We start from the raw sequence: 72,089 nt of genomic DNA, 5'->3' as shown, positions 1-72,089 counted from the left end.
TTCAAAAGCAATCCAGAAAAAGAAAGTGTGTGTGTCTTGAGTTTAACAGCCTCACAACAGCCAGATTTTACCATGTTTTCTGATTTTACCACATTCTCACCGTTATTTACTTGTTTGTTTATTTTTTAGGCTTTTGTTTTTGTCTTACCTGCTTTCTGGAACCGTTTTAAGCCGGACTCGAACCCCGTCGTCGCAGTCAACTTCGTTCCACATCACAAATCCGCCGAAGTACATGGCGAGCCAATGGAAAAACTGGTAACAGCGGAAAAGCCGTCCAAACGGAGGTAAGCAGTCAACTGGTAAGTGTGAAAAGGAACTACATTATATCACCCTGAAGCGTTAATTTTAAGAACTCTGGCTACATAATTTGAGATCTCCAGAAATGTATATAAAGCTACGTTTTCAGAATGAGCCTATATTGTTTTTAATTGTGCTGTCATTGTCATAAATATATTTGCATTTGTTATAAATAACAGTTATGTGGAATATATTAGGAACAATTACAATTGTTTTCATAAAATTTTTGCAACATTGTGTATAACAAGGCTTTCCAGTTTCGGCTTCAAATAAAACGTCGTCATTTTTCAGCTCATGCTGTACCAATGACCATTTAAATTGTGCAGTGTACATGTTTGACTGCAGGCTGAGATGTCAAGTTAGCAATGTTTTGATATATGGTGTGCTTTAATTCCAGATGCTAAGGTGCACGGTCACAGATATTGTCATCATAACACAGAAACAATGTAAAATACTCCCATAAATTTGCTCATTCAAAAAGTAAAACTACTACATTTAAAACTGTACATGTTTACGTTTACTCTGTGTGCGTGTGTATGTTCCAGCTTCATCAGCACGAGCGGCCCAACAGCCAGAGGCCCAGCGGCCCTGTGGCATTTCCGGCCTCTTTGGTGAAGTATGACACATGTTTTTACATACTGCATGAGAAAGTGCTGGGAAACACACACTCCACACCCTGTTGTTGACCTGTTTGAACTCAAGACACACACACGTGCACACACACACACGTCTCTGCAGTGACTTCAGCTGAATGCAGAGGAAGTCTGACCTGCTCAGCTGACAAGGTCAAACACACACACACACACACACACACACACACACACACACACACACACACACACACATATAGACACACACACACACACACACACACATTTATGCACTGGGAACACAGATGCAGAAGGACATATGTGAGACTGGCCATGTGTTGAGATGAAACATGAGACGCACAGCTTGAGAGGATTGAGGTCAATATAGACATCAAGATTCAACAGGTTTCTGAAAACTGCCTCATGTTTATTATTTGCTTATGTTTATTATGAATGTTTACTTAAAGAATAAATTAGTAATAATATTAGTTGTAATAATAATAGTAATATTAAATGTTTGCTTTATTGTAATAATGCTAAATAAAAGTAAATAATAATGCTAAAATTATTGTCTTTATTTATTTATTTTTTTATGAAAGGAAGTTTAAAAATATTTTGTAACATTATAAATGCCTTTACTGTGGCTTTTAATCAATTGAATGCATATTTGTTGAATCAAAGTATTACGTTTAATTACACATATTTAAACGTACGAAAGTTGGAGTACATATTATGTGCAATGTATAATAATAATAGTAATATTAAATGTTTGCTTTGTTATAATGATGCTAAATAAAAGTAAATAATAATGCTAAATAATGTTGACGCATTGATTTACAGGGCTTATTTTTATTCTTTTTTTGCAATTAAATGCATCTTTGCTGAATGCAATTGTTACGTTAAATTAAAAATATTCAAATTTCAGAAAGTTAGAGAACATATCATGTACAATATATCATCTTTGACCTGAGGCAGTGTGTTTCTATTAGTAATAATAATAACAGTAATAATAAATGCTCTCGTTATTACAATAACTTAAAAAATGCATGTTTTTGTGTTTGTGAATAAAACCTGATGCATTAATTTACAGGGTTTATTTTATTATTTTTATTTATTTATAACATTATTTTAATTTATTTTATTATTAATTAAAAAAAATATATTTAAAAAAATATTTATAGGAGCCGGAAAAAAGGAGCACGTTATTTTTCAGCAAACGTCAACAAACTGCCTTGTTTAACTATTATTGTTATTATCACCTTTTTAGACTAATATGAACTCAGAATGATGGAATTGTTCTCTAACAGAGGCTACATGTGCTGCTGAAGATTACAGACACAGATGAGAGGTTTTCACTGACAGTAGGCTACATTTTGGGTTGTTTTTGAACCTAAATACGGACGAAATGTCTGCTGTGTGTAGTTCTTCTGTAGTTGGTAACATATTGGAGTCTGTAAGGGGCTGTATGTGTTTATATATGTTCATTTATTTAGTTATTTAATATAATTACAGACGTTACAGTAGTCTGTTTCGCACTGTCATTGATCTGCAGTTATAATCAACTCATATTCATTAAAAAATTAGTAATAAACATTTCTACACAAGTATTTATGTGTGTAAAGCATCTGTTTTGTGAGTAGTGCTTCTCATATGATATGTGAGCGACCCGTACAGCTTTATTGTAGACATTTTCTCGAGCGAGAATGACGTCGACTGAAACTTTCTGTCGTACACCACGCCCACCAAAAGGGTACCCTCAAGCTACGGTCACACTGGGCTTTGTGTGTGCGAAATTCTGTTGTATGGCGCTGCGAAAAGGGGCAGGATTAAACAAGATGATTAGACATTTAAAAAAGCCAGCGATTGCTCCATGTTTTAAATTTCTGTCCAGAGAGGTCCTGTTTTGATCCTTGATTGGTCTCACGCAGTCAAGTGATGCGATTTCGCAGGTCAGAGTTCACCAAGCTTGAACTTTGCACAGCAGCAACATGCGAAACTTGTCGCATGAACCCACGTTTCCGGTCTGACGCATTCGCGTGCGTATGAATGGAAGTCTATGGGAAGAAAAGTCAAGTGTGACCGCAGCTTTATTCGTGGAAACACAAGCTTGATAAAGGTGACCTGTACCGACCCGAACCGTACCGTACCAGTCAGTGGAAACGAGCCATTAATGGTGCAACTAAAAACTCTATTCAAGGGGTAAAATTAAATGCATTTTCAATAAGTATCGTTAAAGAAATATTTACAATATGAACTTGCTTTTGGTTATATCTATACTGGCTTTGTGCATGTACATGCACTCTTGCTCACCAGCAGCAGTTGATTGATACACGCTGCTTAAAGGCGCTACACACAACCCAACTCCTTGGTACCGAGTGGCAGGTGTTGTTCCTTTTTTAAAGTGTCTTTTATTTTTTTAATTCTCTCAAATTAAGCTAACATAATCTTCCTCTGAGATATTAGTTCAATTATGTGATGTAGGCTATTGATCAACACCCCCTGAATACAGTTTACACACTGCAGGTCTACAGTTCTGGTGTGTTATGAATTACTTGTTTTAAATGACAGTGAGACATGCTATATTTAGTTTTTATTGTAAAATATACATTATAATCCAGTACAAAGTAAAATAATATTTATTAATGGCCTATTGGCAGCGTATAGCCAATTAAGCTAGTCTAAGCGTGTTTTTTTATTAATATTAAAACAAAGTACAAACTATCTTTTGATTTTATTTCGTTTCAGTATATATTTATCAAACGAAAAATGCAATGAGTTGTACTTTGGTTTTGATGTTATTAGAAATTTAATAGTTTATATAAAAACGAGCGCTTACCTCATTTCACTGTGATCATTATGCTGATCATATTGCATATTCGGTTAACTCTTTAGTAGCCTTGTAAATAATGTATTTTATTAATGGATTGTTTAAAGGAACTAAGCTATTAAACCGTAATTCTCCGAATGGAAAATGCTTGGGTGGTCTGATAATATATCATCATTCAAAACTTTATCTATCATGTTTATGATCATCCTTCAATATTACAGATCGTTTTATCAGATGATTTGTCATAGTAGAAATATTAACAAAAGGATTTTCTTTATGGAAACCCATCTAAAAACAATCAACAATCAATTCATTTAGTATAAATACAAGTTTTAATAGCAATAACTTAAACCGAAACATACCTTTGTACATGAAAGAGCAACACAATCTCACGGCAATTCGTAACTTTTGATTTGGTGGCTAATTCGCATGAATTCGTACGATCTAATTCGTACGATTTAGTACGATTTTCTCATCCCCCAATGACGGTTGGGTTTAGGGGTGGGGTTAGGTGCCACGCCTCCTTTTTAAAATTGTACAATTTCATACGAATGAATTAGCCAGTAAACCGACAAAACGTAAAATACTTACGTTTTCTCGTGAGATCAGGAAAGAGCAGGTTCTCGGTAACCTTTAAGATAAGCGTGTCGCTTCAGAAACGACTCTCGTTTATGACGTCTGCTTCGCGGGCATTTCACGTTGTATGCATCATTTGTACACATGCTTTAAATTAATGTTTTTTGTCTCCCAAATTCATATAATAAAGACAATGATAAAATAACGTTATTAACCGTTTAACTGTAAACGTTTCTGTTCAGAACCATTAAAGTTGATCTTTTTTCGTTTCTGTTCCTGCAAATTGTCATTAGTTTCCGTTTGTCGTTTGCGTTCCTTGAACCGGTTCAGAGCCCTGCTATTAACCACTGGCTTATTACCTATTATTAACATTAACTGTTCATTAGTAGTCCTAAAATATGACCTTATTTTGCATCCCTAATCCTACCCAATACCTAAACCCAACTTCTATCTTACTAATTATTAATAAACTGCTAATTATTAGTTTATTAATCTAGTAGTGTTAGTTAATGCTTTGTTAATACCATGAATTGTGAACTAAACTAAAGTGTTACCATTTAATTTCTAATAAAAACTAATAAAAATTCTTCACAACTTACTGCTGAAAGTGTACTGTTAATGCAGTCATAAAGCACAGCATTAAAGCTCACACTGGCGTCATCATGTTGGCCACTGAAAGCAGGCAGATGGACTCTGAATGACTGTAGGTGATGAATCTCACCCTCGGCAATACTGGAAATGAACAATTGCCCAAGATGCTCTCATATTTTCCCTTCTGCAACAGTTTATCAGCACACCACTTACAGTATAATCTGCAGCAAAAGGTGTCGATAGATCAATTCAGAAGTGTTTTTATAACACCCTTCGAAAAGCTTCAGTAAGAACAAAAGCTTTGCAGCACAGAGGGGTGTCGTTATGTAACCAACAATGATGAATTAAACAGGGAATCAAATGAATCAAAAGCGAATTAAACAGTGACGGGCTCAGTGTGCATTGGAATGAGGTCATTTCTGGCTGAGGCACTAATTCAGATGCATTCATACTGTATGTGTGATGGGTGGAGAGATGAATTAAACTGCACACGTACAGAAACACTCTCTCTTTCTATTTTTTCCTCGACTCACACTGGGTTTTAAACCAGCATCTGGACTTTAATTAGACCCATCGGCCAGATGGATGCAGGTAGATTCATTAATCCCTTTTGCTGTGCGCTTAATGCAATTATAACTGACATGAGTACTTAATTGCAGATATAAGAAAGACAGGCTGATGCAATGACTGTGAATATTTAAAGGAACAGTGCGCCTGAATATAGACAGCCCCTGGTCAATGCTGGAAAACATTCATCGGTTTGACATTTCATTTCATTTTCCTTCCACTTAGTCCCTTTTTTATCAGGGGTCACCACAGAGGAATGAACCGCCAACTGTTTCGGCAAACGTTTTGCGTAGTGGATGCCCTTCCAGCAGCAACCCAGTACTGTTAAAGACCCATACACTCTCACATTTCCCAAAAGGGAAAATTTTTTACTATATTACAAGACATAATCACTTCTACAGTAACGTTAGACAGTGGCTGCACCTCCTCAACAATCAAAGCAATAACCTTTTTTTTTTAGTTTAATCAAATGACTTGTTTTACCTGTATGTCAATCACTGATGTCAATCATTTGTTGTTTAGCTGGACGTGGGGTGCGGGTGTAGTGCTTTGCATCCAGTTTTGATTTGTTTTTTGTTTTTTTCAATGTCGTGTTTCTTGCAGTTGTCAAGAGTTTGACTTACACATAATCTACACTCTTTTTTTCGATGTGTTGAAGAATATAAAAAATGTTAGTCTCAGGCCTGCCATACTCACTGTCTGTAGTGATGACGGGCGATTGGCGAATGAATCGTTTGTTTTAACTTCTAAGTGAACCGGTCGGAGGAGTTCTTTAAATTGAACAGAGTTGTCATGAAGCAGTTTGCATCTTCAGTATGTACCAATACACCGGATACTCCCTCTGACTCGAAATAAACCCATATCCTTAGATATTCAGTTACTACAACAGTACAGCGACTCATCTGCTGTGAAAAAAGTGACCTGATGATGACGATGAGTGTGAGCCGACCGTTCCCTCGCAGCTTGCTCTCTCATTGAATGTGTGGTTCAATCTGACTAAGGTCATTTTTATTCTACAATATGTTTTTTAAAGCCAGTTAAAAAAGTAACTCAAATAATATTACTTATCTTTCAAAGTATTGTGTTATATTACTCGTCATTTGGAAAAGTAATATTACAACTTATAATGTATTACCTCCAACACTGGTTCCGGTATATGTAAGATTTTTTAATAATTATTATATTTTGTTTTTTTAGGGCACAAGTATATCCTGCAGCAAAGGACCCTTCACATCAAAAGCTACTGGTCAGCTCACAATTTAGAAACATCTGAAAAACAAATCACTTACACCAACATACAACCATGCTATAGACCTGAAAAGTGTAGTGGCTTAATGTATATTCAAAAAAAAAAAAAGATATCTAAAGATGCCCTATTATGTTGCAAAGCAATCTATTTGGCCTGCACAGTGGCGCAGTGGGTAGCACGTTCACCTCACAGCAAGAAGGTCGCTGGTTCGATCCTCGGCTGAGTCAGATGGCACTTCTGTGTGGAGTTTGCATGTTCTCCCAGTGTTGGCTTGGGTTTCCTCTGGGTGTCCCCCACAAGTCCAAAAACATGTGGTATAGTTGAATTGGGTAGGCTAAATTGTCCATTGTGTAAAACATCTGCTGGAAAAGTTAGCGGTTCATTCCGCTGTGGTGACCCCTGATTAATAAATGGACTAAACTGAAAAAAGAATGAAAGTAATCTGTTTTTGAAACTAATAAAGATGGATCAAGTCAGTGATTTATCATGTTTACTGTTCCAAAAATTATAAATATTTCTTAAAATAAAATATATTGTGTTCAATGGTGAAAAAAGTTTATCCAAACATTTAAAAATATATATTTAGAGCAGTAATCACAATACCGTGATACCATAAAAGCGTGATTTTTATAATGCAAGTCTATCACACCATCAGAATCTTATTCCGGCCCATGCCGACCTCCCACGACTCCAAAAGCAGCCACATGTCCATTGCATTTTGTCTTTGTCTTCTAAAGCAAATCTTGTATGCGAGTTACCAGCTTTTTGTATAGTCTAATTACATTTTTTGGATGGGAACTTACTTATTGTTAAAGTGCACTGTAAAAAAAATGTTTAATTTCAATGGTAAAAAACTGTAAAAATGTTACAATAAAAATACGTAACCCGTTTAAACATAAGTTTTCTTGATATATATGCATATATTTTAATATATATTTGCATGATCTCCCCGTGCTGGCGTAGGATTCCTCCAGGTGCTCCAGTTTCCCCCACAGTCCAAAGACATGCGCTATAGGTGAATTGAATAAACTGAAATTGCCCATAGTGTATGTGTGTGAATGAGTGTGTATGTGTATGTTTTCCAGTACTGTTGCAGCTGGAAGGGCATCAGTTGTATAAAACATATGCTGGATAGGATAAGCCAACTATTCCAGCATTTGTTTTACACAGCGGATGCCCTGCCAGCTGCAACTCAGCACTGGAAAACATTTATACACACTCACATTCACACACATCGACTACAGCCAATTTAGTTCATCTAATTCACCTTAAGCACTTGTCTTTGGACTGTGGAAGAAACCAGAGCACCCGGAGGCAACCCACGGCAATATGGGAAGAACATGCAAACTCCATACAGAAATAGCAACTGGCCCAGCCAGGACTCAAACCAATGACCTTTTTGCTGTGAGGCAACAGTGCTAACCACTGAGCCACCGTGTCGCCCCGCTATCCTTCTAAGCATACTTTAACAACACCAAAAAAAAAATACTATTCCAAATAGAGTTTTTGCAGTGATGCATCGGAGATGAAATATGGTTGCTCAAAGAAACTTTCAGAGAACAGCTCTTAAAAGAACCATGTTTTGTTAGTGTAAAGTACATTTTAATCATCTCAAAGACCTTTTGTGGAATCATAAGGTTCCATGGATGTTAACATTTCTTCATGGAACCATTCATTCATTCATGCATTTTCTTTTCAGCTTAGTCCCTTTATTAATCCGGGGTTGCCACAGCAGAATGAACCGCCAACTTATCCAGCACATGTTTTACGCAGCGGATGTCCTTCCAGCCACAACCCACCTCTGGGAAACATCCATACATACTCACTCACTCACACTCATACACTACGGACAATTTAGCCTTTCCAATTCACCTGTACGGCATGTCTTTGGACTGTTGGGGAAACCCACATGAACGCAGGGAGAACATGCAAACTCCACACAGAAACACCAACTGACCCAGCCGAGGCTCGAACCAGCGACCTTCTTGCTGTGAGGCGACAGCACTACCTACTGCGCCACTGCCTTGCCTTCATGGAACCATTAATGCCAAAAAACATTTTCGTGTTGATTTTAAAGATTGAAGGGATGAAAAGTTTTGGAACAATATAATATATACAAACTTTCCAAGCATATGCGAAAAATGAAATAATCACTATATACTTTGTGAATGAGAATAATATCTTTAAGTCACCCATACTGAATGTCATTGCATCATCACTTTTATGTTGTGGTTTGAATGACAAGCTCTTTCCTTTTTCTTATTTTGCACACAAGCACTAAAGGCTTTTGTATTCATCTGCCAAAACAGATAAACCTTCACATAAACACATCAGGAAGGCGTCCGGCCAGAAAGAGTGCATTTGAGGAGGAGAGTTTGGCAGCAGGCCCTGATGCCTCCAACTGCCCTCGTTCATCAGCAGCTCCGTGCATTAGTGATGTCATATAGCGGTATTACGCATCATTGCTGCAGCGAGCCAATGAGGCACAGCAGTGAGAGGAATGAGATCATGATCAGGGATAATATATGATCATGCGTCTCTCTTTATTCTGTACTGTGCTGTTTGACACTGAATGTGCTTCTGCGTATATATATATATATATATATATATATATATATATATAATATATATATATATATATATATATATATATATATATATATATATATATATATATATATATATATATATATATATATAGGCAGATGTGGAATCACTCCTGGACGTACAGTATGGCTGCACCTGATGTGCCTAATGATGCAGGGCTGCTAAATAGAGCTGATGCAAAATAATACATACTGTAGGCAATGTGGAGGCAACTGGGATTTGCATTACTCTGTGAATTCATTTTCTTTAATACTTGAAAAGTAATTTTCTTTATGCTTGTAGAAATAATGCATGCTATGCACAGTAAGCATATTTGTATTAATGCGCAGTTTACCCAGCTGACCTACCACTTTTGGCAAACTGTGAAGCATTACAGTACAGTGGTGACACATGTGAGAAATGAAATTTAATGAAACGTTGAACATCTATTCGGATTTGTTATTTAAATGGTGGAAGCACTTTACAAAAAAGTCACTTAGCTAACATTACTAAATGTACTGACAAATATTATCTTTATTTACATTTGTTAATAAACATTCATTTTAATGAACAGTTAATAAACAGGTCAACAGGCATTTATTGTTCAAATCTAAGGTTATAATTTTTATAGTTTAAATAAATGTTTAAATATATTTAGTAATAGATTAAGGCTACTTTAAAATATATATTTTTTTCACGATAACTTACATCCTGAAGTAATGTTAACTAATGGACGATTAGTTAAGTTTATTACTGTAAAGTCCCTTCATTTATCTAGGGTCGCCACAGCGGAATGAACCACCAACTCATCCAGCATATGTTTTACACAGCGGATACCCTTCCAGCTGCAACCCAGTATTGGGAAACATCCACACACATTCACTACAGCCAATTTAGTTTATTGAATTCACCTGTACTGCATGTGTTTGGAAGCCTACGCCAACACGGGGAGAACATGAAACTCCACACAGAAATGCCAACTGACCCAGCCAGGGCTCGAACCAGCGACCTTCTTGCTGAGAGGCAACAGTGCTAACCACTGATCCACAGTATTAGGTCATAGTCAGATATATTTAAAATAAACAAGATTAAGCCAGTAAATCTGGTAAATATTGTTGTTACTTTTCACACATCCGTGTGTTACTTTCATCTCTGCTGATGGGGTCAAAAGAGTTATTGAGTTAATGTGAGGTTTTAATTATATTACGATTTGTATAGTTACAGTTTTACTATTAGAATTAGTATTTTAAAAAGTAAATATAAAATAATATTGAAAAAAGAAAATTTATGAAGGAATATAATTATATGTAAAGTTATAATATTTTATAAATGATACCTATGGTAATGTGTTAAAAGGCTCACGTATGCACATAAATGCAGGTAAAGCTATTTCAATGTAAAAGCTTTTCTATATCAAATAAATTTATTTATATAAAAAATTATTGTTAACATATTCAACATTTAAAATATTTAAAAAGTGAATTAATGAATTAATATAACTATACTTACAGTTGAATTATTTAATAAATAATTTTATAGTTTGTACTTATATTAATTTGTTAAAAAGATCATCTATGCATGTAAATAATTGCAAAAATAGTTACAAAATTTTTTTTTTATTAAATAAATTTGTTTATATAAAACCTATAATTGTTAACATAAAAAATAAAAGCAATGATTGAATAAAAACATTGAAACAATTAGTTTTAAAAGTAAGAATAACAAATAAAAATATGTTTAATACACTGTAAAACCCAAAAAGTTAAGGCAACTCAAACCAATTGAGGAAACCAATTGCAACAAACTATTTAAGATAAAAAATTAATCCTAATGAGTACTGCGAACTTAATCCATTTGAATAAATGAAGCAATTTGAGCACAGTAAAACCCAATAAATGAAGAGAACTCAAACCAACTGAGTACTGTAAAACTCAATAAGTTAAGGCAACTTTTGAGGAAACATTTGAGGAAACCGATTGCTACAGAGTTAAAAAAACTAATCTATATGAGTACTGTGAACTTACTCCATTTAAGTTGTAGTAATGTAGTAATTTAATTAACCCATTACCTTCAACACCGAGTTCAAAACTCTTTTCAAATTAGTAGAATTAACTTCCAGTAAATTTTAAATTAACTACACAAATTTTATTTGATAAAGTTGACTGTTGGGTTTTACAGTGTAGATATTTTAAAGATTTTTTGGTATTTTTAAAATAAACCTTTTTTACTACAAACTTTTTAAAACTAAAAACAATTAAGAGACCACTGAAATATCATTAGTTTATATGGACTTATTGTATTTTTTAGGAATGGGTTTAAGTGAAATATTAAAATTTCTTACTTTTATTTATTTATTTAGTTTACAAAAAAAATTAATTAGTCTTCCACATGCAAGCACCAATCTAGTTTTCCATTTCAACCACAGTCTCTGTTTTTAAGAGTACCACAGTGACATATAGCAGATGCTCTCTTTTCATCTCTGGGGCCACATATTCAGCTCTCGGCACCTGGGGGTGTTGGGTTGGACGAGAGTGAAAAAAGGAACGCCTGAGGAGGGGTGTTTGTATTGTTATAGTTTTGGGGGATGGATTTTGATGATAATGTGGCACACTTCTTGTATGGAACAAGCCCAAGTGTTAGATCAGTACAAAGGGGTCCTGAACCCCTCTGGCCCCTGTCTATCAGACCCTTAACAGGCGGAGGGAGGGTCACAAGCTGGCTGGTACGGGCCCCAAAGGCACTGAATGGGTCTCCACGTGTCTCTCTGCATGTGCTCTGCAACATTACCTTTGTTTGCAGCTCCCCCGTGCATAATTTGTGCATCTATTATTCAGGGTCTATATTTGGGTAATTCTAGCACACGAGAGTGTAAGTGTAGAGGACAATCCAGTTTAAAATCAAACTTACACATCAGCAAATTTCACTAAAGCTTATTTTTAGCACATCTGAGTGCAATGTGGAATTTATATATCTAAACAGAAAGCATGTATGCAATAATTAAAAGTTAACAAATTGTTTAAAGGGTTTACATTTTTTAAATCCTGTCATCAAATTCCAATCCCATATGATTGTAATACAGATTAAGTTATTTTTCATAATCTGAGAAATTTCTGTCAGTCCAAAACTCTGAAGCTGTTCATAAAAACAAAAAAAATGCATTTCAATCTTAGAGAGATGGCTGCTTTATATGATGAACAGATTCTATATTTTAATTTTATTCACATTTAAACATTGATCAGCGAAAATAAACAAAAGGTGAATCTGCGTGATGCGCTGGAACAAACCTCATTTGTTATTAAAGAAGTTCAAACACAAAAATGAACCACAGTATTAATCCAACAGTCCTTTAATCAAACAAGCCATCCATCATCAATCCAACCATCAGTCTATCAATCAACCCATACTTCCAGTTATTAGTCTTTCAATTGATCAATCAATCAATCAATCAATCAATCAATCAATCAATCAATTAACCAAAACCATCGATCATCAATCAACTAATCAATCAATCATCCATCCATCCATCCATCCATCCATATATATATATATATATATATATATATATATATATATATATATATATATATATATATATATATATATATACACACACACACATACATTTATCCATGAATCACTCAGTCAATGAATCAATCAACCAAGTCAATCAATCAATCTGTCAGTCTTTCCATCAATCAATCAATCCATCCATCAATCAATCCATTCAGCCTTCCATCCATCCATCCATCCATCCATCCATCAATCCATTAAACAATCAATCAATCTATCCATCAGGCCTTCGATCAATCAATCAATCAATCAATCAATCAATCAATTCATCCATCAGTCCTTCCATCAACCAAGCATCAATCCATCCATCCTTCCATCAATCAATCAATGAGTCCTTCCATCCATACGTCAATCTGTCAGTCCAATCAATCAATCAATCAATCCATCCATCCATCCATCCATCCATTAATCCATCAATGCACCCATCCATCTTTACATTAAACCATCCACTAGTCAATCAATTATTTAATCAATCAACCAATCAACCCATTGAGCTGTCCATCACTCCAAAAATCACACACATACATTAATCACTCCTACAATCAATAAATCATTCAACCAAATCAATCCATCCATCCTTCCGTCAATCAATCAATGAGTCCTTCCATCCATCGATCAATCTGTCAGTCCTTCCATCAATCTATCAATTAATCAAGCAAGCAAGCACTCAATCCTTCAATCAATCAATCAATCAATCAATCAACCCATCAGTCCATTAAACAATCAATCAGTCCATTCATCAGGCCATTTATCAATCAACCAATCCATCCATCCATCAATCAGTCCTTCAATCAATCAATCAATCAATCAATCAATCAATCAATCAATCAATCAATCAATCAATCAATCAATCAATGAGTCCTTCTATCCATCAATCAATATGTCAGTCCCTCCATCAGTCAATCCTTCCATCAAATAATCCATCCATCCATCCATCAGTCTATTAAATAATCAATCCATCCATTCATCAGGCCTTCTATCAATCAACCAATCCATCCATCAATCAGTCCTTCCATCAATCAACCAATCATCCATCCATCCGTACATCCATACATACATGTATTAATCCCTCATACAATCGTTCCTTCATTCCATTATTCAATCAACCAAATTAATGCATCCATCCTTCCATCAATCAATCAATCAGTATATGAGTCCTTCTTTCCATCAACCAATCCTTTCATCAATCAATCCATCCATCCATCCATCAGTCCATTAAACAATCAATCCACCCATCCATCCTTACATTAATCCATGCACCAATCAACCAATCAAATCATCAGACTATCCATCACTCCAACAATCAAATAATCAATAAATTATTAATTTATATGTTTTAAGATAACTAACAAATTATATAAAAATAATAAAAAATAAATAAAAATATTCATTCATTCATTCATTTATTAATGTATTTATAATTGAGTATTCTGCCTTAACACCAGCATTGGGTATAATTCAAGAATGATGTCATCGGTGGCCATTTTCACATGTCAAAGCCTGCTCAATGATTTTAACTAGCATATGCCAACAAGACCTGCACTAGAACACTAAACAGCATACAGTGCAGCAATTTACATAAAATATATTAGGCTTCATTACTTGGGAATCTTTCTTTACTTAGAAATCAATAGTAGGGGTGTAAGATCATCCAAGGTAGCAGCTGGCACAAGTATGATTAACCCTGTCCCCGAGGATCTCCTAGCATCCCACTTGGCTGAACTAATCTTTCTATCGCCCTCTAGCGCTCTGAGGGTATTTAGACCCTGTAAAACAGCCACTTCTTTTGTGCATTTAATATTTGTTATAACTTTTTCTGCCTTTTACTTTTACTGACACAATCGTCTCCAAATATACATTTGTTTGTGAATGCCATGTTTTCTACATATTCTTGTGTGGTAAATAAAGATGCATGCTTGCTTTGCACCTACTTTGTCTCAGTCTGTAGTGCAAGATCGCCTCCTAGTGGTTAGAGATGGATTGTATATATTATATTTATATTTCAAAGCATACATATAAAGCATCTGTGTTTTGATGAACTATATAATTTGGTACACATTCTTAACTCTTTTAAATGTGTACGTCAGTGTTAAATATGATATTTTTAATATTAAAACACTGCACTGCATGTTATATAATATAAAAAGTAATTTCTTAATAATTACATTATTACAATTAATATAATTTAATACAGTCCACTTTCATGTTTCTTAACACACTTATGTTTACTTTCAAAACATGTACTTTACAATAATGTAAAATTATAATCTACACTTTAAAATACTTTTACTATATTTAAATAATAAAATAATTGTTCAAATAATCATTTTAGTCATGTTGTTTTAATAACAATGCAATATTTTTGCCATGCTCTACAAAAGTACACATGTTATTTGTTAAGTACTTTTAACTGCAATGTGTCATTCAATATTACATTTAAAGTGAATATATTAATATACTTTAAATGTGTGAAATTTTAACTTGACCATGAATCTTTATATAAAGGTGTACTTAAAAGTGTACTTGGTGTATATCAAATTCAAAAAGAATTATAATAATTCTGACTTCAACTATATATATTTATATATATATATATATATATATATATATATATATATATATATATATATATATATATATATATATATATATATATATATATATATATATATATATTCAACACATTTCTAATCATAACAGTTTTAATAACTCATTTCTAATAACTGATGTATTTTATCTTTGCCATGATGACAGTACATAATATTTTACTAGATTTTTTTCAAGACACTTTTATACAGCTTAAAGTGACATTTAAAGGCTTAACTAGGCAGAATAGGGTAATAGGGCAAGTTATTGTATAATTATGGTTTATTCTGTAGAATACTGAAAAAAATATAGCTTAAAGGGGCTAATAATATTGATCTTAACTGGTTTTTAAAAAATTAAAAGCTGCTTTTATTCTAGTCGAAATAAAACAAATAAGATTTAAAAAATATTTTCAGACATACTGTGAGAATTTCCTTGCTCTGTTAAACATTGTTTAGGAAATATTTAAAAAAGAAAAAAAATCAAAAGGGCTAATAGTTTTGAATTCAACTGTGTACACATATATTTTTAAATACACATTAATCAATCAATCAATCAATCAATCAATCAATCAATCAATCAATCAATAAATAGACAGGTTTTTTTGTTGTTGATGTTGATTTTTTTTTGTTGTTGTTTTTTTATTACAATAAATACATTTTCAGGTCATTTTGGATCTAGGTATAATAATTTATAAAGTTTATGGATGACAAAAACATTGACTTATATAACTTTTACAAAATACATTTAAGTCCCATATCTCACACTTTTTGAGAATTTGATCCCACTTTATATTAAGTGGCCTTAATTAAAATGTACCTACTTTGAAATTAATACTTAGTTACAATGTACTCATTGAGTAAATTCATGTTTTTACATTTGACTTGTGCTTGATTAAATATTTGCATGTAATTAGATTATGTAATTACATTTATACATTTATACACTGTGGACCATCCCTTACACCTTAACCCACCTTTAAACCTACCCATACCACTAAACCTTTCCCTTACCTTACGCATATCCCACGTCAAGAGCACTAGAAGTGTTCTGCAATACATTATAAACACAGTAAGTACATTATATTTTGATGTAAGCAGATAGAACTTAATGACACTTAATATAAAGTGGGACCGAGAATTTTGTTAGTAAACCTGGAGATCTACAGCCAGCTGACAAACCATTACAGCATTAAAATGTATCACTTTATCATCTAAAAGTAAAAAATTTTCCAAGTGAAATTCATTTATTTATTTTAAAAATATTTTTTAAAAACAAAATCTTTTCCGGAAACGCTACGAAACCACTTACAAAAATAGGAACAAACTACATTTTGCTGTTCTTAATTAGCTTTAAAGTAATCTCACCCATCTAAATCTCAAAGCATGCAAGTGTTTGTTTACAGATAAGCAAATCATTCAACATGTGCTGCTTCATAACAACGCAGTCTAGAAAGGAAATGAAACCATACGTCTCAATAAACAAGTGCAAAAAAATTTGTCAGTTAAAGAGTGCACAGACTGAACATCACGTGACATTATACAACAACGATGGCACGTGGCTCCCGAAAGGTACTAAAATTATAACTTTATTCTACACAATTGATACATTAACATGAAATGTTAAAGCTAAAACCTAAATATCACAAAAATTTGCTTTCTTTATTGCAGAAGTGTTGCTTTTTGATAACATGTGAATTTGTTAGCATTAGCATATGCTGCTAACATGCAGCAGGCCACTAGTTTGTTCGGTTGGAAAAACTTTGTTATCATCACAATATTAAGTAACTAATCAAAAAAATGAACTGAGTTTGTAGTGTGTAGCCTGATAAACAAGTTTGTTGATGAGTCATTTGATTAGTCAAATCGTCTGTAGGCGAGACGGCGAACGGAAGACATCGCAGTCACATCTAGAAATCTGGGGTCTTGAGAGTTTCACATGAACTTTGCAGTGCTAAAGCTATTTTTTAGGAACTTTTTAAGTAGTTCACATGTTGAAGCTTTTTTACAGTAATCTCTTTTTTTCAGGTTCCAGTTCAGTGTGAAGACATTGAGAAAGTATGTACGATTGTTGTGGTTTGTTAAAATAGATAACAAAATCTTTGTTTAAAACACATGGAAGCTATAGATAATGTGTTCACATTCCATGTGCAGATTTCAGTCGAGTGTCAGGATGACCAATTCGGTTTACATGCTGAAGTGGTTTATGATGAAGGATCTTTTCTATTACGGAGGTGCACTCCATTTGTGACTGTGTCACATCATGATGGGTAAAACTTTTTGATATTTACCTGACAGATAAACTGTGTCAAACCCTGATTGTTATCATTCTAAACCCTATTATGTGTTGTTTTGAAACATGTACAGTGTAAATAAACGTGTCAAAATAAAAGCATGAGCTATTAACCGATATCGAGAAATTATGAGCAATGTGAAGCGTTAAGGGAGATAAGGTTTGTTGTCCAGGGTTTAAAATGACCCAGGGTTAACTATTTTCAGTGTGAAAAGCAGCATAATACACTCACCGGCACTTTATTAGGTACACCTTACTAATACCAGGTTGGACCCCCTTTTGCCTTCAGAACTGCCTTAATCCTTTGTGGCATAGATTCAACAAGGTACTGGAAATATTCCTCATAGATTTTGGTCCATATTGACATGATAGCATCACACAGTTGCTGCAGATTTGTCGGCTGCACATCCATGATGTGAATCTCCCATTCCACCACATCCAAAAGGTGCTCTATTGGAATGATCTCTGGTGACTGTGGAGTCCATTTTAGTACAGTGAACTCATTGTCATGTTCAAGAAACCAGTGTGAGATGATTCGCACTTTATGACATGGTGCGTTATCCTGCTGGAAGTAGGAAGATGGGAACACTGTGGTCATAAAGAGATGGACATAATCAGCAACAATAATCAGGCAGGCTGTGGCGTTGACACAAGGCTCAATTGGTACTAATGTGCCCAAAGTGTGCCAAGAAAATATCCCCACACTATTACACCACCACCAGCAGTCTGAATCGTTGATACAAGGCAGGATGGATGCATGCTTTCATGTTGTTCATGCCAAATTCTTACCCTACCATCCGAATGTCGCAGCAGAAATCGAGACTCATCAGACCAGGCAACGTTTTTTTTCAATCTTCTATTGTCCAATTTTGGAGAGCCTGTGCGAATTGTAGCAGTTTCCTGTTCTTAGCTAACAGGAGTGGCACCCGGTGTGCTTTTCTGCTGCTGTAGCCCATCTGCCACAAGGTTGGACATGTTGTGCATTCAGAGATGCTCTTCTGCATATCTCGGTTGTAACAAGTGGTTATTTGAGTCACTGTTGCCTTTCTATCAGCTGGAACCAGTCTTGCCATTTTCCTCTGGCATCAACAAGGCATTTGCGCCCACAGAACTGTCACTCACTGGATATTTTCTCTTTTTCAGACCATTCTCTGTAAATCCTAGGGATGGTTGTGTGTGAAAATCCCAGTAGATCAGCAGTTTCTGAAATACTCAGATCAGCCCGTCTGGCATCAACAACCATGCCACGTTCAAAGTCACTTAAATCACCTTTCTTCTCTATCTCTGTTTGAACTGCAGCAAATCGTCTTGACCATGTCTACATGCCTAAATGCATTGAGTAGCTGCCATGTGATTGGCTGATTAGAAATTTGCATTAACAAGCAGTTGGACGGGTGTACCTAATAAAGTGGCCGGTGAGTGTATACTGTATTTGATTTAATATTTTCTAAAGTATTTCTTTTTTCCCCCTTTTTTTAGAGAACCACAAAATTACAATGGTAAGTACATATTGATTTAACATATTAGCCAAGTTCTGAAACATGCTAACCACACGCTAATAAATCTGCACATTTATGAAAACAGCAGCATGCTAATTCATGCTAGCCACAAGGTAAAATGCTAAAAACATGCTGATTTGTGCTAGCAAGGTGTAGAATGTACTAATGCTACGAAAAACAATACTATGGAAGTCAATGGTTACAGGGTTTCAACATTTTTTAAAATATCTTCTTTTGTCTTCAACAGAACAACCAAAAAACGAAAAGAAAAACTCAAACTGGTTTGAAATTAACTTGAAATGTTACAAAATATTCAAATTGAGACTGGTGCAGCTATGAAATGACAGATTCACTATCATTTTAACACCACAAAACAGGCACAGAAGCAGTTATGAAGTGGGATTTAATTGTATTCACACAGATTGTGTAATGGATAAATGAATTAACAACTATATGCTGTGATATTACAGAATAAATTTGGTCCTAACAGGTATAATTTACACTGGCTTTTAAGCAGCATGTCTTTTCACTGAATGTGTCAGTGGCACAGAGCACCAATAAATTGCATGTATAAAATCACCCATATGCAGTGCTTTGTAACCTATACACTATGGCTTATTGTATATTTTGTGTGCATTATACTGTTTGTTGCCAGTATCCATTTAATTAATGTTTCCTCAGCTGCTGGTCAAGTTCAGCAATCACTTGCTGTGAATAGACATATCAGAGCAACTGCTGGATTCTCCACTAACACAGATGTTATGGAGGCTGAAAGCCAGACAGTCACAGATGGTGAGAAACTATCAAATACTGTGTATTTTAGATATTGATATTGTTTGTTTCAGCACTAACTGTGGGATGTACCTTGATATAGGGCCCTCTTTGGGTTTTAGGCCAGAGGTTGAGAATGAGATAGAAAGCAACGGCCAAGAGCTGATGAATGGAGATGAACGCAATACAAAGGAGAAGCCAGTGCATCCAAAAGGAAAGAAGAAAAAACGAAGAAACTGCCATCAAATTCCAAATTTAGGAGAAAAAAGATGAAGACAACATCAGATTGTTGTGAAAAATTAACACTGGCTTGCTTTTTGCGTTTAGGAATTGAATAGTAATACAACTGTTGCATTTTTCTCTAGTTTCTCTAGCTTACTCTTTGAAGAAAGCAATGAGGTATAAGAGGAAATGCTGTATATTGAATAAGCTGTCTTGTTCGCAATAAAGCAAGCCTTGAATTGTTAGCGTTAATAACTTTGTTATTTGTTTTTATGATATTTCTGATGCTGAGCTCTAAAATAATCATCTGATAAGCTTGATTAAAATTAAAAACCCAACTATTTTTATGCAGCTGTTTTTTTTACTCAATAATTGATATTTCCTATACAAACAAACACACACACACACACACACACACACACACACACACACCTTATCGCTCAGCAAGAGAAAAGGTATATTTTCTGTCTTATTTTCTCTCCTATTTTAAAACTGACCAAACACACAGTGTAAATCAAACATGCGCTATGAAACAGAAAAAAACTGCAGAGCGTGGCCTTTAAATTATAGTTGAATGACCCAGCACAATGCCAATAGTAGACACTCTTTCTTTATAAAATAAGTAATAAAGAGTTAATTGCTAACATATGTAACACATGGGTGAGTTTTGACACTATGGATTGTTAAAAAAACATAGCAACAGTACTGACTAATCAGCATTGAGGACTGGAACAAAAATACAGCAAATAATATCCAAAAAGTAACTACACACTGTTATTTATTTTGTGAACACATAAGACAACAATGTGACTTACTGGGTGAACTAACCCTTTAGTTAGTTTATTGCTGTAATTTGCATGACCATACAATATATCACTTCAAACGACAAAAGAAAGTCAATAGAAAGTCACTTTGTTAAATTATAAATTAAAGTTGTCAGAACGAAAATTAAACGTCCATAATACAACCAAAAAAGAGTAAATAAATGGAAAATAATATTTATTTTTACATTTTAAAAGTTGCAGCAGATATGTATCACTCATTTTAGAGCTTATAAAGGATTTTATATTAATTAATCATACAAAAAATACTGATGACAGACAATGTTCCACCAAAACTGTTCGTCCGCAGCTCCATAGGGTTAATATACATGGCCGGGCTGCTATAGCCAACTTTTTGGTCAATCCTGCCATTGCCAAACATCAGTTTTTATGATGCCAGCAGTGAAAATCGTGAGCTGTGGACAATGTGAAACTTGTATTGTTCTCTGATGAGTCCACCTTCACTGTCTTTCCCACATCTGGGAGAGTTACAGTGTGGAGAAGCCCCAAAGAAGCATACCACCCAGACTGTTGCATGCCCAGAGTGAAGCATGTGGGTGGATCAGCGATGGTTTGGGCTGCAATATCATGGCATTCCCTTGGCCCAATACTTGTGCTAGATGGGTGCGTCACTGCCAAGGTCTACCGAATCATTCTGGAGGAGGAGGTTTTCAAATATTGTATCCTAAAGGCGGTGCAGTGTATCAGGATGATAATGCACTGATAAACACAGCAAGACTGGTGACTGAGTGTTTTGAAGAACATGAAAGTGAAGTTGAACATCTCCCATGGCCTGCACAGTCACCAGATCTTATCTTACTGAGCCACTTTTGGGTGTTTTCGAGGAGTAAGTCAGGAAACGTTTCCCTCCACCAGCATCATGTAGTGACCATTATTATCCACTATTCTGCAAGAAGAATGGCTCAAAATCCCTCTGGCCACTGTGCAGGTCTGTATCTGTCATTCCCAAGACCAATTGATGCTGTATTAGCCGCAAAAGGAGACCCTACACCATACTAATGAATTATTGCTGGCTAAATCCAGACGTTTCAGTAAATGTTATTGCATTTACATTATATTTATTATGCCAACAAACTGCATTCAGTTTTCTTATGAGTTGACAGTGTTGTGACATAATTGAGGGGAGGCACTGAAAGCCAAAGTTATGAATGACGGTCTCATGCACATGAAGCTCATTGTCTTCTAGCAAATGCTCCTGAAGCAGGCTGTTTGGGATTTGTTGCATGCATGACCCAGGTTTTGGCTTTGTGTGATGACATCGAAGAGTACTCAGAATAAATGCTTTATGTCAAGTGAACTGGATGGATTTATAGATATCCTGTGCTCAGAGAACAGAGAGAGGTAAACACTACATAAGGACCCTGTCAATCGGAGCACAGCACATGAATACATACACAATAAACTAAATGGAGGTCAGGTTGTGATGAGGAAACACAGGCAGAGTTTATGGATCAAGCACCATCAGCTATTGAACTGTGCATTTACTGTGGATGTGGAAATGAATCTGCTTTAAAGCATTACAGGTTTGTTCACATTTACTACATTATTATTTAGTGTCAATGTTACAATTCTTAATTATTTTATGAACTAATTTCCACACATGGTTCCCTAGTATGATATATATATATATCATCTTAAACTTTTTTTGTACACAAGCTGATGTCTTTTTTTGCATTAGAATGTATTCATTCATATTTTGTATTGTTTGTTTTTATTTTTTATTGTTATGAACTTTTTTCCTTAGTTTTTTATATATGTTTTATCTTCTTTTATTCGTTCATTTTGCTTGATCTAGTTTGATCATGTAATCTACTTAATGATCATGTGAATTAAGATGGCTCCTAGTTTTAACAATGTTCACTGTATGTGAACGTTGTGACTGAAATGTTTGCCTTTTATCCAGTAAATTAATTCTACACCTATCTCACTTGCATCTTTTCGATTTTTAAGAGTGTTCAGACTTTTTTCAGTCACTCAATTCTCGATCGAACATCAGTTTAATTTAAATTCTTTAAAATAAAAGTTCCAAAGGTGGTTTGGAACACTGGTGCAAACAGTAGAGTGTAAACAGTGGAAGAATGATTATCCGAGATAGGAAATACTGCACAAGTTATACAGTACATATCTGGTTATATAACCAAAATAGCTTAGTCCTGGTGTAAATTTTTTGATGCAGGAAAGTTTTTGAGGAAACATTTTTCCTTTTGTAGGCAAATGAGAATTGATATATTTTTTTAAGTATATCTAAATATGCAAAGATATGCAAAGTTCAGTCCTTGCATAACAGATCATAATTTGTCCACTGAGATGGTCAGATAATCAGTCAGATACATATGCAAATGGAACAAACAGTTTGCTTTTGTTCCAGGGAACTTCAACAGGAAGTGTATCAGCCTTATATTCTCTAACATTCTCAGATGAAACCATCTGATGTTTGCTGGAAAGCCAGTGATCACTAATTAAAAAGGCTCAGGGCAGATTTTCAGCAGAATTGCTTTAATTTTATACTTATTTTAGGCTATAGGGATACAGGAAAGGGATGCAGGAAATGGGCTGATACGGAAAACATTTCCTCTATTTAAGAAAGGATATCTCAGAATTACATAGTATAAAGGAAGGACACAGGAAAGACCAACATGAAGCGAATATATTTACTCTGCTTGGACATAAGCTATGAAAATGAGTGATTTTATTATTTATTTTTTATAAAATAAACTGTTTCATTGCCATCAGGATAACTACAAAATGGGAACAGAACACTTATCAGATCCAACTTACAGACACCGGTTTGTCAGAAAAGGTGAGAGAATATGACAAATACAGTATGAGAAGAATCCAACTGAAGATACAGAATATTTGATTTCCCTTATACTGTAAAACAATGTACATTCTAAAAGCTGGATTAGTTTTTAGCAGGGAACACAATTTCAGTCTCGTCAAAAGTTTGTGTTTATTTGCTGAGCTGGGTTTTTTGTTTGTTTGTTTGTTTGTTTGCCAATTGTTTTGTGAAATCTGCATGCAACTTCTGGGCGAAAATTGCATATCCTACAACAATTTGTGTGTTTATGTTATATTATTTATATGTGAGGGAATGACAAGTTAAACGTCCTTACGTATCAAAGCGTCATTACGTAGCAAAGCGTCATTACGTAGCAAAGCGTCGTTACAATATGTATCAAAACGTCATATCCGCTAATCTTCAGGTCTTGTACTCACTGAGATCAGGTCATCACAAAATGGCTTTCGCAGGTGAAAAGGTGAAATTTAAATTTACTTGTTAGCCTATATATGTTTTTTTTAAGGGGAATAAAACCGGTCTATTGAAAATATTTTCGTTATTTAGGGAAATGACTGTTATCGTTTTGATTTGAGCGTGTGTTTTTGCATGACCTTGTTTATCAGTAGGTCATGCATGCATGCTCGACTTATGGTAACTGCTTAGATTTTAGTTTCTGTATAATGATTAAAAATATGATGATGATTAAGACATTTTCTTGGTTATAGTCAAGATGACAAGGCTTATTGTGTGAAATATCAGTAAGTAAGCACAGTTGTGCTTCCTTCACTTTCATTTGATGCTACGAAGCCATTTTCTAGCAACCACCTTTTATAATGCTACTGAATAATAGTCTGCAAAAAAATTCACATTTTGAGTAAACCATTCGTTTATGAACCATACGTCATTTAAAGCATTATAGCATTTTTTAGATGACAGACAGTTGTTGTGCACATTTTCAATTAAAAGATGCTTTTTTTTTGTAAGGTGTATTTTTATTATTTTATTATTATTATTATTATTATTATTATTATTATTATTATTATTATTATTATTATTATTATTATTTTATTATTATTATTATTATTATTATTATTATTATTATTATTTTATTATTATTATTATTATTATTATTATTATTATTATTATTATTATTATTATTAATAATAATAATAATAATAATAATAATAATAATAATAATAATACTTTTGTACATTTTTCTTTATGATCTCTTGATTCAAAGCACAAAAAGCAAAAGCATGGTCTATTGTAAAAAATTACAACAAACATTTTTATATTACTTGAATGTTAAGTTAATCAGGTTTATAGACAGTTTAACTTAATACTTTTAATCAGTTTGATGGATGTCAAGAAAAGATCATTTGATTCAAATAAAAAAAAATTAAGCAGCAAGAATTGTTTTGTTTCTTGTAGAGGGCTTTAAATATTAAGAAACTTCTGGCGACATCACAAAATGTTAAATATCAATCAATCGATGTTTTAAAACTTTGTACTTTAAAAATTTAATTTGTTTTAAATTATGCTTAAATGGGTTGTTGTGTTATTTAATGTCATCTATTTGGTCGTTGATATTACAGTCTTTATCTGTGGTTACGATTACCAATGTTTTGGCAAATGTTTGGCTGAAACAAAGTATTTTTCAATACTAGAAATACATGCAAATTTTAACAAAGCTCTGATTGATTAAATTAACTTGTTTCATCTGTGTTTTACATTGCCCACATTTTGTTATACTATTATTATTTATAATAATGCTAAGTCTAAGAGAACACTTCAACTCAAGGATAACGTTTTGGAGAAAAAAATTATTAAATGTAAGAAACTCAATTGCACACACTGCTGTTAATGTAGGGGTTCTGTGTTTTGTGTTTTATTAAAGATTTCCATTCAGTGTCAAGATGATCCTTGGGGATATAATCGTGAGATTGTATATGATACAGTTGACTATACCACCGGCTGCACCCCAGATTTGATGGGTTATGAGAGATACCTGTCTAGGTAAGTTTTAATTTTCATTAAAAGAGATGTCTTAAAGATGATTAGTCTAGAATCACCACAGTACCATCATGCATTGCAAACTAAGGCCACAAACCTAACAGTAATGCTGTGCAATCTAATTGCTAAAGATTTGTTTTCTTACCCATTCTTTCCCTAAGAATGTATTTTTAGCAAACTTAAAACTTTTGTGTTCGCAACAGGCAAGGAAATGGAGTCATACATGCAGAGAATCTGCGCAATGGTAAGATTCTCTTTCTATTCCTGTTCATTTTTATTTTGATTATTTGAGCTCTTAGAAATACGGCTGGGCAATTAATTGAAATTAATTCGTAAATACAACCTTTGTCATGCGCATCTAGTCAAGGAAGCACAACTGGGCGTTAAGCATTAAATCTCCTCCAAGGGGCAGAGGGCGCTCTCAAGTAAAACTCCAAATTCCCATGAGGAAGAAACAGAAGGCATCCACTTAGCGTTGCATTATAAACAAAAGATTGAACTGCTTTCATTGATTCAGTGTGACTAATAATCACATGACTATGGAACCATCTTACATAAGGATTTATTTCAACTACTCAATTAAAGTTATGAAGTAAGTTTGAAGTAAAAATGTTATAATCTGAGTTATTTTTATGTCCAGCATTTACTACACAGAGCACACACTCTCCCATTCACACACTACAGGAAAATTATTTTATTCAATCCACCTGTAACACATCTTTGGACCATGGGGGAGACTGGAGAACCTGGAAGAAAGATATGGGGAGAACATGCAAACTTCACACAGAAATGCCACCAGGTCTAGCCGGGACTCAGAACAAGTGACCTTCTTGCTGTGAGGTGACAATAACCACTAAGCAAATGTGAAGCCCCATGTGAAAATCGCCTTCGATTAATCACCCAACTCTACTTACAAATGTCATTTTAAGTGTATGTCTGTTCAGAATTCATTTGCAATGAATACATACCCTGTACAATCTGTTCCAATACAGCTCAAGCACCTTGTCCAATGCTGCATGTGAGTGTTGTAGAGACTCACATCCACGTTCACAAGCAGCACCCCAAAAAGAAGAGACCTGGGAGAAGAGGGAGGAATGCTGGCCATTAGAAGTCTAGTTTGGTAGTTAATTGCGGTCCATTGATACTATTTAACTGGGGTCCTTTGTTGTGATTGAATCAAGAAAGATGTAAAATTGAGTTTACCCTATTGAAAAAGCTCCAGATAATAGTCTTTACAATGGTACAGTACACGCAATGTAGTATGTTCAGCTATCATCCTTGGTTGTTCATGTTCATTGTTTATAATTTAAAATAAATTAAAAAAAGAAAAGCCTGAGAATTGTTCTAATATGCTGTGTTATTAATTTGTGATATTTCACACTGCTATACACAGATCAATGTATTTACCACATGAGAAGACCATGCCTCTCAACACTGGGATGTGAAAATAAGGGATACCTCTTGTTGACCGGTATGGGTGACCATTTCAGCAAAAAAACAGCATTTATTTTGTCATGTTTCATTAGTCACCTCTGCTGGCATTTTGACACCAGCCAGATTCTCTGTGAATGAAAGTAATGGTCATAAAAACCAAGATATTCAGACCAGATCAGCTAGTGTGCAAGTGCAGTCCTTCAACTCTCATTGATGGTTTCTGTCACAACTGGAGCTTCCAACAGCTGCTGCACGGACAAATGACTTAGTCAATTTGCAATGGGCAAGTGTTTTTCAGCCACTGATAAACTTCCATTAAACGGTTAATTTCACTATAGTATATTCAATTTCATAAGGTTCCTCTTACAGCATTGATAATGTAATTTAATTAAAATATAATCAGTTAAATAGACTTTAGCATTGATTTAGTTGTTGAAGCATAAAACGAGATGAAAGGCCATTTAAACGTTTAAACACAAGCTTCGCAGGAGCAGCAGGCAAACGAAGAAACTCAATTGAAAATACTGTAGTAAAATAAATTGTCATATTTGATAGACATTCATTCATTTTCTTTTCGGCTTAGTCTCTTTATTAATCTGGGGTCGCCACAGCGATTTAGCCTACCCAATTCACCTGTACCGCATGTCTTTGGACTGTGGGGGAAACCGGAGCACCCGGAGGAAACCCACGCAAACGCAGGGAGAAGATGCAAACTCCACACAGAAACACCAACTGACCCAGCCGAGGCTCAAACCAGCGACCTTCTTGCTGTGAGGCGACAGCACTATCTACTGCGCCACTGCGTCACCCTTGACAGATATGGTGTGAAACAATGTAATATAATAGGGTATATGCAGAAACATGCAGAAGGAAATTTATTTTACTCAAGTGTTTCCAATGACTTTTCTGTGCTCGTATGCTGATCCTGACGGGCGCGTGCATGTAAACGGCTTTTTATCTCGGTTTACGCTTCAACAACTAAATGAATGCTGAACTCTATTTAACTGATTGTATTTTAATTACATTACAACATCGATGCTGTAAAAGGAACTGTATAAAATTGAAAAAAGTGCATTAACCATATACGGAAGTTTATCGGTATGAGAAGAAACATTAGCTCTGCATATACCCTATTCAGTGCTTCTTGTTTGGTCTAAGGCCCACTTTATATAGTATCTCAATTAGGCAGTAAAGAAGATCATAGATTATTTTTAAGAAATCAGATCTTAAACATGACTATTTTGTAACGCCATGACAGTTTACTGGAAGCACTTAAGCTGGCTTACTACAAATTAAAAGTCCCTGTGCATATACCCCATTGGCTCTTTTATTGAGAAGACTACAAAGACTATTCCATCATATTGCATGGGTTTTACTTTAAGTACTGTATATGTGAAGCTTTAAACATTTAAATTAATCACAAAAAAATAAAATCACTAAAAATAAATTTGAAATTAGTTTTCCAAGATGCCACAACATTGTGCAGCGAACCATTCATGGACCATCATGGACTGCTCAAATATGGCAGAAGTCTTTCTAAATAAAAATCTGCATCCTCATTGTAAACTAGCAATTTCACATTTGTGCTTTTAAATTTACATTCAAGCAAATACAGTACTTTAGAAACATTCAAAAATATCTTGATCAATGTTTTATATTTAATTTACCAAAGTCACACAAGTGTCACATCCATAACAATTTTTTTTCTCATTGCAATTAATAAAATCAGTATTATTCTTTTGGGTTGTGCAGTTTAATTCACAAAATTTCTACAAAGTATGTTGAATGCTGTAAACTCACTAACCTTTTTTCATCATTCATAACGCATGTTTATTTCCCTCATTTAAAATCTAAAAAATGCTTACAGATTGATGTTTTTATGATTCCATAACTCTGTGGTTAGTTGTTTTGGAAAATTAAATGAATCATGAATTAAAAATGGTTTGGAGATTTATTTACAATTTATAATAACAACATGAATAAATAGCCTTGAATATGGTGTTTTTTTTCTTCAGAGATTAAGAGACAGAGTAAATGTTATCTTTTCCTAAATTCAATTAATTTAAGAAGCTAAATGGAGAATACATAAAAGTATGCATAACTACAGTATATTAAAATATCAGGGTGATACTTCAAAATAATGGTCTGTTAGTTAATGTTTGTTAATGCATTTAATAACATGAATAAAGCATTATCAAATTTGTACGGCATTTATTGAGTTCAGCATTTGCTACTGCATTATTAAAATCTAAAGTTGTGCTTGTTAATATTAGTCAGTGCACTGTGAGTTAACGTTGACTAACAATGAACAACTTTATTGTCATCAACAAACGTTAACAAAGATGAATAAGTACTGTAATAAATCTATTGTTCATTGTTTGCTCATGTTAGTAAATACAATAACCAACATTAACAAAGGGGAAAATTAAATTTCATAAAATTAATATATTGACGGTTCATTTCGCTGTGGTAACCCCCGTTAAAGCAAGGAACAGGCCAAAGAAATTTTACAATTATGTAATTTATATAACCATGTAATAACCTAATAATAATAATAATAATAATAATAATAATAATAATAATAATAATAATAATAATAATAATAATTCTAACTTTCATAGTAATCCAATAATACTAAATAATGTATAAAAACAGGATGAGCCAGAAGCTGAACCATAGACATTATATAATAGATATCAATTATAAATGTCTATGAGCTGAACGCCTCTTATCACTATGAGAAATGAATCCGTAAAAAATTACTTACGATGATTTACACCCGGGAAATTGATGAAAACAAAGTTTGGTCTGATATTACTAAAGTTTCAAGTGTAAAGTGGGCTATCAACTACTGTAGATGATTCTTAACAGTTACTTGAGAGATCCTGACCTCACTAGAGGCTGAGCGCGCGAGTCCGTCACATATTCATGTATGTATCGCACAGGTGCCGCTGGGTGGCGCTGTGTAAAAACGTCACTTCCCCTCCTTATAGGCTGCTGTTCGCTGAGCTGCACATATCGAGCAGCAGCACTGTGTTTACGTTCTTACAATGTGTTGAACAGAGCATACGATTATGTTTTAAATGGTTGCTTTTTAACGACGAGGCAAAATCGGGACAACCGCCGAGTTTAATTCAGCACAAATCACAAAAAGACCTCAATTTCTTTCCAAACGATTGGAAGAGGAGGAGGAAGGTTTTACATTTTCCAGATCACATCATTCATTTGCAACATGGATCGACTGGCTTCATTTGGAAGTAAGTTTCTTGTTTAGTAAATCTAGTACTCTTGGGGAAACTGCCTAAATATGTAAACCAAGCTCTGGCATTCGATACATAAATGTACCATAGTAAACGGATGCCAGCTGAAATGACTCTTAGAGCCATGTTTATTGGCACATGTACCTTATCTTGTATTTTGTGCCATGACAATATTTGAAATTCTCTGAAGTACATCATGTTATGATAATACACTTATTAATAATGTATATTGCAATACGGCATTTTAAACTGTACCAGGGTGCAGCCCCAGAGTTGTAATACATATAACTCATATAAAATATCAGTGCATTTAAGTAAAAAGGCAAGTTTTCTTTAAAAAAAAATTTGTATATTATTTTTTATGTAAATAACAATAATTTTAAGTAAATTTAAAATAAAATGTAGCATATGAGTTTCTGTTTTAAATATGTTTATATATATTTTTACAAATATTTAATAGAAAAATATTTTAAAAATTTATAATTATTTATATTGTGAGTTTAATGAATGTAGTAAATAATTCACAATGCTTTTAAGTGCCGTATACGATGCTGTACCATGCTGCAAAGTTGTAATTCATAAAAAAGCGGTAAAAAAATAAAAGTAAAAGTTAGAAACAATAAAGTAAAATGCAGTTAGATAGCTGCAGTGCATTTACTGTAATCATACCTCATGTGAATGTTGGATTGACCCGAAATAGTTTGAAAACCCCCTTACTGTACTATACTTTATGCTTCACAAATAGGCATGTGCCAGTCGGTATAAGATTCTGACAGTATGATAACCTTGAATAAAAATATCACGCTTTCACGGTATTGTGATTACTGCTCTAATATAAGTTCTTTTTAAATGTCTGGGTAAAAAACAAAAACTTTTCCGCCTTCGAACAAATTATTTTTTTATTTTGAGAAACATTTAAAATATATATATTTTTAAAGTAAACATGTCCTAAATTATTCAAATGAATCATTGACTTCTGCTGTTTTCATTAGTTTCAAAACACAGATTTCTTGACAACTTCAAAAAGACATCTTCGGATATGTATTTCTGCTGGAGATACTGTTGTCCTAAAAAAAACAAAAAAAAAACAGGTAAACAAAAATCGTACATATACCGTAGGAATAGTATAACAGAAAACTTTGACTTTTCCAAACCTTGACTTTTCCAATCTGCTGTATTCCTTGAAACCGGTTATCGTCCAATGGCTATTTAGAACTGCATGTTTTTCTTAAATATACTGTCTTATTTCCTCATGAACTATCTATATTCATTAAAAAATATAATTATCTAATAACGTAATAATAACAAATATTTGTAATAAAATACTACATTCGAATTTGGTGGGTTATATTTTTCACTTTTGGTTATAATTCATAGTTTTTTAATAAGTATCAGTTTTATGAAATAGTAATATGTTTTGACATGCATTCATTAAATGTAATTAAAATAAAATAATGCGTTTCTTTAACATTTGTAGAATATTTTATAAACTCAAGAAATATTAAACATATTTATTTTAAAAAATAAACAATAAATCGAGTGTCATATTTGAAAATACATTATATACCTATGGAAAAACTGGACTTCTTGAACGTTCAATTTTTTTTTTTTTGGATTGATTAGGTACAGTTTGTGTCTGTATAATATTATTATTTGTTTCTTTTATTTATAAAGAATATTAAGTTATGTTTTTGTAATTTTGTGACTAGATACAGTAGCTCTAAATCACACAATTTTTTTCATTCTGAAGTGATGTATAAAACAATTTATTTATTTAACAGAAATTAATTTTTTTACTTAAACACATACTGTAACTATATTGTAATTTAGTTACAATACAATTAATTCTTTAGACATGCTTATATTATATTTTCTCTTTTTTTGACAACACAATACCATTTGAAGTTTTGAATTCAGAATTTCAAATTTTCAAAATTCAAGAATTTTTAAAAAGGTATATTTGGTTTCACATCCCAGATTTATTTTTTTTTTTAATCACAACAAATTAAAATATTTGGATATTTTATACTAAACTTTAATACTTTGAAAATATTTGATTTGTTTAGGTAAAATTTTTAGTAAAATAAATGTTAATATTTATTTTATTGGAAATGTTTTTTGTTTTTTTTTACAGAAAACATCTAAAAAAATGCTCTAAATGACTACATTTTTATTTTTCATGAATTAAACATTATTACTCAAACCCATAGCTAAAATATCCAGTAAATCCCGAGAAACAGAATTTCTTGAGAGTTGGTTTGCTGATACCTTCATTCTGTTTCAAAATTTTTCTGTCTCCAGATGATCCTTTCGATAAGCCTCCCTGTCGAGGATGTTCCTCATATCTGGTGGAGCCATACATCAAGTGTGCTGAATGTGGACCGTCCCCATTTCTCCTGTGTCTGCAGGTGCTTTGCTTCCACTGCTGTCTGAATGCATCAATCATACACTGTCACTGATCATGAAATCCTCACTCTGTTTTCATCTTTCTGTTGCAGTGTTTCACTAGAGGATATGAGTATAAAAAACACCAGAGTGACCACAAATATGAAATCATGGTAAAGTTTAGATTACTACACCTAATACATAAGGTTTTGGATTAAAAGGTATCTCAATGGCAACCTTTTTTTTGTAGTTAATCTAATATTTGTACAGTATGTATATGTGTATATATAGCACTTTTAGCTCAATAGACTACTAATTAGCTGCATATTAATAGTTAGTAAGGTAGTAATTGGGTTTACTGTAGGAATTGGGTAGGATTAGGGATGTAAAATAAGATTATATGATTCTAAGTGTTAATAAACAGTTAATATCTTAACAATAGGCAGGTAATAACCCAGTGGTAAATGGTGTTACTTTTTTGTTACTGGTGTAATTGGTACTTAAACTAAAATGTTAACATATACTGTATGTGGCTGTTTTGTTTGGTTTGTTTTGTTTTCACTGGTTATATGTTCCTAAAAATCAATAAAGTTAAATATAAAAAAAATGTTTTTATGTAGACTGAATATTTAGATGTATAAGATGTTTTTACATGTTGTTAATTCCATAAATGTTCAAAACAGTCATATATTTATTTGTTTGCTGTTTAAAAAATCTTGGTTGTAAAAATTCATAACTTGTATTTGCTCTATAAATGACATGTTTACTTTGATATGTATTTCTTCTAGACCTCAGATTTTCCGGTGTTAGAGAGTGGCTGGACTGCACAAGAGGAAATGGCTCTTTTAGAGGCCGTCATGGACTGTGGGTTTGGGAATTGGTCAGTTGGTACCTTCTTGCTTTCTTCCAATAGGGCTTAATTGTAACAGAGCTCAGTTTTCCCCAGATCTTAATAACATAATTTCCTCTTCCACTATTTAAGGAATAAAACCAGAGCAAAAAGTGATACATTTGTGAAGTAGTAATGGCATGAAATGTTTCAGGATTGCCAAAAAAGAGTGCCTTCCTTAGTTTTTTGTCTTGTTTTGCAATGCAATTATTAAATCATTCATAAATTAAGATATGTTTAGCTAGATGCAAAACCAGTCATTAATATATTAATGCAATGAATACATTAATATAATAATATTGTTAATATACAGTCAAGCCCAAAATTATTCATACCCCTGGCAAATTCTGACTTAAAGTTACTAAAATGACACAGGCTTCTCTCAAAAGATAATAAGTCAGAATTTGCCAGGGGTATGAATAATTTCAGGCTTCACTCTTAGTATTGTAGGGTTTTTTTTGTTTGAAAAATTTACAAAATTAAGTGATTAAAGCAAGAACAAATATGTGTCGTTACAGCATGAAAACTTGTTTAATATGGAATAAATGGATTTTTTGTTTGTTTGTTTGTTTGTTTGTTTGTTTGTTTATAGGCAGACGTTTGCTCATGTTATGCATAAAAACAGATTTATATTATTCTCATAAAACAGGACTTCTTGTCTTATGCCATTTTGCTTCTTGTAGTAAATGTATATTTAATTGTAAGTAGATATTTGCATTAGAAAGCAAGACAAAAATACTCTGTTTTTTTGATAGTTTTTTAGCTTTTGGGAACAGTTTTTCAAACATTAATGTTTTAGTTTTGACCAGTGTTAAAATTCTTAAACATTGTTTTTGATAATTGAAATAAACTTAAATTAAAAAGTATTGCAAAAATAAACAACAAAAATGATTGCATTATCAGAAACAAATCTAAAATAAAATCACTCAAACCAAAATAAAATAAAATTAAATCTAAATGAAATAATAATATCAAAAATCATGAGCACATTATAGTAACAATCATGAGCACATTATAGTAACACTGCTGCTGTTGTATTTGGGTTTCTTCAGGCAGGATGTGGCTTACCAGATGCGCACAAAAACCAAAGAAGAATGTGAGGGTCACTACATGAAAAACTATATCAACAATCCTCTGTTCTCCTCCACTCTGCTCAGTCTCAGACATATGGATGATCATCTGTCCCGGACAGCAGACACAGCCATTTCCTTCAAGCGTAAGCAAACAGCAGAAACAGCAGAAGCCACTATTGTGTTGATTCACCTCTAGATGTACACAAAGTTACTCTAGATATACAACAAATTACAAGTCTAATAAGTCCCAAACAAGTTAAAAGGAGAGTTCACGCAAAAGAAAAATACATTTTGCTTGAAATTGACTTAATATGACTTTTTTTCTGTAGTAAATCATTAAAGTCAGACTTTTCCATCACTATTAGAGTAGAAAAAAGCATGTCATGTAATACTAAATGAATAGCTAGTGTGTGTGCAAGAAACTGAAATTGTTTGTAATCCCCCAGCCACAGTCTAATTCTTTTCTGTGAACTGGTTGCTCAGTTTGTTTTTTAATCAAATGGCATCTGAGGCCTTGGTTAACACCTTCTATTAAGGTGTGTTTTTGTTGATTCGATCACAACAAGTGGACAAAGAACCATATAAATTAAACAAGCTTTATGAAAAGGCCACTTTATACATTAACTAACAATTGTTTTTTCTTTTGGGGGGGATTGACCCCTCTAATTAACACTTGATCCCCCCTGAATGACGTCAAAACAAGCTGTATGGGTTGTCAGCACTTTAATAGTTTTCTCTGATTTGTATCTTAAAGGTGCTGTATGTAAGTTTTTGACTCTTCTAAAGCATAAAAATACCATAATATGATTGCAGATATTTAAGAAACATGCCAAGTAAACATTCGTGTTTATATGAAAAACAATGCTGAAGTCAGATATTCTCAATATCTGAGATATTTCTTAGAAAATTTGTTTTCCATTCCGAAAGGCTGTCTGTTTTGGATTTTTAACCCGCTCAATGCCAGTTTAGCCAATTATATTTCAGCATCCCGGGTTGCCTTGGTGGAAAACTGCTTATTTCATTCATTCAGAAAGCGGAAATGACTCCGAAATGAGATGCAGATTCAGAGTTCCACGTGAGATTATTAATTAGCAAGTAATATAAGTATCACAAACGTAAACATTAGGTGAGCAGGTTAATTTGTAACCGTGTGTCCTAACAACATGATACGTGATGATATTTGCAGTGATAAGCAGTTTGGCTGTTTGCACCAGACGAAACATGACAGAAATTTAAATACAGCCATTCAGAAGTAAAGAATATGCACTCACTCAGGAAATGGTAAGGGTTATAATCTAATTAATACATATTAAACCACTTTAACATTATTAAATGTACATTCTGAATAACTGATATGTGTTTGCTTGCACTGAGTCACAGTTCTAAAGTTCAATTTCAAACGGTTTATTTTATTTTCAAGATTTGAGGTGAACCATCTGCTGCTGCTTTCAGTAGAATGGCAATAAATGTCACATAAAATGGCATTCTAACTCACATTGTTAGCGTTTAACACTGAATAAAGCACATGAGGTGTACCTGAGGTGATCACTGTTTATCCTGTTGTTCAGCTGCAAGAGTTAGAAGCCATTTCTAATATATGAATTCCAGGTGTTGGTTAGAACAAAAACTCCTTTTAATATGGAGAATACTCCTTCTATCCTTCTATTGCTTTTAGTTGGAACATGATTTAAATAAGCCTTTGGGCTCGATCGTCAGACTCACTACTCAATCTGGCAACCTGCGCTTGCGTTTGTTTTGATCCAGGAATGTAACACCTAGTTCAACTACTGGGTGTTAAACTTACACACCGCACTTTTAAAAAATATTAATAATAGTTATTAAAATAATAATGGTTCATTTCATTGTGAATGTATAATCACGCCAATCAGTCTATGCGAGAAAAAATTCATTCGACAGTCTGAAACCGGCAAATCTAGAAAACCCATAGACACTCTTAAGTGTTCGCAAGACACTTTTCTTGTAAAATAGGCATTTGTGTCTACATATAGCCTAAAAGTAAATTACAATTAGATGCGCAGTTTGTTTCATTTGACCCACAGTAACCAATTCAATTCAATTCACCTTTATTTGTATAGCGCTTTTACAATGTAGATTGTGTCAAAGCAGCTTCACATAAAAAATCATAGTAAATTGGAACAGTGTAGTTCAGTGTTTAAGTTCAGTTTAGCTCAGTTCCGTGTGGTTTAATAATCACTACTGAGAGTCCAAACACTGAAGAGCAAATCCATCGATGCGCAGCTCTACCGATCCCAAACCATGCAAGCTAGCGGCAAGAGCGGAGAAGGAAAAAAAACACTGAAATAGCGAAGCAGAAGTTTATACACAAGTTTTCCCTCAAAACACTGAATACTTAAATAAGTTTTATTAAATGTAATTTAAATAAGTACATGAATTTGATTCACTGAAGCACGTATTAAGCAAACTAACATTAACGAAAAAACTCACCCCACAAGAGTAATCTGGCCTAATGTGTTTTTCGACCACCTCTTGAAGTGGTCATAAGTGGACAAGCTCAAATCGTTTTACAGACCGTTCACACCTGTACTACTTGATGAAGTAGTTAACAAAAATGCATCTTGTTAATATCAGGTGTGAACAGGGTCTGAGATTGACAGCAGGAACAGCAGTGCGGTCATTGTAGTGGTCTGTTGTGGTCAGAGTAAATGTGTAAAGTGGCAAGAATGTCCACTCCATGCTTAAAACCTTTTTGTAACCGGTCTGCTCCAGCTCTGATTTGGGTTTTCCATCTTCCGCTCCTCGCTCCTTGCTCGTTTGATTTTTTTTAATTTTATTTAATTTTTTTTTGATGATGATGATTTTTAATGAAATTTTTATAATACCATCCTCCTTAAAATCAGCATGAAATATAATTTATTTTTCCATATTGTGATGTTAAAGGCTTTTTTCCATTAGAATTGATAGAATAGTTATCATTCGCTATTAGTCAACTAAATGTAAGTCACAATAAATACATCATGAGAGAATAGAAATTATTTAGATAAAAAATTATGACAGCACATGAAGTACAAAAAAAAAGGAGATGCATGGATAAATGATTTATAATAAACAGCGCTGTATTGAAGAGCAGGACATCCGTCGTGTTCTAATCCATGCTTCTTTCATTGTGTTCATTTCTGTTTGCCATCCTGAGCTCCACATCCCTGCAGGCACTCATTCATCACACTTTCACCACACACAAACTAGCAGATTGAATACGAGATGTGCTTGTCTGATTTATTTTGTTGTTAAGATGGCACATAAGCACACACATACAGTACAAATCTGCAGTGTTCAAAGTGTGGCAATGAATGATTGATGTATCATAATAATAATAATAATAATAATGTCAGGCATTGGGTTGTGTTGTGTGTGTATTTGTTTGTTTGTTTCAGCAACGGATGATCCTCCAAGGCCTTCCTTCGACTCTCAGCTGTCCAGAGATATGGCCGGATACATGCCGGCTCGAGCAGACTTCATGGAGGTAAGAGATCTGCAGCTAATATAAATTAGTCAGGGTTGCACCTTATTTCATTATTGACATGGATGAAAACAAAGCTTTGAGGAATAGAAATGCATGTGTTCAGTGGAGTGTAAGTAAGAGATAAAGTACGTCCAGCTGGTTATTATCACTAAAGCGAAGCAAATCGGAGGGCTATTGTTAGAGGTGTGAATCTACACTGGTCTCACTGTTCAGTTCGATTACTATTTTCGACATCGATTTGGTTCAATTTGGTGCATCACAGTGCATTGACGATGCTTTTCCTACACAGTTTTATATTTTCTTCACAGCACAGCAATTCTTGTATTAAATTGTATAAATATATTTATATTTATATACTATTTGTAAAACAATTTTGTCAGTGAATACAAACATTCAGATATATTAACTGTACCTTTAAACAACGCGAGCCTTTATAGCAAATAAACAAATATAAATATCCTGCTCGCTTTCTGAGCCTTGTCTAGCAAGTTCTTTCTTACACCCCTGTGATTGGTCACGCGCTTAACAGTAAGGGCTGTGATTGGCTCTCACTCGCTGGCGCTCTTCACAGATGAGTGACACTGATAAACGGCAGCGGCAGTCACAGCTGATCCATGATAGACACGGCGGAGAAAAAACTGCAGACACGCGCTCGTGTCTGTATCCAGAAGTATCGCTGTAACAGCCGAGAGGAGAGGAAAAGTCACGCCAGCAGGTCAAATAGGCCACAGTGAGAGAGAGATGGAGTTTACTTTCATTCTCTCAATCACAGTGAAATAAGGGCTTCTGCTGTAAGTGTCAGTGAAAGACTGTCCAGCAAACACACATGCAGTGAAATTGTGCACAGTTTCAGCGTTTTTAAGTAGTGGGAGCGTTTCTATAACTCGCGCTCGCCTCCCTCGCCATAGTAAGCTATGATTATTACAGAAACGATACGGAATTAATTTTGACACCCCTAGCTATTGTATTAGCCTAAAGGCCTTTATTCTGCAAAAACAAACAAACAAACAAAAACGACTAGATGCACTTTATCCCACTTATCAAAGGGCTACTTGCCACAAAATGTAAAAATTTGACACAAAACATGTTTGTTGTTCTGAGCCATAATAGTTTATTACATTTCTATTTAAACACAAAGCTAGAGATGCACTGATATGGATTTTTTGGCCGATATTGATAACCGATAACTCTTCAGATTTGGAGGCTGATATATAAAGGCGGGTAAATATAAATATTTCAAAATGTTATATTTTTATACAGTGAACAATTGATTTTATTTTAAAAACTTCATAAAAGATTGAACTGCTCTTATGAACTGAATAGCCTATACTCAAAACAAAAAAAGCAATAATTTCAAAATTGCTAGGTGATAATATAGACCTATATTTACAATTTCACATAAATCAGCATGCCAAAAATAAATGATTTCCTTTTCTTCGCAAAGCAAATTAACATGCAATTTGAGTGTTGCATAAAAATAATAGGTTAAATAACAAAATGGGATTTAATTAACAAGCAGGTTGAATATATTTTAAATAAAATGAAAATTAAAAAACTAAAACCAGCTCAAATGTTCTTGAATAAAACGTGTTATAGTATTGTACATGTGTACAGATATGTTATGTCAGAAAAAGCATTTTTTCAGAGCCACCGTACAAGCGAAATGCTGAGTACAGATAGTACGTTTTACTTTAGGAAATGCGGCATAGATTCATCATATTTGGCATTTTAGATTCTTTTGAACACATGTAGCTGCTGCTTGTCAATAAGACAACGCTGCTATGTGCGTTCTTGCTGTTAATTGCGGGAAAAATGATCGATGAAAAGTTTGATAAACCGCTGTGAGTTTCACTCAACTGCAGGCGCTGCGTGACGCGCACACGCAAAGCGGAGTGAGATTTGCCCTCTGAGTCAAATTTTGCAATACAACACAAAGAAAGATCGGACATTGAAGGAATAAACAATGTGAGGGAAGCTCCATTGTAGTGCACTGGACAAGTCTGAACAAGTTCAACCCACGCATGTGCGAGGCTGGCAATTCTGTACAATTGCATAATTTATCGTCTTAAAGATATTGGCCTAATTTTGACATCAGACCGATAATGACAACATTAAAAATAGCATTTATCGGCTGATAACGTTATTATTAAAATTCTGCAACTAATGCATCTATATATGACTGTCCTATGAAAATTAAATGATAAATTATATTTTTATAGGACATTAAATTACAGTCAGTCACTAATAACGGACGACGCACATACCTATATCAGGAGCTGTGAATGCATGCGAAATGCACATGAAGTTATCAAAACATTAAACTTCCTACATGCGAATAAGAAAAGAGCAGAGAGCCATAACTCAGTCATGAAAAAATTCTTGTTTTAATTGATGGATGCAATTAACACAAACACTCATTGAAAGATAATTAAACTCTTCTTTCACAAACCGAAAATGCAAGATTTGGGTGGAAAATAAGGCTGTGACTAGAGGGAGATTATTCTTCATTATGATTGCGAGCTCATCTATGTAAACTAATCTCTTCGTCATCGGGGGGAGGCTGCAGTAAATATTTAGTTGGAATGTAGAGTTACATTTAAACTAAGTTCAGTGGTGCAACACAAAAATATTTAGTAGTGCGTAAATTGTAACTTAGTGTCCCCACAACCCTTTTTTAATTGGCATCATAACCACCTGGTTGACTTTTTATCCAGAGGTTATCATTATTATTTGAATTGCTTATTAGTATTTATCAGAGTTGTGCCAGAATATTATTCAATACAAAATGTGGGTCAAAAAATTATTTTCAAGAAGCGCACCTTAAAGGGTCACAACTAGGCTACATTTTAACCGGCCCCTGGAAAGCCAACTCAATAAAACTTGTCTTCCCTACAGTAATATTAGTTTAAATGTTCCTCATGTATTTATAGACCATATATTGTGGGGACACTGACCTGGACAGACTGTTGTACTTTTAGTTTATTAAAGTTTTTAAAGCTCGTCAATCTTTTTTTACGTAAAAATGTGCATGTATACAACTAGGTTTTGCTTCGTATTGATATATTTAAAATATGTGGCTATTGGCCAAGAAATAACTAATTAGAATTTTTTTGATGGGGCAGGTAAAAATCTTTTTCGCTGGCCCAACTGGGCCATTTGAGATAATCCTATCCTAAATAATAATTTCCTTCATAATGGTCTTAAAAATGTCTTACAATGGCCGCGTCCGTAATCGCCTACTACTCAGTAGGTACTGCATTTGAATTTACATGTACTACTTGGCCGTTAGAAAAGTATGCTCTATACAGTATGAATGTAAGAAGTATGAATGAAATTCGGATGTACTACATATGCCATTTTGTCATGGTCACGTGACCTACCTGCGTCAGTGGTGTCGCTTCACTCCCATAAATTAATTCTCTCACAGGGCATCATGGCATAGTGCAGCATGCATGGGATGCGCACTTCAGTCTTGCCTGATGTAGTAAGTCACCCAGGTACTTCTCGCATACTGATTTTCTATGAATTCGGACATAATACCCAGCTCGCATACTGTATAGTATAGAAGTATGCAGTTTCTGATGCAGCCAAAGTCTTAAATTTGACTTGGTGAAATCTGCAGAAACCCTGACGCCAAACTGCTGTGTGAAAGACAAGCATATAAATACGGTATAAATGTGAATGGATGTGAATTGTGAACATATTCACTGATAGTCAAGATGATTTTTAGTACCTGGATGAGCCTCTGTTATTAGTTTCAGCAGTTGTTATCTGGGAATAACATAGCTTGGAATGTCATGACTGAATAATCAGAATCAAGTACTTCAGAGAGCCAGGTTATAATGTTGTTTAACAGCATACTGATTGTTCAATTCATGAAATGTTATCATGGAAAAAAATAGACAATAGCAAAAACGCCGATAAACTGTTGTTTGAATATTTTGTGATGTTTCTACAGCTTTATACGGCCTTGTTTCCATAAATTCAATATGCCGTCTATTGATTGTCTGTTTAGAACTAATTTAATTCATTTATTATTTAAAGCAACCTCTCTTTCTCTTTTTGTCTCTGAAATTAGGAGTTTGATAATTACGCTGAATGGGATTTGAAAGACATTGACTTTGTTGATGATGATTCTGATATCCTTCATGGTAAGTGCAACAATACAAAAATGACTACATTTGTTCCCTCATTTTACTGAAATCAAATGTTATTTTCACAATGTACCATTATCATAACTAGTTTGACATTGTTGTTATTGCTGGCTTCATGAGACATTTCAGTTTAGCGATGAAATGCTTCCTCAAACATCATAATGGTCTTTTTTTACTTTTATTTCTTTAATAAAACCATCCTGAATTTAGTTTCTGTATACATTTTGGTGCCATTATACTAATTTTTAGTGTAATGTTTAATTTTAATTGAATTTTAGGTCATTTTGTTCTTTTAGTTAAGGTTTATTATGTTTTAATAAAAACACTTAAGTTTAATTAAATTGTGTTTCAGTTGTAGTATTATTATTATTTCAGTTTTAGTCTGTTCCATTCTTAAGCTAGTTACAGTTAATTACTAAGGCATCATATTCAATTTAATTTTATTTATTATTAACATTTCATTATTTATGTTTTTTCATATATAATATTATTCATATTTTTTATATATTATTAATAATTTATTTGTAAATATTTGTGTAATCACACTGAATGCTAAATTCTTGGTAACTTCTCCTTACCATGTTTGTGGTATTATTGTGTTATTGCAGCACTGAAGGTTGCAGTAGTGGATATTTATCACTCCAGACTAAAAGAAAGACAGAGGAGAAAAAAGTAAGTAGAAAAAAACTACTTGTATTGCACAAAGTTAACCTCTAGAGGGCCACATTTCCCTATTAAACCAGATCTCAAAGCGTCAGAGCGTTATTTTTTAAGCGCCCCTTTCTCAGTTAACAAATTATATATGTGGACAAAAATATGTAACACTCATATGATAAACACTAAAATTGAAACCAATTGTCACATATACGTTTGAAATGCCCTTGCTGGAGTTCATCTGGTTTGTTATAATGTAACCTAATACATAGCAACCCATCGGCCAGCCTGATTTTCTCTTGCACAAACAGTAACAGTAACGGTGTGTAAATCAGCAGTAATGAGCCCTAGCTGACCTGTAATGGACCGGTGGTGTGTGTGTGTGTGTGTGTGTCTGTGTTTGAGAGCTTGACCTCAGCTGTGTAGTGAAGTTGAGCCTCAGCTGTCGTCTGAGATCTCCTGCAGAGACACACATACACACACACACACACACGCACATACACACACACATTCCACCAGCGGATGCTTTTAATAACACCATCCTCAGACCAAGCAGCGCATCGTGTCATTCCAATGCATTTAGTTTGTAAAAATGTGAAACACTGATAAATATACTGTGCATGATAGACATTTGAAACTTTAACAGAAAACATTTTTAGATTTTTTTTTCTCTTAATCATTTTAAAATCACTTTATTACACAATCTTAAAAGGATATTTTAACCAGAACTAAAAATCCTGTCATCATTTACTGCACCTACCTTCCACTTGTTCCAAACTTGTTTGACTTACTTTCTTTTGTTGAGCGCAAAAGAAGATATTTTGAAGAAAACTGGAAACCTGTAACCATTAACTTCTGTAGTATTTTCCATAGGATTTAAGGATGTCTGTGGTTACAGGTTCTCGGTTTTGAAGCATGAAATATTATTTTACTATAAAATAATGATAAAAATAATGATAAAATTTGTTGTAGTTATGGTGTTATCAAAAATCTTAAAAAAAAATGGGGGGGGGGGGGGCAATATTATTAAAGTTGAATAAACATGCAAATATTTATGTTTGAGTGATTTGGGCATAAATGTGTTTTGTTTATTTGAATAAATATTATTTTATTTGAATATTTACTATTTGGTGTCTGTTTAATTTGTTTTTTAGGATTCTCTTATTCTCACAAAGGCAGCATTTATTTGATCAATATTGACAGTATTATATAGAAATATTATAACAATTTTATGTTACATTTATACATATTTTTTTGGGATATTGATAATATTGTGTCATTTATTAATCTCACAGCTTATGGCTAAGCTGAATATTCAGCATCGTTACTCGTCATCAGTGTCACATTAAATTATGTGAAATCAAAATTCTGGTAACTTCATAATAACTACACACTATGAATCTTTTAGTAAGCATGAGTAAATAGTTAATTCATCATTTGTTAATGCAACACTTAATTTAGTAATGCAAAATAAATCATTAAAAAATTATGGAAATATAGTAATTAAGTCAAGAAAACAGCATTTGTAGCTGTAGTTATAAACCGCTTACTAATGTCTACAACGTAAAATAAATGCTTAACAAATGATTCATAGTGTGCAGTTATTATAAAGTCTTACCGAAAATCTTTTTTATGTAATAAGTTATTGTTTATTAAAAACAAAATTCCTAAAAAATCTCTAGAAAAAAGTTCATGTACAGTGGGAAAAATAGGTATTGAACACGTCACCATTTTTCTCAGAAAACATATTTCTAAAGGTGCTGCTGACTTTTTTTCAGATTGTTGGTAAAACCAAAGAAATTCGTATATGCAACAAAAAACTAAAATCTAATTAGTTTACAAATTAAGTTATGTGTAATAAAATGAAATAACGAAAAAGTATTGAACATGTTAAGACAGGGAGGTGTAGAAAGGCAGTGAAAGCCCAGACAGCAGCTGAAACCTCTCAGTAGTCTACATTACCAGGATGATGAAGATGAAACCAGGGTGGACATTTCAGCAAGACAATTATCCAAAACACAGCCAAGGAAACTCTCAAATGGTTTCAGAGAAAAAAAAATCAAGCTGTAGAATGACCCAGCCAATCACCTGACTCGAATCCAATAGAAAATACAAAATAAAGATCAGATTTGATAAAGGAGACTCACAAAACCATCAAGATTTTTACACTCTGGTGAAGTCTGTGAAAAAAATTACACCTGAGCAATTCATGTGACTTCAATCTCTACATAAGAGGCGTCTTTAAGCTGCATCACCAAAAAAGCCTTTTATATAAAGTATGCAATGTTTCAGTAGTTCAGTACTTTCTTCTTGTGTCATTCCATTGTTATTAAACATAACAATTTTTTTATATGTTTTGTTTTATTTTTATGTTTGTATTGTTTGGGTTTTTATCAAAATCTGGTCCAATTCCATGTCATCAGCTCCTTTAGAAATATTATTCCCAGGAAAAAACATGTGTTCAATACTTATTTTCCCCCACTGTATATCGATTCATTAAATTTATTTGACTAATTTGGTTTTCAAAAATCTCATGTTCACAAGGGCAGTTTTTATTATCAATATTGACAACATTAAATACAAATATTATAACAGTTTGGTCTTTTTATTAATAATTCATGTAATTTATTAGTCTCTCAGCCGATGGCTAAGCTGAATTTTAAGCATCATTACTCTAGTCATCAGTGTCACATGAAATCAAAAAATCTTTCTAATATAATGTTGTGCTGTTTAATAAAAACAATATTCTTTTAAAAAAAAATCTTTCCTAAAATATCATGCTTGTAGACATTGCAATACATTATTTAAGCATTAAAAACTGCACTTATTTCAAATGAAATCTCTGTTTTTTAGGATCATTCGAGATCACGGCCTCATCAACCTACGCAAGTTTCAGAGTAAGCAGTGCTTTTTTCTTTTAAACATGCTGTTGCATGCTGTTGGTCATATTAACCAAGCACTCCAGCAGTCTCCTGCCATCCTTATTATATATCCTCAGTATGCGAGCTGAAGTTCCTCGCTCAGGCTCTTACAGGTTGGTTTCCACACACAAACAACAAGTTAGATTCACAAGACGACCCTCCCTGTCCTCCAATAATACCATCTATGTGAAATGTTTACAGCCAGCAGCCGGAAAACTGCTCTCCCATATCAACACTGATCTCAGAGCAGTTTTCGCCAGCTGTGATTGCTCCCTTATGAACAGTTTGGCATGAAATGAACATTTCGACTATCATGACAAAAGAGATTGCATCTTTACGAGGCTTTATTGATCGGCACCCTCTGGGCAGCCAGTCGCCTTTTCTCAGTAAATAGAAACCCCGTCCCTGGCTATTTCCCCCTGGACATTTCACTCGCCCAGCCACTTTCGATAGGAATACGCTTATCCAATTATTTCCTCTTTACGCGCAGCGAAAGGAAGAAAAAAAAAAGAATCCATTCGGGTTTAGCATGTTTTCCTAAGACGTACTGAGTGTTTGTGATGCGAGGAGGGCTTTAAGTCGTTTTTATTTATCTATGGGCTCCAGCCGCCCTCCTCGTCTCTCTGCATGCTCAAGACAAAAGAGAAGCGATATTACTGCCGAACTGCAGCCTTGTTGTCATGGAGACTGCAGGAATGTGTGTGTGTGTGTGCGTTTCGAGTGATAATGGAAGCAGTGGCCAAGACCTGACGGCTCGCAGCGGTGTTGGTTTATCCCTGATTCAGGAGAGCAAGACTGCTTGACCTGGCCGTGCAAACAGCAGACAGTCTTGTTACCCATCAGCCACTGCTGCGTGGAGGACACTGCTTTTGTTGTTTGATATATCTAGAATGATGTGTATGTTCAGCTACTGAAAAATTGAGACCACCCATGGAAAAGTTTCTCTGGATTTGTTTTTGGTTTGAAATAATATTGAAAAATAATATTTGTTTTATTCTACAAAGGTCTGATGACATTTCAAACAAAAATATTGTCGTTTAGAGCATTTATTTATTTATTTATTTATTTTCTTACCAGAATAGGACAATTAGACAGAATAATAAATGTTTGCTGGATGATATTCCAAAATAAAAAATCACGATATAATGTTTCATACCATTCGATATCGATAATTAACATTTTTTTAACAATACATTTAGGATTATTAGGATTTTTTTGTTATTTAACTTTATTTTAATTTACCAACATTACTAAGGCAAATAGTTTTAATAGTCAAAAACAAAAAATATTTAAACTAAATATCTTATCTCTTTATAACCAAATAAACATAAATGATAAAGAGACTCTTAAACTTGATAAATAAAATGTTACAAAGTGTGTGCAATGGTAAAGGTAGATCAACATCTGTAAGGTGTCAATAATAATGAGACAGTAAACCTCAAACCTCTGTAAACAAAACAAGTTCTGATTATCAAATCTGAGCTTTCAAGTAAAATCTGAGCTTTCAACCATCATTATTCAAGTACATGCTGAACATTTTGTGAAGTTGTATGACTACATTACCCCCTATGCTAAAAATCTTTCAGATGGGGAGCTAGTGGCTGGGATGCACAAGAAAAGAAACCAAAAAGCCACTCTGATGACATCCTTTTTTATTTCCAATCTCCTCATTGCTGCTAGCCACGGCACTCATTTTCGCGTGTGTTATTATTCTGACCTGAAGTGACAAGCGCGAACACGTGCTTTCCTTCACCATTTTCTATGGCATGTCTTGTAACTAGGCGGCCGCTTTCTCAGAGGATGACAAACGGACAAATCATTGCTGCAGCTCCGATGCAAGTTTATGGGGAAAAATCAAAATGGGTGCGCTGTGTAATTATTCTGCCGTTATTACTGAAATGTGTATATTCTATACAAAATGTGAAGCAGATTGGTTAGTTCTACTTGCATGAATCGCAGTGCGCTCACAGCATTCGGGAAAGTTCAGATGTTTCTTAACTAGGTGTACTTGGAAAATGCATGCCTCCATTGGAAATGACAAACTGACACCCTAAGATTATTGGCATTGCTTCCAATGTGTGCGCTCAGCAGCCACATTTTAATAAAACTATAGTGCTTCATGCCAAGACTTCATACAGATTTTTTTATTTTTTATTTTTTATTATTATTATCGATTTTTATTGCCCAGCCCTAGTTGGTTTTGGAAATCAGAGTTCTGAAGTTCTGAACTCTACTGAAGTTCTCGTACTATCCCTCGTACTATATTGACAAAAGAAAATGTAAACGTGTAAACTTGGCACTTTATTTGTTATTTTAAAGTTGATGAGATTGTTGAAGTTGAAGAGGTGCTGTGACTTTTATTTCATCTTGTTGATGTACTGAAACTGAAGTGGATTAACTTCAGCACTAATTAATTATTCACCTAAAGAATAATAATAAAATAAACATTGTAAGTTTTGATTTCACACAGATTTTAAGCTCTAAATGACAGTGTAGTTGTTTTTGAGAATAAAAAAATATTATTTTGTAAACTACCAATTACATTTCACATCAAAATGTTGTCTTTTTGGCATAAAATGGCAAATAAGGTACCTTTTTTTTCCAAGACGTTTTTTTTTTTTTTTTTTTTTTTTTTTTTTACATCACTGTACCGTGTTTTTATTTGCTGGAGAAAAAAACATTTGTTATTCTGACCAACTGTCATTTTATGAAGAAAAAAAAGCTCTAAATGACAATGTTTTTGCATGAAATTTGGAACAAATGTTTTCAGAGGTTTATAGAATAATATTATTAACATTTTACTGACAGCTAGCTCTCTGCAACTCTCACATGGTCACCCACTAAAGCTTATCAGGGCTGCGTCCGGTCAGTATGGGAGACCACATGGGAAAGCTAGGCTTTTGCCTGAGGTGGTGTTAATGAATCCAGCAGGGGGCGCTCAACCTGCAGTCTGTGTGGGTCCTAATACCCCAGTATATTGATGGGGACTCTATGCTGCTCAGCTTTTTCGGATGAGACGTAAACCGAGGTCCTGAGCTGATGATAAAAAATCCCAGGGTGACCTTCGAAAAAGAGTAGGCGATTAATCCCGGCATCCTGGCCAAATTTTCACACTGGCCTTTGTCCATTATGGCCTCCTAACCATCACCATATCATAATTGGCTTCATCACTCTGTCTCCTCTCCACCAATCAGCTGGTGTGTGGTGTGCGGTGGTGCAGTATGGCTGCCACTGTGTCATCCAGGTGGATGCTGCACACTGGTGGTGGATGAGGAGATTCCCCCTAAACATGTGTAAAGCGCTTTGAGTGTCCAGAAAAGCGCTATATAGATGTTAGGAATTATTATTATTACTGAAATCCATGCCAAAATAATCCAGAAAAATGTAAAATTTTTAAGTGGTGTCTTAAGTTTTCCATAGCTGTCTATGTATGTATATATTATTTATCGAGTGACAGGATGATGTGTATGCGAGTGTTTCTAGCGGAGGCAGAATATCACACCTCGCACTCACCCACATAGCAGCTTTCTGTTTCTATCACTCTCGCTCAACAGCAGCAGGGCTGATGGCTGATAGTGCTGCTCGCTCAACCCTTCCCAGAGTGCAGAGCTTCAGTGATGGGTGAAGAACCATCAGGGAGACTTTCACAGGGCTGCTTGGCACAGTTGGACTCTTGAAACTGTGCTCGTTTCATTTTTCAGACGAGGCCATCATTTAAATGCATACTATGGAAAGTTCTGGTGTAACAGATCTTCGAGAACCTAGTGAGAATACTACCGCTTTATAGTATACTTATTATAAATATTGGTGGTTATATAGAGTTTTGTTTTAATTCAGAATTATAAAAGGCTATTTTCTGGCTGTTTTCTGCCCCCCTTCATCAGAACACACTGTGTGAATGGTTGTGGTGGATTGTAGACTTGGAAGTAAACACCCACTGGTGTGATTCACTAACAGTTTGCATATTTAGCTTGTTATTGTATTGTTTAATTTAGCAAGTTCAAAAGGAGAGCTGTGTGATGTAAATTTCTGCATGTATGTTTAGCAGCCTACATCCTTTATAAATGGACACTGCTGTTATGTAGGTTAAAATTAGGGCTGTCACAATTATGAAATTTGGCTTGGTTTTGGTGCTTTGACGATTAATTGTATAACTGGATACATTGATAGTTATTTGTATGTTTGGAGCCCATACAATAATGTGATATATAGCCAGATATGAGCATATACTGTATATAAAAATATAGTATATCTATATAACCAACTTGTATAACTGCCATTTTTGCAATATTTTGAGATATATGTTGAATATATCTGCATGTACGACTTTTCTATCTGTGAAATTCAAAAGCAAACTTGAATGGTTAATATGTGATATGCATGTGATTTGCATTGTTATGATTAATTGAATCTTTTGTAAGATTTTTGCACTTTTAAATATTAAAGTAATTTATTGCATTCTGAAAATGTCAGAAACAAACACAATAAACTTGCCTAAAACCCAAAATAGCATACAGCAACAAAAGGCAAACTGTTAGGAAGTAGGGATGCTCATTTCAGTTAATTTTGCCAACCAACAAGTGCTGCTCGTTAACCGAATATTAACGGTTAACTGGTCAGATTAATATTAAATTATTATTTGATTTTTAAAAATAATTGACCTGTCAGACACAAAATAGACGCATTAAATATTGCATTTTAAAATACCGAACATATTAACAACAGAACAACAACAGAATATTTTCACGCACCTGTAGTGTTTCCAACAGCACAGAAATAAAGAATAAACTAAATAAAAAGAATAAAATAAATAGTCCTGCCCTTGATATTTTTCACTTAAATTACAAATTTAGATTACAAAACGAAAACACTGACTGAATTCTTTTTAAGAACCAGTGTTTTTTTTTTTTTTTTTGTCCAATCATTTGTTTTTTTTTTCTTCCGTCAAATAAAAATAGCAGGCTACCTCAAATCCATCACGCCACGTAAAATAGGCCTATGCATTTAATTAATGAGCAGCTCTAATTCTTATATAAAAAATCAAGAAAATCTTTGGATTTGTTTGGTTCGTAGATTATGTAGTCTATTTTAAAAATTGATATTTTATAAGAACTATTAATAACTGTAATTTTCCAAATGGACAAAAGGTTGGTTTGTTGGTTGAACACTAAATCATCAATAGCCTATTTGTTGAGTTTATGACGCAGATTTTATGTCACTAGGAAACGACTGAATCAGCTGGTCTATTGTGCGTGAGTGTTGCTGTCAATGTTTTTATAATTGTAATATTTAAAAATATTGTGAAGTTTAAGATTTGTAAAGTAATACAGCTCTGGGTAACTTGAAACAGCGACTACTACGCCCCATTCACACGGGGCGTCAGCTTCAACGCTTCCCATTCACTTTGAATGGGTGACGTCAGGCGTTGCCGAACTGCATTCTGGATCCGTCGGTGCCGCTTTAGTGGCGTTGCTCGCTGCAGAAGTTGGGACTTTCTCAACTTTTCAAGCGGCGACGGAAGCGTCAGCCAATCAGATCGCTGTATGCAAATACAACAGCTCAGACAGCGACCTAGTGCTGGCTAATTTCATTGGCTAACGCTGCTATGACGATCGCGTCAGCCCCAACTTCAGACACGTCCTCTGTCAAGCGTTGACACTGAAGAAGTCTCTCCTCCAGCTTTAAAAGTCTCTATAGGCGTCTTTACAACACAAATACTGCTGTGACCTTAACGGAAACCCCACCGCTGCTTTCATTTAATTCAAGAGTGAAAGAGATGCGACTGACGTAACATGCTTTTTCCGCTCAGGGTTGACTTTTTTTCAACTGCGAGCACACAGCGTGAAACGGCAAAAACGTTAGGTGCGCAGGGCACATAACCAATGAAATTATTCACCTCTCAACGTAAAAAGCAGGTTCGCTATGATCGGCCCCTCATGCAGCCAAACTAAAAATATATTAAAAAAATATTTTAAATAATTTAACTGATACCATTAATCAATAAAAAACGCACCCTTTCGGTTAACAGTTAATCGGTTATTTTAAGCATCTCTATTGGGAAGATCTGCTACTAAAATGCTACATTAGTTACTCATGTTTTTAACTAGTCATTAAGTAGTGAAATGCAATACAAATACACAACAATTGATTTACACAATCGATTTTTTTTTATGCGCAAATTTGAAAGTGAAAGTAAAATGCACTAGCCAAATGATTTGTCTGTATTTTCATTTGTGTCTCGTTTCTGTGGCTATCAAAGTGTACCTATTATGCAAAAAAAACTTTTATAAGAGCAGCAGTCTGTGAATATAACCAGCTTCTAATGGTAAAATAAAAGTTTCTTTTATTTTTTATGTTCACACCTAATAAAAACAGGGCAGAAAGACTGCGCAGTGCAGAGGGGGAAAGCCCTGCCCGTTAGTGACTCTCCCTTGTTTTTGAATCGGACACTATGCTGACACATAAGCGTTTGTTGCTCCGCCCTTTTGAATTTAAAGCTACAGTCACTATAATGGCACAATTAATCAAGGCCTAAAAGGGGCAGTTTCATAGTGTTAGAAAACATTATTTGTGGGGTATTCTGAGCTAAAACTTCACATACACACTGTAGGCACCTCAGAGACTTATTTTACATCTTGGAACAAGAGGCATAATAGGTCCACTTGAAAGGAATTGCAACAATTGCTGTTTTCTGAAACAACCCCAGATTGCAATCAGGCAGTTAATCGTGACAGGCTTAAATGCTTAAACATGAAATACCAAATGATTTATAAAAATTAGACAAAGCAATAGAGCCAAAGTTAAGTCTTTCAGTCAATCAACATCAAATTTGCCTTTTTTTGTAAACAAATTTTAGTGAACAAGTGAAAAGTTAAGTGAACAAAGGAACAAGTTCTTACTGGAGTGTCTGGAGCTTGATTAAAAGTAAAGGTCATGCACTCTTTCCTGAAACTGGGATCATTTTTCTCAACTTAGCTTTGTTGTCTTCCGAGCGTAAAATAGCATATTTATCATTTGGTTTTTGCATAGACCTATATTTGTCCCTCATTATGTATCTACTACATAATGAATCAGTGACCAGAGCTAAACAGGCAGTGATGTAGAAGCAGGCGCAAAAGGAAAAAAGTATATTTATTGTTTCATTACTTTCTTACACTTTCTTACATTAAAATGCTTTTCTTGCTTAGATTTTTTGTCTTGTTTTTTAGTCCAAATATAAAACAATTCTTAAACCAAGAAGCATTTTCTAGACAAGTGAAAAAGATTGTGTTGTTTTATGAAATAATAGGTCAAAATTAAGTTATTTTTTTTTCCTAAAAATAAGCAAAATAATATTGTTTTTCATTTTGACCTAAGATTATTTTGCGTACCCCATTGGCAGATTATTTTGCTTAGGAAAATTATATTTATGTTGATTTTATTGTGTTTTTAGCTTAGCAACATTGTAAAGTCAAACTCTTTTGTTTGTTTGTTTGTTGTTTGTATTCTTTATTGTCCCTCAAGGGGAAATTTTCTGTGGACTCACACAGCACATCAGCAGGTTCTGACATAATAACAATTAAAAATAAGTCAACATGCAAAAGAATTATATGCACTATCGATCAGTGTTCAACAGTCTGATTGACACTGGAATAAAAGAGTTCTTCAGTCTGTTCCGCTTCCAGCGGAAAGTTCTGTATCTTCTACCAGAAGGTAAAAGATGGTAAAATGAAAAGAGTACGTGGGATGGGTTACTTAAAATTCTTTTCGCTTCATTCAGAGTGCATTACTCGTAGAGTGTTTGGATACTAGTAAAAGTTTCAGATCCTATTAGTCTTGTAGCAATTCTGATAATATTGAAAATTTTTGATTTCAGATTTACAGAAAGATTCCCATTTTACACACAATTGTGATTTGGGTCTTCAATAGACAACAAGATAACATTGACTAGTTTATTTTTTTCATTTTTTTATTGTTCAACAGTGAGAAAACACGCATCATATTATGTGTTGGAGACATTTTTTATATGTATATAATGTTATACTTTGTTTATTTGTTTGTTACGAGTAATTAAGATTAATAATATTACGCTGTTATTATTTTGTGTCATGTATTGAGTGGTTTAGTGATATGGATCGGCTCCACCTATATTTCGGGTCAGCTTACCTACTTGCATAATGGCACACAGGTGATGAGTCATTAGTAAGCCCACACGGAATCTGCGCACGCTGAATTCCGCAGATTTTCCTCAGATTTTTTGCAGATTTCTAGGCCAACAATAATTCTGTTTATTTGCTTGAGTAAATGTGTGTAAATCTATATTTATTCAGTTTTTTAATTAATTACAGTAATATTATTGACTAATGTGAAAATGTTCATCTGATTTATGTACAATGCAATTTGTAAAGTAATATTTTAGTAGATATATTATATGACAGACTTGCTTTGTTTACCAAATAAAGTGGATCTAATTGGATTTTAAACATTAAATAAATTTTTTTTTAAATAAATAAATTATTTTTTATTTCACATATATAGGTTTTAGTTATGATACTCCCAAAATAATTCCGCAGAAATCTGCAGATTTTTAACAAAATTCTCTGCAGAAATAGCAAAAAACGTCCGCAGATTCCGTCTGGCCCCAGTCATCAGCTGGCAGGAGTAGCAGGGAAACAGTTTTCTGACCGTCGTTTTATTGATCATTAGTTAATGATTTGATTATTATTATTATTAATTATTGTTTGTCATTTTATTATGTTTTTATGTTTTTTTATTAACATTTTGCTATAAGTATTGCTTTATTATTATTTCATTTTCCTATATTGTTATAATCTTATGACTGTGGATTCAAGCAACACTTGTTTTCTAGAGTAAGAGATAAGAAAATGTCTCCATTTCAAGGTTTGTATTGTCTCTAGACAATGATGTGAAGCAGTAATATTCCATTGCTGTTGTTTGTGGTATAATAATATTTGTTGTATTTACTCTGGCCAGACGAAGTAAGATTATTCTATAAACTCTGCTCTTTTTTTATCGTCATGACTTCGTCTCCTGCTTCTGCTCCTCTCTGGTTTTCTATAGACTGTTAATTCAGTTGAATACTGGTTAACAGGTTTGGGTATTGGGAACTCTGCTGACTTGTTATCCAGATACCTGGAGAAACGGACATTTTCTGACAAGATCTGGCATCTGGGGCTGGACCTTATTTATCTGGCATGGAGATGGTGATCTAACAACTGTGATTTCTTTGTGGTGATTTGGAAGACAAAATAAACGAATTTTGAACACGTCATTAAACATCACTACTTTTGACAAAATGGCTCCATATATACCAAATGATGCCGGAGATAGTAATATTATGCATTAGCTCAGTATCCCATAATCACCATAACAGTTACATACTCAGCCACCTGTCATCACCATAGAAATGTAACCAGCCATTCTTCTTCCAGTTCATTCTATGCATCTTCTGTGTTGTCAGTTCTGGAGAGGCGTTATCCCAAGGAAGTGCAGGACCTTTATGATGTCATGAGACGCTTTGCTCGTGTAGTGGGACCAAAAGAGCACGACAAGTTCATCGAGAGTCACACCTGTGAGTATTTAACCCTCTTTTCAACCATTCGATATAAAGAACTCTAGGATGCTGCTCTGTTACTAGACTCTCTAGTTTACCAGACTTCAGATGGCCTGGGATCAGTCTAGCCCTGTGTGGCTTTGTGGTTCAGTGAGTGTGTGCAGGGCAGCTAGATTTAGACGAACAAGCCCTCATGTCATTCAGCAGCACTCAGTCTGAGTTCAGTCTGTCCGCCCCAGTAGTCTGAATCAGCGAGGGTGAAAAGTTCAGCGCTCCATCTGCTCTGTTTCTCTCTGTCATCAACTGTTCACAGTGGAGTTTGAGCTGCGGAGGGAGATCCACAGACTGCAGGAGTACAGGAGCGAGGGAATACAGTCCTTCTGCGGTAAGATGCACCCCCAATCACAAGCATATAATAGGAGGTAGCATAAATCTGCCAAACTGCTATTTTTAAGGTTCTAAATGAAGTTTTGCAGGTGCCAAGGAGAAAAATCACTTTCATTTTATCATTATATACACTCACCGGCCACTATATTAGGTACACCTTACCAGTATCAGTTTCGACCCCTTTTGCCTTCAGAACTGCCTTTGTGGCATAGATTCAACAAGGTACTGGAAATATTCCTCAGAGATTTTGGTCCATATTGACATGATAGCATCACACAGTTGCTGCAGATTTGTCGGCTGCACATCCATGATGTGAATCTCCTATTTCACCACATCCAAAAGGTGCTCTATTGGATTCTGGTGACTGTGGAGTTCTGGTGACTGTGGAGGCCATTTGAGTACAGTGAACTCATTGTCATGTTTAAGAAACCAGTCTGAGATGAATCACGCTTTATGACATGGCGCGTTATCCTGCTGGAAGTAGCCATTAGTAGATGGGTACACTGTGGTCATAAAGGGATGGACATGGTCAACTACAATACTCAGGTAGGCTGTGACGTTGACACAATGCTCAGTTGGTACTAATGGGCCCAAAGTGTGCCAAGAAAATATCCCCCACTTTATTACACCACCAGCCTGAACCATTGATACAAGGCAGGATGGATCTGTGCTTTCATGTTGTTAATGCCAAATTCTGACCCTACCATCCGATGGTTGTGCGTGAAAATCCCAGTAGATCAACAGTTTCTGAAATACTCAGACCAGCTCATCTGGCACTAATAACCATGCCACTTTCAAAGTCACTTAAATCACCCATCTTTCCCATTCTGATGCTTGGTTTGGACTACAGCAAATCGTCTTAACCATGTCTACATCTCTAAATGCATTGATTGGCTAATTAGGAATTTGCGTTAACTTACAGGTTTACCTAATAAAGTGTCCGGTATGTTGTAGTCTCAACTCTTTTCACACAGTTAATAAAATAGTTGGTTCATGAATGCAGTTTTTTTTTAAACCTCCTCTGCTATGTTCTGATTGGTCAGATGTTATGATATGTCATGATTACTATGGTACACTATGCACTTACTCACTGTGCACTTAATTACAGAGTATATGAATTCAGTGTTGGTATTTTACTAACCAGAAATTCAAATCATTTCCCAAATGATGTTTTACGGTTGCCAGATTAGTGAAATAAATGGCCTAAAAGTACCTGCCACGAGTATAACCGCAATCACCATTGGGAGGCGGTATAATTATTTACATAGGTAAATTTTGCTTTCACAATCCAAAATAAAGTAATCCAGCATCAGTGCCTGATAGCTCCGCACCTTCCGCTATGTCAGCAAAGCTGTGGATGTTCATTGCGCGAAGTGTCCAACATTCTACACTTATTTTTAATGGTTAAATAAGTGCATTATCCGAGTATTTAAAGTTGACTTAATCTTTTTAGAATAAAATGAATATTTCAGTGTGAATGCACTACTTATGCTATTTATACTACAAACTGCAATAGAATAGTATGCGATTTAAGGGCCAATCACACCGAACTGCAAGCGCACAGCATGCAATGGCAAATACGCACACTCGAAACCATGGGGTAAAAAATTTCCCAAAATACACCAGCTACAATTTCAGGATCGCTGCACCCGGAAGTAAGGAGATCCCCAAATTTGTGTTTTTTGTCATTATTACGAATTTTTACAACAAACAAACAAACATGTTTTAACATATTCATAACTGCGTTTGTGTTTTACCGTCATGCTTTTATAAAAAAAAAACGCTAAAATAAAAACCGCTAAATTTTACTGTCTATAAGCTCTAATAATAACTCCTGTACAGCAGTCCCACAACATTCTGACACTCGATGACACTCGAATACGCTGTCAGAAAAGTCTAGTAGTTGGGAATGAGCTTTTTACAGTGTCTGCTATAATGTTAATGTTGTTTTTGGTGTGTTTATATAAATGATTATGGCCACTGTGTATATGCGCAGTACAGTTATGATCTTATTGCCACATTAGATCGTTATGAGAACATAATATATGCCTTCAGTGATTTCCTCAAGATAAATAGCAAAAATAACACAACTGGAATAACTACAGCAGTCGCGATCGTCTGATCTCATACAAAGAGCATAGAATCACTAAGAGGCGACACTCTGTTGTTGTTTGGGAAACAGCCACTAGATGCCGCTAGTATCACGTGGTGGCCATTTTGGAATGAAAATTTCAATAAAACAACAGCATATTAGTCTGTAAAATAAACTATTAACAGGGCTGATGATTGTCATAGTAAGTGCTGTATTGTCGTCTTTTAGTTTGTATCTCAGCTTTAATGCGATTTTTAAATAAATAATTAAAAAAACAAAGCAGCTGCTTGCCATCGTGACAGCAATGAGATCCAATGGACAGCTGACCGCTTTCACTCCAAAATGGTGGAATCACGGGGCTGTTCCTGGGCGCTGCTGTTGCAATGGAACGTTCTACTGAGTGTCGCCTCTCGGTCATTCTAAGCTTTTTGTCTCATATGAAGCAAGAGATCACATTGACATATGATGACGTATCACACTCGTTTTTAAGGGGGAAGGGGTAGGGGTACAAAAGTAGAATTGGGTTTGGGCCTTATACTTCATTGGCTTGTTTTTGTTTAAACATGGTGTTGCATAATTAAAATGATCCTCATCCATCCTGGCATTTCCGCTATGTTTCAGGAAAGATTACACTTCATACTACACAACCAAAGACCAAAAAAATTTAAAAACTAACAAAATTGGCATTTGTTTTATGCATTTTTAGTATTAAGTGCAATGAGAAAAAAAGTACTTTTTCGACAGCAGGTCCATTCAATTTAATTCAGTATTCAGAACAGTACAAGGTAACGAAATGAAATAAAATCTAAAAACATAAACCGTTATACAATATGTACAGTAATACAATAAAACACAACTTCTAGTAGTATTAATTATAAGCAACATGTGACTAGTATTGAGTTGAGAAGGTAATATTCACGTTGTTAGAAAATCCTTAAAGGTGCCATAGAATGGACATGTGGATATACCCAGGCATAGCTAAATAATAAGAGTTCATGGAAATGGCATATTGTGAGCCTCAGACATCAATTTCTTTGTCTCCAGTAAATCCTGTGGGTGTAAAATCCCCGTGGAAATCAGGCCAACAAACAAACTCTGATGATCCGTACAGAATCATTAATATGTACTCCCCAGGCAGTGTTTTATTGGCCACAATATTTACTAGCGAGATTACTACTACTAATTATAGTTTTCACCTTATTTTTACTTTATCTAAGCTTGTATTAAACATACTATGCATGTGGGTGTCTTGTTTTGAAAACGGGATCAGCCAGGTAGAGTAAAAAGGAGCAGTTTTGTGAAGCAGTAATGTTCACAGCTTGTTAGGATGCAAAATGCAGGATATACGGATTAAAAATGTACTCAGCACCACCTTGAAGATGTATAAGGTCTGTTTAACTCTTAACTTTTTTGTTAGTTTAAAGTATATGTTGTAAAATTTGCTGTGTATGTTTGTGATGAGGCAACAAACACACTTATACTGCGGAGTAAAAGTGCTTAATTGACATTTATAGATTGTTTCTTTTTTTACGTACCTAAGCCACAGACCTGCTATATAGAAATCAGAGAACAATTTAACATATTGAATCAATTCACTCTATGGCACTTTTACATTTTTACCAGTATTTAGAAAAGATCAATTTAAAATGTGAAATTATCCATAGAAATTACTAAATCAAGCTAAATTTTTTTGTGGATTGTAATTCCAAATCATATAGGGGCAGTTTAAATTAGAACACAGTCAAGAAGTGATGATTTGGGCAGAAACGAGCACTATTACATCTGAATATGGTCCATACACTCTGCCCTCGGCTTTTTGATAATGTTAGCCAGATCTCACATATAGAGATCTGTGTACATATCTGATTTGACACCTGTCATCTGGTCTGCAGGTGCTAAAGTCTATGAGCGAGTGAAACGCACACGAGAGGATGAGCGCAGGAAGAGGAACATGCTTTGTGACGTCCTGCAGTACATTCACGACACCCGCGCCTGCCAGCAGTGGCTGCACAAACAAGCTGCCATGTAAGATCTCTTCTTCACTCACTCGCAATACTGCTTCCTTTTTGTTAAACTGTTATATTACATGAGTCATGAATCCCCCTGCCTCAGTGCTGCTTAGTTTTCTGCACAGTTTGAAAAAATGATAAAAAAAGGGAGTGTCAACACAACATGGATGCAAACTCCTCATGTTTTCTCATCTTTTTTCAACTTTTTGAGATTAAATGGGTAGGGCTGGGCGATTTGGCCTAAAATCAAAATCTCGATTAATTGAACATTTTACCTAGATTATGATTAATGAACGATTATTTTATTATCATATTTTATCATATTATATAATATTATATTATATATACAGTTGAAGTCAGAATTATTAGCCCCCCTTTGAAATTTTTTTCTTTAAATATTTCCCAAATGATGTTTAACAGAGCAAGGAAATTTTCACAGTATGTCTGATAATATATTTTCTTCTGGAGAAAGTCTTATCTGTTTTATTTTGACTAGAATAAATACAGTTTTACATTTTTTTTTAAACCATTTTAAGGTCAAAATTATTAGCCCCTTTATGCAATTTTTTTTTCATAGTCTACAGAACAAACCATCGTTATACAATAACTTGCCTAGTTAGCCTAATTAACCTAGTTAAGCCTTTAAATGTCACTTTAAGCCAGGGGTGTCTAAACTTTTTGGGCCGAGGGCCAGATGCAAAAAAAAAAGAACGTTGTCCCGGGCCAAATTTTACATGCATGCATGCATATTAATGAATATTATCAGGCTATTTCTAAAGAGAATCGCAAAGCTGTCTTTTTCTCTTATAATTATTAAAAAAACTAAAGGCTGTTTTGCAGGAAAATAGGGTTGCAGTACTCAAGATTAATATAAGATTGGGTAAATTAGCATGATAACCCCTCCTTCATGTTTAACTTTTAACTCTTATTAGGCCACCGAGCTACGTTTCATGCACATAAAAAAATTGGCACACACGTCAAACATGCCAATACGTACAAAAAAGTCTCTTGGAGCAGCGAAATCTCAAATCCAACAGGAAGTCAGATGTTTTTAACTTCCTCTGCCGAAAAAGTGCAGTTTTTGCCATTTCCAGGCGTTGTATTTTAACTCCTTCTAGGAATTTTATCAGATCAACACTAAAATTGGGTATTGTCATCTAAATGCCTTGGTGACGTTAAATTGCGAAGATCTAGATTTTCGTCAAAGAGCGCGCCTGTGGCGGCCTCGTAAACTTTGGTGCTTCGCCATGAAACAGGTAGTTTTTATAACTTAGGCATGCATTGTCCGATCTGCCTCAAAATCCACGTTTGATAAGAGTCCTGACCTGAACAGGTTTACATGCCGAAATCCAGTTACAGTCAAAGCCCCACCTACTGGTAACAGGAAATAACATGTTTTACAGTGTAACAAACTCCTCCTACAAATTTGATCAGATTGATTCTAAGTTTTATCGGTATAATCCAAAGGCCTTTGTGATGTTAAATTGAGAAGATCTAGAGTTTTCGCCAAAGGGTGTGTCCGTGGCGGATTGACAAAGTTTAGTGGATAGCCATGGAGGAGGAAGTACTTGTAACTCAGCCCTACAATCGCCGATCTGCCTGAAAATTCGCATGTTCGATGAGATTCCTCTCCTGAAGACATCTACATGCCAATATTGAGTGACAGTCATAGCGCCACCTGCAGACAGATGGAGGTTTGGCATAAATCTGTGATTTTTCTCAGATTTTTTAATATATATCAGCTCAAATTATTATTGTCCACTGTTCTCTTTCATCCTAAGGCCTCCGGGTGGCAGTGAGCCTGGGTGCGAGGTACCTTTTATCGCTGCTTGCAGCTTTAATTCTTAGTTGGAGTTGTTTAGAGCCATTTGAAGCTAAATTTGTCTTTTATGATTTATTTTATTTCAAAACATGCAAACAAATGAACAAAATCTTACAGATCGCAAACTTTTAAATAGCCATCTTTACTCATAAGACTGTCATTCCATCATGGCGTTCTCCATAACTCACAATGATGATATTACTGCAATATTTTACTATTGCGTTGTCTATAATATTACCTTCATGTGCTGTTTTATCATCACGTGTGTGTGAGTGATGTTTCTTATTGTCTGCTGGTCCACAGAGGATTCTCATTAAGCTCTTGGCTCTTTATCTTACTGTTTGTTTGGGTTTTTGTAGCTTCCTGTAAGTATTGAGCTAAGGCATACCAAGTGAACAATGAATCAGTTTATATTTGATTTGGCTAAAAAGCCCAAGAGCTGCAGCCAGTCTTTCAGAAGTGTTTGTTGAGCTGTTGACTAACTGTGTGTGTGTTTGTTTGGCAGTGACGCTGGAATCGCGCCTGTGGTCAGCACTATCAGCACCTCAGGTACAGTGCTGTTGATTTCTTGCATTTTTCACACTGTGTGTCCTGTCCTCCTCTCTCTTTTGTGATGTGCGCTTCAGCCGTGAAGCCGCAGGCTCAAACACATTCGGCTGTAAATACCGGCTACAAAAAAGCCAGCCACTCACACAGCTCGCATGCATTTCAGTGTTTTGTGCTTTCAGATTTTGGCTGCTTTTGTCACTTCACTGCACAACTAGGGCGTATTTGAATACATATAAATCTGATTGCAGTCTTTGGCTGTGATCCGATGAGTCATTTTGGATTTGACTGATATTGATATTTTTAAAAGGATTTATTACAGTTTTATTTTTGTTTATCTACCATTAATTAATGTTTAAATCAGTTTATGGTTATAATTTATGAAAAATAGGACATTTCATTTTGATGTAATTTTCACAGTAATACACAAATTAGAAGTGCTCAAATAACTCAAATAATAAATAAGTTTGTATGCAGGTTTATTTTTATCAGCAATTTTTAGGGTTTTTTTTGTGTGTTTACGTTTATGTTTAACTTATGTTTTTAATTGTTTTACATCAAGTTTATTATAAGATTAATTTTATAGACAGATTCTAATGAAAATAAAAACAGAATCTTACAGTGTCCAGATTGAACTCATTTATAAAAATAAAAATAATTTTGTTATATATATATATATATTATAACATACAGTATATATTTATAATATTTTTAAATATTAAATAAATTAAATTTTAAATTACAGTTGAAGTCAGATTTATTAGCCCCCAATTTCGGTTTAACAGAGAGAAGATTTTTCAACAAATTTCTAAACACAATAGTTTTAATAACTCATCTCTATTAACTGATTAACTTTATCTTTGCCATGATGACAGTAAATAATATTTTACTAGATATTTTTCAAGACACTTCTATACAGCTTAAAGTGACATTTAAAGGCTTAACTAGGTTAATTGGGTTAACTAGGCAGGTTAGGGTAATTAGGCAAGTTATTATATAATGATGGTTTGTTCTGTAGACTATCGAAAAAATATACATATGAATTGAATATTCTAAGCATATATTATATTAATAATATAATAAATTGTATTTATTATTTAAATTAGTAATATATCAAATTTTATATATATGTGTGTGTGTGTGCGTGCGTGCGTGCGTGTGTGTGTGTATATATATATATATATATATATATATATATATATATATTTATGTATATGTCTCTGTTTCTTGATGCATTTATTGCCAAGCACTTTTAGCAAATGGTTCTTATAAAATATAATTAAATGCGATTTAAATTAAATTTTTTACATTGTTTCCAGCAACAATACTTTTATCATTATTGTTATTAGTTTTATTCATTCTTATTATCAATATGGATGATGAATGTGTTTTAATAAATTCAGTACAGCTTTCAATATTCCGTAGTTAAATCATTGTAATGCAGAGCCCATTGGTGCTTTATTTTTTTATTAATTTTTTTTGCACATTTGCACCAGACAAGTCTGTGTCAAGTCATGAGTGTTTTGCTTTTTCTGAATGCTACCTTAATGTATAAGTAGCTAAAAGTCGCTCATTCAGAGGAGGGAACCGGCGGATATGAAACAACGTTAATCATAAGACAAAAATTTAAACACAAAACAAAAGTCTTCATCTGGAGCTTTTTCACGAGACGCAACACTTGTAAACACTCGCTCCATCGGGCTCTCCACACTGCCCACGCTCGTCACCGCTACCAAGCCGACCAATCAAAGAGCTTGTGCTACGCGTCATTGCGACATGCATTTACATTTTTTTAAGAGGTGCGCGTCAGCATCGATGCCAACCACGGCAAGGGCTATGTGACCGCTCAAAGGCTGCACCAAACTATAGACATGCGCTTGGCACAGAAGTATAAATTACCCTTATGTCCTCTGAGCACTAACCGTTCCTTTGTATAATAAGCACTTGTGTGTATTGCCTCTTCTTGTTGAATCACTGAATGCCTCCTCAATTGTAAGTTGCTTTGGACAAAAGAGTCTGCTAAATAATTTAAATGTAAATAATTTGTTGATTTTGCTAATGTGAAGTGTGTCTGTTGTGATTGTCAGGCAGAAGAAGTGCTCCTCCACTAAACCTCACAGGCCTGCCAGGCACAGAGAAGCTCAACGAGAGAGAGAAAGAGGTTTGCTAAATCGCTTATTCTGAACACATTCAGCCTCGTTCATTGCTGTGGTATAATGGCTGTTAATCGCTGTTCTCCTGGTGTCGCTCAGCTGTGTCAGGTGGTGCGACTGGTGCCCGGGGCGTATCTGGAGTACAAACAAGCCCTGCTGAACGAGTGCCGGCGGCAGGGGGGACTGAGACTCGCACAGGCCCGATCGCTCATCAAGATCGACGTCAACAAGACACGCAAGATCTATGATTTCCTTATCAAAGAGGGCTACATCAATAAGGCTTAGCGCTGATTGAAGAGCTGATGATAGATGGAGGACTGTAAGTGGACTCGTTCTGTGTTGGTTATTAATTCCTGACAGGTTTGATGTTAAAAAAGACTGATTTGGTTGCGCAAGACAGACTTGTGGTGTGGAGAATCTGATTGTTGCGCAGCTCTAATATTAAAAGAGTAGTTTTTTTTATTCGTCTACATGCCTTTGATGTTGATTCATTTTTGTCTGATCAATTGTGCGATGAATATCATAAAGTGTTTAAAAACATGACTGCATTACATTTCACTCCAATTATTTTTTGTTTCTTAAAGAAAATTAAACCTGCTTTATTTCGGGACTATGAAATGTATTGTGACACTGTTTTCATGTCATTGTGTTTAATATAATATAATGTACTATGATATAATATAATATAACATAATATAATATACTATAATATAATATAACATAACATAACATAACATAATATAATATAATGTAATATGTAATATCTATTATATACACTCATTAGGTTATGGAAATATTCCTCAGAGATTTTGCTCCATATTGACATGATAGCATCACGCAGTTGCTGCAGAATTGTCGGCTGCACATCTATGATGCGAATCTCCCGTTCCACCACATCCCAAAGGTGCTCTATTGGATTTAGTTCTGGTGACTGTGGAGGCCATTTGAGCACAGTGAACTCATTGTCATGTTCAAAAATCCAGTCTGAGATGATTCGCGCTTTGACATGGCGAGTTATCCTGCTAGAAGTCTGGAGTAACAATACTCAGATAGGCTGTGGCATTGACACGATGCTCAGTTGGTACTAATGGGCCCAAAGTGTACTAAGAAAATATCCCCACACCATTACACCACAATCACCAGCCTGAACCACTGATACAAGGCAGGATGGATTCATGCTTTCATGTTGTTGATGCCAAATTCTGACCCTACCATCCAAATGTCGCTGCAGAAATTGAGACTCATCAGACCAGGCAACTTTTGATGTCCAATTTTGGTGAGTCTGTGTAAATTGTAGCCTCAGTTTCCTGTTCTTAGCTAACAGGAGTGGCACCCAGTGAGGTCTTCTGCTGCTGTAGCCCATCTGCCTCAAGGTTGAAGATGATGTTCAGACATGCTCTTCTGCATACCTCTGTTGTAACGAGTGGTTATTTGAGTTACTGATGCCTTTCTATCAGCTGGAACCAGTCTGGCCATTCTCCTCCGGCATCAACAAGGCATTGGCGCCCACAGAACTGCCGCTCACTGGATATTTTCTCTTTTTCGGACCATTCTCTGTAAACCCTAGAGATGGTTGTGTGTGAAAATCCCAGTAGATCAGCAGTTTCTGAAATACTCAGGCCAGGCTGTCTTGCAACAACCATGCCACATTCAAAGTCACTTAAATCACATTTCTTCCTTATTCTGATGCTCGGTTTGAACTGCAGCAGATCATCCTGATCATATGTGTGATCATATATGTATAATTTTTTTATTATTTTATTATTTTATTAACTTAGAATTATAACATTACACGTCAAAGACTAAATTTTGTATTATAAAATGACAGTAATTTAATGCAATATGTGTATTAGATGTACTTTTAGGACAAAATAGTATATTGTAATACTACTAATATTAAAAACAATTTTTTCATACATTGTAAAATCACTGATATTTAAACAGTACTATGTAAACTAAAAGACAAAACTAGCGAAAATGTCTCAAATTAATGAACATACATTTAAAAAAAAAATACAAATACATTTAAACCATTAAGAAAAATACCAAAAGTATCTCAATAGCATTAATTTGGAGTAACTAAAAATAACACTAAAAAGTTACACATTACATACATCATCTTCCTAATACATCATCCTCCTAAGGTCAGTCACCATAAATTAATTTATATATATATATATATATATATATATATATATATATATATATATATATATATAATTTATTTATTTATTTATTTTATATATTTTTTATTTTATATGTTTTATACTAATTTGAGTATATATATATATATATATATATATATATATATATATATATATATATATATATATATATATATAATTTTTTATATGTTTTTATAGTAATTTCAGTAATATTATTGAATAATATGCAAACACTTAAATGATTTATGAACAACTCAGTTTACAAAGAAATATTTTATGTGTTTTAGTAGATAAATGAGAGACATACCAAACAAGTGGTTCTAATTGGATTTGCATTGCAATCCTTAAATAAAAAATTATTTTTTTTTTATTTCACATGTTCAGTTTTTAGTTACTTTACTCTCAAAATCATTCTGCTCTCAAAAAAAGATTCAGAGAAAAAAAAGATTCTGTCTGGGCATGCCGATAACCATTAAAGTGCTTCACATTGGTGCCGAAATCGTAATCGGTTGACCCCTAATTGTTTGCCATTTTGTCAGGAATATTGTCAGTGTACAAACCTAGAATGTCATGTTATAATGTCCCTGACCCGTAGAGCAGTCTGCGTGTGAGCAAACAGCCTCTGAATGGCAGCAGAGCAGAGAGAGATGGCAGATTCTGCTGCCACTGTCTGTGTGGGAGTCAGATCTGCTGTTCTGCATGCTCATTCCCTCATCAAACCACACAGCCGCTGTTTAAATGAGATCTGAAGCCTCCTCATGCACTCCATTATCACCCACGGTTCATACAGTCAGCTGCAGTTTAGTTCATTTCCTTCCGTAAAAGGGATAATTTGCTTGCTTAATGGGGACCGAAGCTTTCGACTTCAAAAGTGCAAGAAATCAACATAAAAGTGGTCCATAATGAAGTTTTAAATTCCGACTAGATCAGCTATAAAAGCACAAACACATTTACTATTTTTCTACAAATGTGTCAAAATCCAGTCCTTTTTTCATTTTCACTTAAGAACATACTGCTGAAGTCAGAATTATTAGCCCTCCTGAATTATTAGCCTCCTGTGTATATATTTTTTTTCCAATTTCTGTTTAATGGAAAGGTTTTTTTAAAAAACCATAATAGTTTTAAATAATTTCTAATAACCGATTTCTTTTATCTTTGCTATGATGACAAAAAATAATATTTTACTAGATACTAGTTATCAGGGACTAGTGTATTCAGTTTTAAGTGCCATTTAAAGGCTTAACTAGGCTAATTAGGCAAGTCGTTGTATAACGATGGTTTGTTCTGTATATAATTAAAAATATCTACATTTTTATTTATTTTTTTTTAAATAAAAACTGCTTTTATTCTGGCTGAAATAAAACAAATAAGACTTTCTCCAGAAGACAAAATATTATAGGAAATACTGTGAAAAATTCCTTGCTCTGTTAAACATCATTTGGGAAATATTTGAAAAAGAAATAAAAATTCACAGGAGGGCGAATAATTTTAACTTCAGCTGTACAGTAAATATGGTACAACCAATGTCCTTACTATACAAGGATGGACCATACATCGAGGTTTTCTAGGAAGTACTGATGTTATACTACAGTAGATTGTATTTTTACCAAAAGAAACTCAAAACCCTACATCCCACCCCACTCATCAAACACAGAATATATTGTTTGTAGAAGGCTGATAAAAACATAAAACACATGATGGACGAATAACATTGAGTTGTTACTTGGGATTGTTCAGTAGTCAAGTAGGCAATAAGTAACTAAGGTATAAGCAGTGTTGGGTAAGTTACTTAAAGTAATAGATCACTAATTACTGATTACTACTGAAAATTATAATTTAATGTAAAAAGTAATCAGATTACTAGTTACTTTACTTTGAAGTTACTTTTATAACATATAAAAAATACAAAAAATTCAATAAACTGCAGCTCTTTCTGTAATTTAATATTCACTGAAAAACATTATAATGGGTTTAACACCACAGCTTGACAAATTCAAAAGATTTAAAGAGATCACCACATGTTCCAAACCTACACTGTAATAAATCCCAGAATTTCACAACATGTTACTGTAATTTTTCACAGTAAATTACATTAGTGTCACTTTACAGAATTTAACTGCTAAATTTTACGTTTTCAGAATTTTATTATGAAATTAAGGCTGACATCACCATTACAGCAAATTACTGTAAAAATTGCTGTCTTTTGCACGTTAGTTATGGGAATTCCAAACACTATTAATACTTTGTTCAACATAGAAATTGATGCGCGTTAACTTTTAGTTACTGCTAGTTCAGGCACTTTTTTGATATTTTGAAATATTTACAGAATTATTGTTAATTTGTAGTACCTTACAGTAATTTACTGTGAATTTAAGATCAAATATTTTAGTGTATTTGAAACTTCTACATCTACACTTATTTAAAACCTCTACTTCTACACTTCTCTTCACATTTTCAGAAGTTACTTTCTCTCCCGATCCTGCAAAAAATCCAATTTAGCCTGTATAGGTTGAGTTGGGCCGCTATGTTTTTGAGCGCCGGTGTTCTTCTTGGTGACGAGTATTGTCTTAGAATGCTTTCTGTTTAACTGCTTGAACAAGTTGCTGGTCGAGTTAAAAGCAGTGGAAAGTTCTTTAGAGGGTGGACATTTCACAGCAATATTTTAGTTTTTTTAGGCTCAATGAAATCAAAGTAATGTCTGTATTTCCAATTGAAAAAGCAGCCATTATCAACAGCAGCTGTTTCAGCTCTCGTTTTCCCGCAAAACGTGATTTAAAAAAGCAAATATTGTTTTCTAAAAACTATTTGTAAGGTAAGTAACGTGATTACATTGACTTTAGTAACTGTAATCAAATTACACAAATTTTAAATGTAATTCATTACAATACTGTCTTTCCACCAAAATGTAATTAGAATACACCCAACTCTGGGTATAAATAAGGTATAATCAGACAATAAAACCAAAGAAAACAGAAATTAGAAAATAAATAACTTATTAAAAGACATGCAGTGGTGTAAGTAGTCTTGTGAAAATCTCTTAAAATGTCAGTCTACCTGCAATAACAGTGTGAATGGTTTGCAAATCTTGTTTAAAATGGACCTGAAATGGTGGAATTTACACCATTTTATTTCTTACAGAAAATGAAATGTATTTATTGGGAGTATTAGTTGTATTTTGGCATTGTGTCAGGACAGAATGCTCCCTTAATTATCATATAATGCAATAGATATTTTAGAATATTTTCCCCACAAAGACTTTGCATGCTATTGACAATAGATAATCAGGATGCTTTGAGTGACAAACATATTGACTCAATGAGTTGATTTGTCAGCAAATTATTCATACTTTTCTATGAAATGGTTAATTGAAAAGATAAGAAAAAATGGACACTTGGCAGCTTCGTGCATGGTTTACATGATAGCGACAAGATTTATGTAGCAAGGTTTGTGGAGATGTGTGTTTCTGGCAACGGATTTATGTCTTCTTTTCCACAGCCCTCACTCCCTGTTTTTCGCCACTTCCTAATCGTCTCATTTTTATGGAAATGACATGAATCCTCGGAGGGAAATGCTTTGAGCACCGTTGACCTCCCTCTTTTTCTTCTGCTCTATTGATTTGAGGCTGTAAGCAAAGCATTGTGTTTCTATACTAAGAACTAAGTCTGAAACAGCAGCTTTCTACCTCAGCAGACTACAATGGGCTTCTGCAGGTCAGCGAATGAGCGCAGATTGGGGATCCTGTCAAAATGAGGTACAAAATCTCTTTTCAGACCACTCTCTTTCTCTCTCTCTCTCTCTCTCTCTCTCTGTCTCTTTTTCTGTTGTGGAATAAAGTAGCAACCTCTTGTTTCACATGTCAAGCTGCTGCTGAGTCAAGTTAACTAAAAATGACAATAATAATTACTTCAGTTGACTGAATATGGGTACTGCATTCAGTGTCTGTTTAGAAATCACAAAACAGCTGTGTCGTGTCACCTGAACTGTGACTATTAATTCTCTTTAAATGATTGCATATGTAAACATGTACACTCTAAACATGGGTTGGGTTGTTCAACTTTGAGTCAACACTCTAAATAAATGCTGTGTTGTTGTACTCCAATAGTCACTGTAAAAAAATGCAGGGTTCCACACAATTCCTTCATGTTATCCCAACATAAATCGATTGTTAACTTAATTGTTTTGGGTTTTTTTTACAAAAAACTCACTGGATATTTTCTCTTTTTTGGAACATTCTCTGTAAACCCTAGAGATGGTTGTGTGTGAAAATCCCAGTAGATCAGCAGTTTCTGAAATACTCAGACCAGCCCGTCTGGCACCAACAACCATGCCACGTTCAAAGTCACTTAATTACCCATTCTGATGCTCGGTTTGAACTGCAGCAGATCGTCTTGAATTCCTGCCATGTGATTGGCTGATTAGAAATTTGTGTTAAGAGCAGTTATACAGGTGTACCTAATAAAGTGGCAGATTGGTGTAAATTAGAATATAAAAATTGTCTCATTTTGACGTTTAAAGCAGTGGTTTGATTCCAGCATGGTTGTATAGAAAAATATTTCTCCCAAGCAGGTTATCATTTTATCTATCTGGAACTTACACAATTTTGAACAGGGGTTTCTATCGATGTAAGCTATAAAGCTTGCTGAAAGGTGGTGACAAGATCATTTCAGATGTAAGGCTAGTTACTAAATGTTGATGCCTTTTTATTTGAAGTTAGAAAGTTTTGAAATAGATCATTTTGATTTCACTCTTTAAGGAGTTGTCTGCTCCACTGAAAACAGTTTTCCTTCTTGCTAGGCAGTGAAAAACATGGCCGTAAGTTTGTCTGCCATTGTCAACACTCACGGTTTGCCTGGTGACCCGGCCTGTGCATTCTAGAGCTGAGGTGTGAAAGAGGATTGGCTCAAGGGAGGAGAACACACACCACGAGCTGTTACACAGACTCGTCTGCTCAGCTGAGGAGTCATGACTGATCTTCTTCAGTGTGTTTTTACCTGTCAAGACCTCCTAAAACATGAGAAAATGCAGCTTAATCCTCAGTCTGAGTGGGTTTGTTTTGTCTGTTTGTTCAATGTGTCCTTTCCTAAAGAAAAAAAAAATGTTCTTGCACCTCTGAGCTCGCAACAGTGCATTTACATGGCAAGCCTGTTTAACATTTTGATCAAAAAACTAGTACAAGTGCTTATGTTTTTAGCTAATTTCTGTGAATACTAGTGGTTAGTATTTCATTATCTAG

The 72,089-nt window shown here is 34.4% G+C and overlaps 1 protein-coding gene across 1 annotated transcript; it reads left to right on the top strand.

Annotated features, from left to right (window-relative positions):
- Positions 1-30,289: 30,289 nt before the first annotated feature.
- On the top strand, positions 30,290-65,159 carry tada2a (transcriptional adaptor 2A). The gene is made up of 15 exons (XM_056474273.1): positions 30,290-30,548; positions 32,853-32,959; positions 33,050-33,109; positions 33,725-33,816; positions 34,878-35,041; positions 38,312-38,400; positions 42,479-42,551; positions 43,163-43,226; positions 46,062-46,105; positions 55,590-55,700; positions 55,996-56,067; positions 60,054-60,186; positions 62,498-62,541; positions 64,626-64,699; positions 64,791-65,159. Exons 1-15 carry the CDS (start codon positions 30,524-30,526, stop codon positions 64,974-64,976), a joined length of 1,338 nt encoding a protein of 445 aa, XP_056330248.1. The 5' UTR covers positions 30,290-30,523; the 3' UTR covers positions 64,977-65,159.
- The last annotated feature ends 6,930 nt before the right edge of the window (positions 65,160-72,089 follow it).

The sequence above is a fragment of the Danio aesculapii genome, chromosome 15, assembly GCF_903798145.1.
Source record: "Danio aesculapii chromosome 15, fDanAes4.1, whole genome shotgun sequence".
In the NCBI taxonomy this organism is placed as follows: Eukaryota; Metazoa; Chordata; class Actinopteri; order Cypriniformes; family Danionidae; genus Danio; species Danio aesculapii.
The sequence above is the reverse complement of the archived record's forward strand: the minus strand, read 5'-3'. Positions and strand labels throughout refer to the sequence as shown.

Bases quoted from the DNA above. Each gene is read 5' to 3' on its own strand.
- tada2a (XM_056474273.1), top strand. From the start codon at position 30,524: ATGGATCGACTGGCTTCATTTGGAA. The intron at 46,106-55,589 runs GTAAGCAGTGCT...CTGTGTTGTCAG, and splicing joins CAACCTACGCAAGTTTCAGA to TTCTGGAGAGGCGTTATCCC. The intron at 60,187-62,497 runs GTAAGATCTCTT...TTTGTTTGGCAG, and splicing joins CTGCACAAACAAGCTGCCAT to TGACGCTGGAATCGCGCCTG.